Genomic DNA, 72,089 nt, shown 5'->3' with positions numbered 1-72,089 from the left:
TCAAAAGACTTACAAACGATTGTGTTGCTTGTGTATTTCTGCCTATTTCGAATGATTTTTTGTGCGTAAGTAGTGTCTAAACTCCGTATGTATTTCGTATGAAATTTTTTGGTTACAATGGGGTGTTTGATTACATCGTTTTATAGCCTCAAATTTGGCTATTTTTAGAGTCTGATTTGGACTCAACTGCTCCTATTTTTAGTGTTTTATTCACACTAGAATACTTCTTGATGACTTGTTTGTTATCGAGAAATCCGATGTTGACTGCGTGAAATGAGGGCTCATTGAAGGGGAGAGGACATGCGGTGCTGAGGATGTTGAGGAGAGATTAGGGTTGGGAACCCTAATTTTACTGGTTCAGGTTATAACATAAGTGAACCAGTTTGGGTGCTCCAGTAGGTCCTGAATCTGGGTCGAGGTTGGGCTGCTCCAAGTGGGTCATGTGCAATTGGGTTGTTGGGCGTATAATGTTGGTTTTGGGCCGCCTATTTAGGCCTGAAAATGTAATAACATAAATAAGGTAAATATATGTATATTATATAATATAATTTGAAATAATGTAACTATATTATATAATATAATAATTTTAATCGAATGGAAAGGGACGAAATTCGGTGTCTTCAGCTGCCCCTCTTTGCTCATTATCGTGTAACGAAAATAGAGCAAAGATTAAAAGACACAAATTCCGTCCATATCGAACGTCCTCTGTCGTAGAGTTGAGATCCGATATTAAGATTAATCTGTTAATTTGAATTGAATCACAAAATTACTCTCTCGTCGTGAGGTTAAGTTGAACTGGAAAATTATGAGCACGATATCCTTCTTCGTGAAGTTGAAATCGAACTCAGAGTATTAGAAAGTAGCTCCTGGATCGTCTTCTAGCCCAAGATACTTTGTATTGAAGTTGAAACCTTGATTTAAAGACTTTGGTGTTGCTGTGTTACAGATGACTCATTCGTCGTGAAGTTGGGTCAATCTTTAGGGTACAATATCATTCGTTGTGAAGTTGAAATCATAGGGTGACTCATTCACTGTGAAGTTGAGCCTTGAATTGGATATCCTTCGCCGTGAAGTTAAAATCCAATCTTGTGTAAGTTGCGTTGTTTCGAGTCCAATATCCTTCGCCGTGAAGTTGAAATCAGCTCTGAATGAAACTGGAAAGCTCATTCGTTGTGAAGTTGAGCTTTGAATTAGATATCCTTCTTCGTGAAGTTGAAATCCAATCTTGAGTAAGTTGGTTGTGGGCACGATATCCTTCATCGTGAAGTTGAAATTGTGGATGACCCCTTCGTTGTGAAGTTGAGCCTTCAATTGGATATTCTTCTTCGTGAAGTTGAAATCCAATCTAAGGATAGGTATTGTTGGTGGACACGATATCCTTCGTCGTTAAGTTGAAATCCAATCTAAGGATGGGTGTTGTTGGTGGACACAATATCCTTCGTCGTGAAGTTAAAATCTTGGATGGCCTCTTCGTTGTGAAGTTGAGCCTTGAATTGGATATCATTCTTCGTGAAATTGAAATCCAATCTGAATGTTGCTGGTGTGCACGATATCCTTCGTCGTGAAGTTGAAATCGTGGATGGCCCCTTTATTGTGAAGTTGAGCCTTGATTTGGATATCATTCGTCATGAAGTTGAAATCCAATATTGTGTAAATTGTGTCGCTTCGAGTCCAATATCCTTCGCTGTAAAGTTGAAATTGACTCTAGCGAGAACCTGCAGAGTTATGCATATATGCGATGCTATAGATGCAATGTTCTTAGGTATGCCTAAAATACATGTGCGAAATATATTGTTTTGGGGCTCTGGAGAGAAATCTCGATCTCCGGTTGCTTGTCTTGTTGATTCTTGATTCCGAAATCTGGAAGTTATGATTCATGATCTTGAATTTTTCAAATGTTTAAGTCTGATGTGCATATTTCATTTTTTATCCTTGATTTGGGAAATGATTCTCTACTATCTCAAGTATGTGCGTGAGCCTTGATCGGCTTCCGGATACCTGTACTTTTCAACGAATCTTTGTACAATAATATGCAATTATCTTTTGCAGAAGTAAATAGATCATTAGGTTTAAGTTCAATCCAAGATGCTCAAAAAGAACTAATTTAGAGAAAAGATTGTCTTTATTCATAAGGGAAAAAGACCAAATAATACATGACAAACATTCTGGAAAATGAATACATGATGAAGTGTGAATTAATGTCTTGGATCTCGATAATATTAGAACTATTGAGCTGATAAGTCGTTAAGTGATTTTGAACGCAACCTTTATCAAAGGATCTTCGAAGATGCGACAACGTTCAGGAGAGTGCAACCTTTCTCCGACTCGTTAAGTCTATAGAAGATTTAGATGCCAGGATATTTCCACTGTCCGGATTTCTTGAATCAATATCCAAATCGCCCTTTTGGGTTTTCAACTTGGACCCATCATTGGTTGCAAGACGGCCTTTACGGGTTTTCATATTGAACCCACCTTATTTTTCTTTTTCTTTTCTCTTTTTCTTTTTTCAATTTAGGGCGCCCTTTTGGGTTTTCACCCTAAACATTTTTTCTTTTTTTTGTTATTTTCTTTTCTTTTTTATTTTTCTTCTTCGACTTAGGACGCCCTCTCGAGTTTTCATCATAAGCAAAGTATTTATTGAATGCATCCGAATTGACGGGATTTGGCAGTTCAGGTCCGTCCATTTCAGTCAGGACAAGTGCTCCTCTGGAGAATGCCTTTTTCACGACATAAGGTCTTTCCTAATTTGGCATCCATTTCCCTCTGAAATCTTTCTGAATGGGTGAAATTTTGTTTAACACCAGATCTCCTTCACGAAATATTCTTGGGCGCACCTTCTTGTTATGTGCCCGAATCATTCGTTTCTGATAGATTTGACCATGATGAATGGGCTTTCAGTCTCTTTTCATCTATTAGGTTCAGCTGATCATATCGGGATTACACCCATTCTGCATCATCTAGTTTAACTTCTATTAAGACCCGGAGTGACAAAATCTCTACTTCAATGGGCAGCACTGCCTCCATTCCATAAGCTAGTGAAAATAGAGTTTCCCCAATCGAGGTTTATATCGAGGTTCGGTAAGCGAACAAAGCAAAAGATAATTTCTCATGCCAGTCTTTGTAAGTCTCAGTTGTTTTTTCCACTATCTTCTTGATGTTTTTATTTGCTACTTCTACTGCTCCGTTCATCTTCGGTCTATAAGCAGTAGAGTTGTGATGCTTTATATTGAATTGCTCACAAGCAACATCCATCATTTTGTTGTTCAAGTTTATAGCATTATCGGTAATGATCCTTTCGGGTAAACCATACCGACATATGATTTCTTTCTTCAAAAACTTGCAAATAGTGGACTGAGTGACACTGACATATGACACAACCTTTATCCATTTCGTGAAATAATCAATAGCCACGAGAATGAAACAGTGACCATTTGAAGCCTTCGGATGAATTTGCCCAATAACATCCATTCCCCACATAGAAAAAAGCCATGGTGATGTCATCACGTGAAGTGGATGAGGTGGAACATTTATTTTATCTCCACAAATTTGACATTTATGACATCTTCTAGCGTAGTTGATGCAGTCACTTTCTAGTGTGGACCAAAAATATCTGCATCTCATTATTTGTCTTGACATCATATATCTATTTGCATGTGTTCCACATACTCTGTCATGTACTTCTTCCACTATCATCCTTGCCTCTTCTACATCGACACACCTTAACAGGACTTGATCATGGATTTTCTTGTATAAGACCTCCCCGTCAAGGACATATCCAGCTGTCATCCTTATAATGGTTCTTTTATCAGTTTCGGTGGTTTCCTCTAGATAACTTCGATGCTTGATATATAGCAGAATGTCGTGGTACCAAGGCTTAGTGTCTTTTACTTCCTCGATTTGGTAACAATGAATCGGGTACTCATACGAATGCATGTCAATTAGAATCATTTTAGACTACCCGACAGCCTTGAATGTGGTTGCCAAGGTAGCTAAAGCATCTGCTGTTTCATTTTCTTCTCTTGGCACATAGTGGAAAGTGACTTCATCGAATTCTTCGAGCAGATCCAGTATTAGTTTCCGGTACTCTACCAGATTTACATCCTTGGTTTCCCATTCTCCACGGAGATGATAGATTACTAAGGCTGAATCTTCATATACCTGCAAGGTCTTTATATTTTGCCCCATTACAGCTCGAATTCCCAAAACACAAGCCTCATATTCCGCCATGTTGTTGGTGCAATCGAAATTCAATCTACTAGTGAATGGGCAATGATTCCCTTATGGGAAGATCAGTATAGCCCCGACGCCATGTCCTAATGTATTTGATGCACCATCGAAATGCATTCCCCAGGAACCGTCAGTAAAAGTACTTGCTTCTTCTACGGAGATAGCCATTAGGTCTTCGTCTGGGAAGTCTAAGTCCAATGCCTCATAATTTTCATCGGTTCTGCTTGCCAAGAAATCCGATATGACACTTCCTTTTATGGCTTTCTAGCTCACATACTCGATATCGAACTCATACAACAACATATGCTATCGGGCTAACCTTCTAGAGAGAACAGACACACCCATCATGTACTTTAGCGGGTCTAACTTGGAGATCAGCCAAGTGGTGTGATATAACTGTATTATCTGAGTCTCTTTGTATCCCATACTAGAACACAACTTACATTTTTCGATGGGAGGATATCTGATCTCGCAATCGGTGAAGTTCTTGCTTAAGTAGTATATGACTCTTTCTTTCCTTCTGGACTCATCATGTTGACCCGGGACACACCCCATTGAATTAATGAATATGGATAGATACAATAACAGAGGCTTACCTAGGATAGGGGACATCAAGATAGGAGTGTGAGACAAATACTCCTTTACTTTTTCAAATGCAATTTGACAGTTCTCGTCCCATGCTCCAAAGTTGTTCTTTCGGAGAAGCTGAAAGATTGGATCACACTTGTTGGTTTACTAAGATATGAACCATGCTATGTAGTTCAATCTACCCAGAAAACCTCAGACCTCTTTTTGTGTTCGCAGGGGAGGCAGATTCTAGATAGCCTTAACTTTATCAGGATCAACCTCGATGTCTTTCATGCTAACCACGAAGCCTAACAACTTCCTAGATGTTACCCTGAAGGTGCACTTGCTAGGGTTCAGTTGCAACTAAAACTTTCTCAATCTCCAAAAAAGCTTTCTCAGATTCTCGACATGTTTATCCTCGGTTTGTGCCTTGACAATCATGTCGTCGATATAAACCTCGATTTCTTTATGCATTATGTCATGAAACAGGGTCACCATAGCTCTTTGATATGTTGCTCCAACATTCTTCAGACCGAATGGCATCACTTTGTAGCAGAAATTTCCCCATATCGTGGAGAACGTGGTATTTTCCATGTCTTCAGAATGCATCTTGATCTGATTATATCCCGAGAATCCATCCATGAATGAGAGGAAAGCGTTCTCGGCTGTATTATCCACCAATGTGTTAATGTGTGGTAGAGGAAAGTTGTCCTTGGGACTTGCCTTGTTAAGGTCCCGATAATTAACACACATGTGCACTTTCTCATCTTTCTTCGGTACTGACACTATGTTGGCCACCCTCTCCGGATACTTAGCCACTTGAAGAAAACCAGCATCGAATTGCTTCTTGACCTCTTCTTTGATCTTAAGGAGCATTTCGGGTCGCATTCGCCTTAGCTTTTGCTGTACGGGCTTGCATTCTAGTTTGATTGGCAGTTTATGGAGTACTATATATATATGTGTCTAGTCTGGCATGTCTTGATACGACCAAGCGAACACATCTATGTATTCCTGAAGTAAGACTATCAAGTTTTGTCTCACTTCAGCTGAAAGGGTTGTGCCGATTTTAACCTCCTTTCTATCTTTTTCAGTGACCAAATTTAAGATTTCGATCTTCTCCTCATGTGGCAGTATTTGTTTTTCTTCTCTTTCTACCATTCTCAACAACTCGGTAGGTAAGTTGCACTCCTTTTCATTGTTGCATTCATCAAATTCCCCTAGACAAATGGTTGATTCAAAATCCACCTCCGGATCAGGATCATCAGTGCATGTATTATCGTTATCTGGGAACGTGAAGGAAAAGAAAATGTGTATGTGTGAGAGGAAATATCCCACATGGAACAGTCAAAGAATTAAATTCGAAAGAGAATGAGATGGAGTACTGAAATGAATGAAATATAAAAGAAAAGAAAAAAAAATGAATTCAAAATAAACGAAATAAGAAAACTTGTTTGCCATGGAAAGGGAAAAAAGGCATTCTTTATTGAATTTAAACAACATGTTTATTCACCCTTACAAAAGATCACCTTTTGCCCTGGGTATAGGTAAATAGGGATAATTCGAATATTACTCTGAAAGACTCTTGTAAACCACAAAGTAGTTCTTCCACCGACCAATTGCTAGGCACAAACCTAGGTGGCAGTTGGCGGATTCCTGATCTATCCACATCTTCAACATTTCCCGCGGTTACGACATTGATACTCAGATCCTCCAAATCCGCTTCTAAATCTGATGAGGTGGTCTCAAACACATAACCACCTGACTTGAATGTGTTGTAAAGAGACGCGAATGTCATGGGCTCCCATTGAAACTCGCTTCCAGTTAACCTAGCTCTTCTTCTGTCCCAGTTCTTTTGGATATCCTTCCTCTTTTCATGATGACTGTGCTGAAAACCGAGCCCAAATTGATCAAGTTTTGAAATAGGAATGAATAGATTAATCCTTCCTTGTAGATGCTTCATTCCGGTCTTGGCACCTCTTTCCAAAGTCGGTCAAATCTCTATTCTGGTACACTTGGAAAGTTAGGTTTTAGGAATACTTCTTTCTTCTGCCACGAATGTGTCATTCACAAATTCCAAGGAGCAAAATTAGCATTCTACTGCTTCCTCATCTATCTCGATGTATGGAGCATCTGTGGTCACACTTGCCACTATATCTTCTTCAGTATTTATGATTACCAAGGCTTCATCAGTAACAAATTTAAATTTTTGATGCAACATGGATGGTACTGCACATACTTGATGAATCCACGGCCTTCCCAAAAGATAATTGTAAGAAGGCATGATATCCATCACTAAGAACTCAACGTTGTAGGTGGCTGGTCTAATGGTTAATGACACCTCGATCTTGCCAAGTACCTCTCTCTTGGTCCTATCAAATGCTCGGACCATATTCTGGCAAGTTCTCATATGAGAGGTATCTATTGGCAGCCTTTTTAATGTGACTAAAGGCATCACGTTTAGGGCTGAGTCATTGTCGATCAACATACTTGGTAAGGCATGCACCTTACAATACGTGGTGATGTGTAATGTCTTAGTTCGACCTCTTCCTCCGGATGAAATCTCATCATCTGAAAATGAGATGAGATTATTGGCTTGAATATTGTTTACCAATCGATCCATCTTGCTGACTGGTATGTTTTGCGGAATGAACATCTGATTCAGGACTTTCAACAGTGCCTCTCAGTGTGCCTTCGAGTTCAATAACAATGCCAGTATTGAGGTGCATGTCGGCAGGTTATGTAGTTGTTCCACAACGCTGTATTCATTATGCTTCAAGAATTTGAGGAACTCTTTAGCTTCTTCCTCCTTTATAGGTTCATTGATAGCCAACACATCTTCTTTAAAGGGTTCAAGTGGTCTTTGTCCCACTTTGCCAACATTTTCTTTTGAAACACTTGTCGATTATCCTTGTATTGAAAAGGTCGAGTGTCGTGATCACCACCTTGTCTTGTGTTGTTATTGATGTTTTTTATTTTGGGGTAATTATCAAAGGACTACCCCTGCCGTATTTCTTGTCCGGATAACTCTCCAGTAGCGTAAATATTTGCTTCCAGAGAATCTTGAATCTCTTCATAAAATTCTAGCTCCTTCCTGTCCATCATGAGATGGACTAACGTTCTTAATTCTGGGCAATTTTGCATCACATGCCCCTCCTTATTGTTGTAACAATAGTGGTTACCATATTCATTCCTTGTTGCATTTGACTGGGGTGCGAGAAGCCCTACCTTCACCATTTGGCTCCATATCCAAGCCAAATGAGACTTTACTTCCGAAACACTAGTTTTGATTCTCCTGCCCTTCTCGGTAGAGACTTCATTGATCCTAGTCTCCTGATGATTAGGTAAGGGATTATGGGCAACGTTTGGTATTCTGGAGTTGAAATGGATCAAATTCTTGTTTCGCATTCGTTGAACAAGCCTCTTCAATGTGAGACAACTTTCGATCGAGTGCCCTTACACACTACCGTGGTACTCACAATAAGCGTTCTCATCATACCATTTGGGATAAGGGGGCTTAATTGGCTCCATAGGGTAAGGCGACACCATGTGAGTGTCGAAAAGCTGTTAGTATAACTCCTTGTATGTCATGGGAATGGGATCAAATTATTCACTTTCCCTTTCCTTCCTCGATTCTCTTTGATTTTGTTTAGAAGTATTTGGATGGTACAGCTGCAGTTGTTTTTGAACTTGAGATCGTAACACCTTTGTTGGCATTATAGGTGTTGACATTGTTGATCTCTCTTTCTTTGTTCTTCGTGGGAGGCTTCTTACTAGATTCCCCTCCCTCGATTTTTTCTTGTTGTATGGTCAACTCGATCATCTCACTGGCCATAACTAGATCTGAGAAACTTCTCGATGTGATTGCCACCAGGTGCCCGAAGTAAGGTGCCTTTAGGGTCTGAACAAAGAGCTTCCTAGTCTTTTTTTCATCCAAATATGGATGAACCTGCACAGCCAAATCCCTCAATCTCTGTGTGTATGGTCGAAAACTCTCATTGTGCTTCTTCTCTAGGCTTTGTAACATGACCCGGTCTAGTCTCATATCGTTAATATGCTTGTATTGCTTTAAGAAAGACTTGGCTAAGTCTTTCCATGTCTTGATATGAGTTCAGCTCAACTGATTGTACCATCGGATAGCTGAACCAGACAGGCTCTCCTGGAAACAGTGGACCAGGAGTTGGTTATTTCCCACATATTCTATCATCTTCCGACAGAACATAGTGATATGGGCTGAAGGGCAGCTATTCCCATCAAATTTCTCGAACTCAAGGACTTTGAACTTTTGTGGAAGCACCAAATCAGAGACCAGACTTAGCTCCATTGCATCCACTCCGTAGTAGTCATGATCCCCTTTGACCACCTTCATATGGTCTTCTAGCAGCTTAATATTTTCTTTCATCTTTTTCGCCTTATCCTTCTTATCAAAATCCGGGATATGGTAATCATCCGGATGTTTTCAATATTGGTTATGGAAGTTTGCATCTTTGCAGCAGATGAGGCTTTTCTTTTTGTCACAGATGAGTCCCCTTGCTGTTCGGGTAAGATCCCGAGTGAGATAACTACTTGTGGGGTTGGTGGTATAGTCACCCCTTCAGATGAACCCCCCTTTGGTGCGCTTGCATGTTGTAAACCATACAACTTGGCCACGATTTGATCGACCAAGGACTTCTGACTTTTGTGATGGAATCAAGGGTACTCTGACTATTTTGGGTTATCTTATCTTCCAGGTCTTTCTGCAATTTCGCCATATTCTCCTCAATTTTTCAATTATGGCCTTCATTTGTCTCTTCTTTATTCGAGTGTTGTACGGGTGATGTGTGTCTTGAGCTCGTTGAGGTAAACTTGGTGTTTCTTTTTCTGAGACATGTTCTGTTAGTTAATATGAATGTAAAAAAATGGTAAATATAAAAAAATAAACATGAAATATAAAATGCAAAGTATGTAATGCATGATGTATGCAATTTAGAGGCATTGATCCAAAAAAGTGTCTGTTATTATAAATAATCCTTATTTAAACAAAAGTGTTTTATCTTTTAATAGATATAAAAACAATCTAAAGGTACATCTGGACTAAATCCTCAAGACCCCGAACAGCTTCTAGTAGGTTAACAACTCTTCTTCCTTTATCTATCACTGGTTGGATGCCTTATCGAACCACCCCGACTTCCCTTGCTAAGCCATGTAAATGACGGTCTGCCTTCTGTACTTTCTCCAGGAAATCGTGGATGACTGTATCTTTAGCCTTCACCCTCTGCTAAGTCTGCTCCCAACGGAAACGCCACTGTAAACCTCCGTTAATGGGCACTATTTGAAGCTCACTTGCTTGCTTCTTGAATCCATCCACAATAGCTTCTAACTCAGCTATGGTTTTTTCATCTCGCTCTTGTTGTTTCTGAAGAGATTTCTCCATATCAGCTACTTATATTCTCAAGCGCTTATTCTGATGCTGACTGTCTATCAAGCGCCTCTGAGAAGTCCTCAACTATTCTCTCAGAGTTTCTCTTTTATCCGGTCCTTCAAACTTTTTTTTCAGGCTGTGAGTTTCATCTTTCCAGAACTCGGAAGTCCTTTTTCAGATTGGAATTACTCTGGAATTGCTCTTGGTACCCTTTTTTCAAATCATTGAGCTCAAAACAGATCTTCTTTTGTTCCTTGTTTAGCTTGTCTGTCCGATCTTTCTGAGTATCGGTATTTAATTTCCACTGGTAGCGTTTAGCCTTGAGTTCTCTTACCCTCTGCTTCAGCTCATTCTTCATAGCTTCAAACTCTTCCCTTGCTATCTCAAGTTCAGACGGGACATGCTTGAGATGTTCCTCCATGGTCCGTGTGTCCTCACAATCTGACACTGGTATGTTGTCATTTTTCCTTAACCTTCGCCACTCCACATTGTCCGAAGTGAACATGTCTTTGGCAGACACGACATCCGTTCGAAACACTTCATTCCATGACTCAGCCACTTACTTGATCATTTTCTTATAGTTTTCACCATGGTATGCAAAGTCTGATCCAGAAAGTCCGTATGTTGTCGGGACGAACTAAAGTGCCCCATACTGTCGAAGTACCAGAAGAGAAGAATACCCAACTCCTCCCCATAGTCGAAGCAGTGTCATAATGTTTGAATCCCCACATCGGAAGATAATGTCGATGTGGGTCAACCAAGGAGCTCTCCAAGCAATGTCCCGATCTTGAAGATGTGTGAAGACTTTCATCCACTTTTCTTTTGAGGTGCCTTCGTGCCATTTCAGAGTGATGAACTCCCCCAAAGGTGAATAAGTGGTGCTGAAATGGCGGTAGACAATCCCGTTAGTCTTCCAGAAATGGTTGTGAATCCAGACCTGGAGAAGCTGAGCACACCCTATGAACCTTCCTCCGCCAGTCTTTCTACAATGGTTGAGAGAGCGGAAGGTCTCGGCTAAAATCATCGGTGCTGGATTTACTCGTCGTGAGAGTTATTCAAACAATTCCACCACAGCTGCATCAATGTATCCCAAAGTCTTTGGGAATATAATCAAGCCATACAGATCCAGGGCGAAGAGATCTTGTATTCTACTTATCGGGATGATTCTTCATCAGTTGCTTGATATGAAGCCAAGCAATTCCTTCCTCGCTACCTTTACATCGAGCCCGATCAGTTACCCATTTTTCGTCAACTCCTGCAACCTTGGCCAGTCCATTCTTGGAAGGCTGACATTTGATGTGTTTGATGTAGGCCCTCTCCAGACTGATATTTTTGCAGTGTAGCAGTGTAGTATACTCTTCGATGGTGGGAACCATGTCCTCCTAATTAAAAGTGATGCAACTTTATCCTGGGTTCCAGAATTAAATAAAGGCTCTGATTAAGGGCTCACCAGTCTTGACATAAAGCAAGAGTGTAATATCACCGTATCGCTGGCTGAACTTCTATATCTGGTCGCTCTTCCAACTGTCCCAGATGTCCCAAAGCTCTTGTACGCCATTCTGCTTTAGGCTGACAGAGGCGCAGCTAACCAGTTCTGACACATAGCTTCCATGAAGACTGTATTCCTTTTCTTTTTGAGTCTTCTCGGACCATAGTCATACCTCGCCGTTTTTTATCTCTTGCATTACAACCCCTTTGTCTATTAATTCAAATTATTTATGTATAACAAGTATCTTTTTAGGGATCAATAGCCTCTTTTTATGATGCAAATGCTAAAAAAACAAACACGAAAGCAATAAATTAATAAGATAAAAAATATAAATTATGAAAGAAAGAAAGAAAAAAAGTAAAAAGACAAACAAACAACATGGTTAGGGTAAAAATATCCTAGGTTTTGAAATGGGGTCTTAGGGTTAGCTCTAATTCCCTGTCGTCTCCCAGTTTAGGTTCTAAAAAAAATGTACCCGAGTTCTCCTTGATGTGCCCCCTTGGACTTGCTAGACCCTTAGTCCTAAGCCCATTACAAGCTTGTGTGGACTAAGTTAAACTCGAGAGGATACATTCCCTTATATCTATGCGGTGAATAAATTCACACGAAGACATAAAGTATATGAATCTCGAAGGCTACTTGCTAGGCCTGTGCGGAGAATAAATTCTCACGAAGGCGTCGCTTTCACCCCCACTTAAAAAATGGGTTCGGAGCTCGGGTTTAGAGCCTTAAGTGAAAAACAAGTTTGTCAAGCTGAAATTATTGAGATAAACCATTAGTACAACTTTTTATTTGAAAAGATAATCAAAAGTAAGTAATAAGGATCGAAATGTTACCTTAAAATTTAAACTTACCCTTTTCATTAAAAAGACAACTAGAAATTATCTTAGCCTGACTCACTTACCTTTCCCTAGTGGAGTCGCCAAGCTGTCGGAATCGTCTTTCGGGTGGGCCCAAAATTGGGCTTCGACTTAAATAAGAACGTTAGAGTCGCCACAGATAATTTATTTTAAAACAAATGGGTTGATCGGATACCTTATTTCTTACCTGATTTGTATCTTACCAAAGACGTGTCAGATTCAGGAGTCAGTTACAATCAAGGAAGTGTTAGCACCCTTGAACTGCCCTTTCGATACTACGTGATTTCCAGTTGTTTTAAATTAAGACAATCGAAAGTTTAAATTAAAAGGTAAAATAACGATCCAAATTACTTACCTCAGATAGATTTAAAAGTATATCCCTTAAGAAATCAAGAAACATGTTAAATAAAAAAAGTAGTAAAAGTAAAGAAAATAAAGAAAGTAAAATAAAAATTAATGCAATACAGAAGAGAAACTAAAAAGATGAAAATATAAGCAGGATAAATAAAATATGATAAAGAGGGAGAAAAAAAATACATACATAAAATGTTAAGGAAAAAATAACAGAAAAGAAATCGAAGATGCAAAAAAATAAAATATATATATATATATAAATAATAATAATAAAGACAAAATAATAATGAAAAAATAATAGAGTAAATATATATATATATATAATAGTAAAAAACTAATATACAGAAATAATTAAATATATATACATATATAAAATATATAACAAATAATGATAAAAAATGTAATAGAATAAAATAATAAAAAAAGTAATAATAATCATAAAAAACAGAAAGGAAAATAAATAAATAAATAAATAACAAAAGATGTACTTAAATATATATAGTAATAAGGGACTAAATCGAAAGGGAAATAAATTAGGTGGCCAAATTAGGAGGATTTCGAAGCAAAAATCGGATTTTGGGGCAAAATAAGTACTAGAAAACTCAGAGAGACCGAAAACACAATTTACCCTGTTTATTTCAGAAACACGCGAGTCGTGCATGTTGCGGGTCGGGTCAGTTGGGCTCCACTGGTTGGGTATTTAAGCTAACAAATTTTATAAAGCTTTCATTTTTTTTTCATTCCAAAACACCAAAACCCTCCCCCTTAATCTTTTTCTCTCGCATGTTCATCAACAAGGAAGAACAACCACTTCTGATTTTAGATTCTGACGACCCCGCCGCCTCGTCGATCACCTTTGATCGACGCCGGCCGTCGGTCATCGGTGGCAAAATCAAAATTTTCTTTCACTATTCGAAAGCCCTCTTTACCCCGTCACGAAAATCACCATAGTTTTCTAAAATACGCCTCGTGTGGGTGTGGATCTAAAAAAAAAATTTCGAACAACCCCCTTTCCGGTCATCGGCGCTTTGAGTTTTTTCTAAATCGAAAGCAATGTAAAGAACATGCAAACTAAGAACGAGTCGAAAAAGGTAAGAAAAATGTTACATTTGTCTTTATTTCTCTTTCGAAAGCCTTACAAACGATTGGGTTGCTTGTGTATTCTGCCTATTTTGAATTGATTTTTTTATACGTAAGTAGTGTCTAAAATCCGTATGTATTTCATATGAAATTTTTTGGTTCCAATGGGGTGTTGATTACATCGTTTTATAGCCTCAAATTGGCTATTTTTAGAGTCCGATTTGGACTCAAATGCTCCTATTTTTAGTGTTTTATTCACACTAGAATACTTCTTGATGACTTGTTTGTTGTTTGTTGCCGAGAAATCTGGTGTTGACTGCATGAAAGGAGGGCTCGTCGAAGGGGAGGGGACATGTGGCGCTGAGGATGTTGAGGATATATTAGGGTTAGGAACCCTATTTCTACTGGTTCAAGTTGTAGCACAAGTGGATCGGTTCGGGTGCTCTAGCGGGTCTTGAATTTGGGTCGAGGTTGGGTTGCTTCAAGTGGGTCACGTGCAATTGGGTTGTTGGGCGTGTAATGTTGGTTCTGGCCGCCTGTTTAGGCCTGAAAATGTAATAACATAAATAATGTAAATATATGTATATTATATGATATAATTTGAAAAAACGTAACTATATTATATAATATAATAATTTTAATCGAATGGAAAGGGATGAAATTTGGTGTCTTCATACCCATTAACCACCCACGACATTTCAAATTAAACCATGCAAGACAAAACACAGTAACAAAAATGATAACATCAAAAGTAAATACAAATAATCTAACAATCATAAGCAATTCGAGGATAACCAACTTTCTTCATGAGAGGATTTGGTAACACACATGCCAGGAGAAGATGGACAACTTCCTTCATCTAGAGTCTTGGTAACAGATATGAAATTACTGTTCATAACTGTCTGCGTTTAGTGCCACATGACAGGATTTCATTTTCTTTTGCTTCAGCAGTAATATTTTGTGGTTGTAGATCAGGGAAATGCATAACTCCAAAATTTCAATGAGTTAAATGGTTGGTTGTAGGGAATACTATATCACCATTTCGACCATGTAAAAGCTTTACAAAATGAAGAAAATCAGTATTTCGTAATGGATGTGATTTCCATGTTCTCCTACGATGCCGAAGCCGCCATTTCCCACCTCACTACTTTGTTGTATGTTCTTATTTCCAATATATAATATATATATGGCTTCTTATGTTTGATTTATGTATATGAACAGAAACTCAACTATTGTGGACTTCGCCATGGCCATGGACATAACCTTGGTTCACCAGCTCAAAGGAAGTAGCTCCAGGTAATATATACTACAATTTAATTAGTTTGCAAATATAACAGATTTTAGTGTGATTAATTATCGTTTGTATAAATAGCATTGGTGGTAGAGGATGGCTATTGCTTGTCAAGAAACAAAGAACAAATGATTGGTTTCATGGAAAGAGAAAGCTACCTAGTTTGAAAGACTCCCTGGAAAGTGAGGTGTTTTTCAAGTCAAAATCCAAAGAAAAAAATATAGATAAACTAAACACCAGATTTTGGTCGACTGGAATGACGGTGGCTTGCTTTTCAATAGAGCTAGTAATTTTGAAGATGAAGAGGAAGAAGAAGAGTGAAACAGTCGGTCAAACATACTGAGTCAGCTGGTTTAATGTGTCACATCAGTAGTTCATTACTCCAGTAACGATTGTTAACGATTGTTAACATTGAGTGATCATTTTGTAATAAACGATAACGTTACTGACCAATTTGTGACTTTTCAAACATCAGTGGTGAAAACGAATACTAACCCAAAAATTAGTGACCATTAGCATAGTTTACTCTTTTATATATTGGTCACCAATTCCGTGCGTTTTATTATTTTTTGCAAAGTTGAGGTTCTAATGTTGTTATTTTGCACTTTTGTTTCCATCAGTGAGCTAGGTTTTAAGAAGAGAAAAATCACTCATTGGTCCTTGACGTTTAGGCTTGTTTTTACAAGATTGTCATTGTTTTTTTTTCTTTTTTATTATTTTAGAATTTGACACTGCCTTTTCACTTTATTTTATTTTAATCATTTGCTGGATGCTTTATGTACTTGCTTTTTTATTCGATTCGATCTTGTGGTGACTAGATCTAGACTACGACCTATATTATTATGATCAAGACCTTTTTACTATTCTAACTATTGAATTTTATAACTTCTAACAATTAATCACTAACTTTTATTTTTTGTATTCCAATCAATCACCTTCACGGTGACCAATCCCGAGGTACGATTTGTGTTATTACGTTCTGAATTAAAATTATAACGCTACTTACCGCTAACTTTTATTCTTCATAATCGAATCATTGTACGATCTTATGGTGACTGCCTTAGGGTATGACCCATATTATTATAATACGATACGGGTTAAAAATTAAAATATTAATCCCCTAACTTTATTTTTCTGTTTCTTTTACATTTCAGCATTTTATTTTTCCTATTATTTACATTTATTCCTGATAACTCCGTAAAAGGTCACATTTTTGTACCTTTTTACTTAAGTTATTGAATGTCTAAAGTCCCATTTAGAACCATATAGATGCATTTAGAAGCATTTAGTTGCATGTGGTGGATTTCGGTGTGCCGTGGTATTTTATTTTTACAAGCGGTGCTGCTTTATGGGAAAGGTACTTGTCTGATGATGTGCAGGTATTGAAAGCTGAAAGCAGGGAAAAGAGGAAAGAAAATACCGTGGCATAAGGAGATCGCTGAGCTAAATGAAAATGCCGAGTTTGACTGACATTTCGAGAACGCAAAAGGTGAAAGAAGATATTTTCTAGCCAGTTGTCCCCAACTCTCCGTGCCCTCTGCCCGAGAAATCCACCTCGAATATACACCTGGAGGGATCGGCGCTGCAACCGCTAGTCCTACTGATGACACCGTCTGACCCTGCAGATCTTATCTGTCCTTGGGAGCCTGCAACGAGATTATGCCGGGTCTCAGCCAGCAACCCAGGCTGGATCATTGATATGCTTTGCCCGACTCCCTAGTAAATTAACCATGGTTTTGGGGTTTCCTAGGATGGTTAACACCAAGTCCTAGGGTTAATTTTCCCCTATAAATAGAGGAGGAATCCACAATGAAGAAGAATTTAGTTCCTCACTATTTTGAGCTAAAAAGTTAGAGAGAGAAGGTCTCATCTTTCTTCATCAATCCCAGTTGACGTGGCATTTCTCCTTGACAAACCGAAGGGAGTGGCGTTCTGAGCATTCGAGAGGAGCCAGTTCGCTAGGAGTAGATCTTGGTGGCCGAGGGAAGCATTAGGCATTGCACGTCGAAGGCTTTCTATCCTCCCCTTAGTCATTTGCTTTTATATTTTTTTTTGTTGGGTTGTAAGGAACGAATGAATCATGCTTTGTGCTTGTGGATGTTTAAGTTTTTATTTTAATGAATGGTTGTTGTTTTGTGCTTTATTCTGTTTTCTTTGTGAGACTTAATTCTTTAAGGTTGTAGGAGCTACGAGAGTAGCCTTTCCTTAGAAGGTGCTTAGGGTTCGAGAGAATGCCTTGGTAAAATATCTTTAGTCTTTGAGAGAAGCTAGGGAGGAACTACATAAACAAGGGGTTCTAGATAGTAACTAGGTCTAATCCAACTTAGAGATAAGGATAGGATTTCATTCGACTAAAAGGAGTTGTGTATAAAAGATAGGTTAGATGTTAATGCTGCCACAAAAAGGTATTGCCGAGATATATCCTATTAACTGAACCAATAGGGTCACTGCAAAGGCTTACGCCAATCGGTTTTACCAGGGCATCTTTAATCTATCGAGTCCCTTACTAGAGATAGCATAGGGCATTTCAGTAGACTCTGTCGAGCAGGGTAAGCTTAGAAGAAACACCATTCAGAGACATAGACTTAGATTTTCCTTGTGACTCCTTCCACTCATTCCCATTGCTGCTTGTCATTTGAGAAACCTAAAGTCCTATAATTATTAAATCGTATATTTACATTTTATTTTGCCTTGACATTTCTATTTGCTTGCACGTATTATAATTTAATTTACCACAACATTTTCAATGACCATCACTCTACCATCATTCCATTTCCACATCAGCTATTCCATTTTGCCACAACATTCTCATTTATACATACCATCACTAACTTTACTTAGGTGACAAAGTAAAGTGCCTTGACAAACCTATTTGATTTCCCCAATTCCCTGTGGAGACGATACTCGACTTATCACTTTATTACTTGTTCAATTGTGTATACTTGCACACATATCCACACCCATTTATAGTACTCACAAATAGCGGACATGTTTTTGGCGCCATTACCGGGGACTTGGAAACTGGAAGTTAAATTGATTTGTCATAGCATTCTTATTTTACTTGTTCATATTTTCTTTTTAATTAGCTTTACTTTTTACTTTCCTTGATTTTATTTAATTATTTTTCTAGTTACATGACCAGAAGCAACCCTGAAGAGTCATTAGAACCGATTGATCCAGAAATTGAGAGGCTTTTGAGGCAAAGAAGACGCCCTCAACGTGTAAGCATGTACCAAATCGGAAATCAAGGCATTGGTCATGAGGATGATCAAAATGTCGAGGCAAATCCAAATGCTGGGAATGCAGCCAGACCTCGTGCTATTCGTGATCACTTAAACTCGATCTTAGATGATTTAAATCCTGGAATAGTGGCCCCAGAAATTCAGGCAGCCCACTTCGAGCTCAAACCTGTCATGTTCAATATGCTGAATTCTATAGGGCAGTTTGGGGGCATGCCAAATAAAGATGCCAGGCAGCACATTCGTAACTTCTTGGAGGTATGCGATTCTTTTCGCTAGCAAGGGGTACACGAAGATGTTCTGAAATTGAAGCTTTTTTCGTATTCTCTGCGTGACCGAGCGAGGGCTTGGTTGAGTGGCATTTCAGCTAGTTCTATGGAGTTGTGGATAGATCTGTACAAATTTTTTTTACTGCGGTATAATCCTCCAAACATGAACACCCAATTAAGGAACGACATTGCTTTCTTTCGTCAAGCTGATGATGAGTCGATGTATGAATGTTGGGATCGGTACAAGGCATTGTTTTGCAAGTGCTCAAACCATGGTTTTCAAGATTAGACACAAGTGGTGATGTTCTATAATGGAGTAAATGCACCCACGAGGATGATGCTAGATGCCTCGGCAAATGGGACATTACTTGACAAATCACCAGCAGAGGCATTTGACATCTTGGATAGAATTGCAACCAATGATTATCAGTTTCCCTCTACTAGGCTTGGATTCGGACGCAAAACACATGGGACTTTTGAGCTAGATTCTAAAGACAATGTGTCCGCTCAGCTTGCGGCCATTACCAACATGCTAAAGAATTTACAAAGGCCAAGTGAGGTGAGAGAAGTGAAGTCAGCCAATTCAGCTTGTTTATTATGCCACGTCAATCACAATGAGAGTGACTGCCCAACCAATCAAGAATCCATCAACTTTGTGGGCAACTTTAACCGAGGTAACAACAACCCCTATTCTAACACCTATAATCCTGGATGGCGTCAACATCCAAATTTTTCATGGGGAAATCAAGGAACCAGTAGTTCCCATCAGCCAGCTCAGCAGTAGAATTTCAATTACTCCCAGGGCTATCAATCTAATATGCCATGGCATAATTCTAATAAGGGAGTGCCATCTTCATCTAATACTAGTTCGTTGGAAGCCACAATGCAAGAGTTCATTGCAACAATGAAGACAATGCTGCAAGACCATTCTACCTCCATTAAAAATCAAGGAGCCATAGTTCATCACTAAGGGCGCTGGAGAGTCAGGTAGGTCAAATTGCCGTGGATTACAAGAACGCAGACCAGGACATTTGCCGAGTGACACTGAAGTCACGAAACCTCATGGCAAAGAGCAATATAGTATGCTAACTCTCCGAAGTGGTACACAGATTAATCTTGAAGACAAGTTTGGGGGAACACCGAAGGACGATTCACCCCCTAAGACCAGTCACGCTGATCAAGAGGTGCTAGAAGAAGCACGAGAGGAGGAGGATAAATCTGAAAGTTCATCAAGTAAAGAAACTGAAGGGGCAAACAAAAATGTCGTGGTAACTTCTGTTCGCACCCCATCTGTACAGGAAGCCAAACCCCCGCCTCCTTTTCCGCAAAGACTGAAGAAGCACAACGAAGACATCCAGTTTAAAAAGTTTGTTGACATACTAAGTCAACTGCAAATCAATGTCCCTTTTCTAGAAGCAATGGAGAAAATGCCAACATATGCTAAATTTCTTAATGAAATTGTCACCAAGAAGAGAAAAGTTGAGCAGTACGAAACAATTGCCACGGTAAAAGAATTTTGCTCTTCCTTAAGCAAGCTACCACCAAAGAGACATGAGCCGGGTAGCTTTATCATACCGTGTTCGATAGGAGACAAGTTCGTTGGGAAGACATTATGTGACCTGGGTTCAAGTGTAAATTTGATGCCTAAGTCAATATTCGTAAAGCTTGGGATAGGAAATGCGAGACCCACCTCCGTCATCTTACAATTAGCCGATCGTTCACACGTGCGTCCAGAGGGGCAAATTGAAGATGTCATCGTGAAGGTTGACAAGTTCATTTTTCCTGTTGATTTTTTGATTCTGGACTGTGAGGTCGACGCCACTGCACCCATCATATTGGGGATACCTTTCCTAGCCACCGGTCGAATTCTCATCGACTGTGAGCGGGGCGAACTAACCATGCGCATGGCCGATCAATATGTCACCGTTAATGTCTTTCGATCTCTCAAATACATGGATGATTCTGAAGAATGCCAAATCATTTTTGAAGTAAACATAGTAGTTGAAAAAGAAGCAGATCAGTTTTTCCGCGACAATTTCATTCAGCTGGATATTGATGAGAAGTTTCTTGAAGAGACTTATGACTTTTCATCTGAGGAACATCAGGCTAGCTTCCTTAAAGCTAGCCCAGGTACGCACTTTGAACCTTTGAATTTTGAAGAGTTTGTTCCTCCCAAGCCCTCATTACAGCATGCACCTACCCTTGAACTTAAGAACTTGCCACAACATCTTAAATATGCTTATCTGGGTAGTAATGAAACTTTGCCTGTGATTATTTCCTCTACCCTTACTCCTAACTAAGAATCTAGTTTGCTAAGTGTTTTGTCACAGCATAAGAAAGCGTTAGGATGGACTATGGAAGACCTCGAGGGAATAAGTCCAACAATCTGCATGCACAAAATCCTGCTGGAAGAATGCCACGGTAAATCCATAGAGCCACAGCGAAGATTAAATCCAATCATGAAACAAGTTGTTATGAAAGAGATTCTCAAATGGCTTGACACTAGAGTAATATACCCTATTTCAGATAGTTCGTGGGTAAGTCCCGTTCAATGCGTGCCAAAGAAGGGAGGCATGACCATGGTAACGAGTGAAGACAATGAGTCGATACCGACTCGCACGGTCACCGGGTGGCGAATCTGCATGGACTACCGCAAGCTCAACAAGGCCACCAAGAAGGATCACTTCCCTTTGCCATTCATCGATCAAATACTGGATCGGCTTGCTGGTAATGCATATTATTATTTCTTGGACGGTTACTCGGGGTATAACCAGATTGCCATCGCATTAGAGGACCAAGAGAAGACCACATTCACATGCCCGTATGGCCTTTATGCTTTTCGAAGAATGCCTTTTGGACTCTGTAATGCCCCGAAAACTTTTCAGCACAGCATGAAAGCCATCTTTTCTGACATGGTTGAGGACTTTCTGGAAATTTTCATGGACGATTTTTCTGTTTCTGGTGACGACTTTCAAAAATGCCTTGGCAATTTGGCAAAGGTATTGAAATGGTACGAAGAGGCCGACCTTGTGCTAAACTAGGAAAATGTCATTTCATGGTGACAGAAGGCATTGTTCTGGGCCATAAAATATCTGAGAAGGGCATTGAGGTTGATAAAGCCAAGTTCAAAGTGATCGAAAAGCTTCCCCTACCAAATTCTGTCAAGGGCATTCGGAGTTTCCTTGGACATGCTGGATTTTATAGGCGATTCATCAAGGATTTCTCCACACTATCCAAACCCTTGTGTACCCTGCTGCACAGAACCAACTGTTCGTGTTCGAACAGAAATGCCATGGCGCATTCAAAGAGATGAAGCAAAGACTTATCTCTGCACCGATCGTAGTTCCCCCAGATTGGACGGCCCCATTCAAATTAATGTACGATGCAAGTGATTTTGCCGTGGGAGCTGTGCTTGGGCAACATAGAGGTAAAATCTTTCGTGTCATATATTATGCTAGCCGTACCTTAAATGATGCACAATTAAATTACACAACCACTGAGAAAGAATTACTTGTCGTGGTATTTGTATTTGACAAGTTTAGGCCATACTTGATAGGTACCAAAGTTATAGTTCACACTGATCATTCAGCTATAAAATACCTAGTGAACAAGAAAGATACCAAGCCTAGACTGATTTGTGGATATTACTCTTGCAAGAATTATACTTAGAGGTAATTGATAGGAAAGGTACTGAGAATCAGGTTGCAGACCATTTGTCTAGGCTAGAGAACACTTCAGAATGCCATGACATATTTGATATTAAAGAAGAATTCCCTGACGAGAAAATTTTATATGCCACGGTAATTCTGTGGTACGCTGACCTGGTTAACTTTCTTGTTAGTGGTGTTTTTTCTTATAAACTAAATAGCCAGGGTAAAAAGAGGTTTCTTCATGATGCCAAGTTCTATTTCTGGGACGAGCCGTACTTATTTAAGCAATGTGCTGATCAAATGATTCGACGATGTGTCCCCGAAGAAGAGCAAAGCGATATCTTACACCATTTCCATACATCAACTTGTGGAGGGCATTTTAGAGGTTCAAGGACTACTGCAAAGGTCCTCCAGTCAGGCTTCTATTGGCCATCATTATTTAAAGATGCCCACGCATTTTGCAAAGTGTGTGACAGATGCCAACACATTGGAAATATTTCTAGACGTCATGAAATGTTGCTGCAAAATATTCTGGAGATTGAGCTTTTCGATGTTTGGGGCATTGATTTCATGGGACCATTCCCATCTTCCTTTGGAGACTTATACATTTTGCTTACGGTGGACTACGTTTCAAAGTGGGTTGAAGCAATTGCTACGCCAAGAAATAACTCCAAGATGGTGCTCAAATTCCTTCATAAGAACATATTCACTCGCTTTGGAGTCCCTAGAGCCATCATCACTGATGAGGGCACTCACTTTGACAACAAGCTAATTGCCAAGGCATTACAGAAATATGGAGTGCGACATAAAATTGCCACGGTATATCACCCACAGACGAATGGATAGGCTGAAGTTTCCAATAGAGAAGTCAAGCAAATCCTTGAGAAGGTGGTGAACCCTCGGAGGAAAGACTGGTCCCCTAAGCTCGATAAAGCATTATGGGCGTATCGGACAGCATTTAAAACACCTTTGGGATTGTCGCCCTTTAAGATGGTATATGGAAAAGCCTGCCACCTATCGGTTGTTCAACTAGAACACAAGGCATACTGGGCAATAAAAAAATTAAACTTCGACGAGCAACTTGCTGGGGAGAAACGATTGCTCGATCTGAATGAAATAGAGCAGTTTCGAGCGCAAGCATATGAAAATGCCAAGCTCTACAAGTAAAAAACCAAAAAGTGGCACGACAGAATGCTTTTGCCACAGCATTTTCATGTGGGTCAGAAAGTTCTGTTGTTCAACTCCGGGCTTAAACTCTTCCCAGGCAAATTAAAGTCACGTTGGTCAGGACCATTTGAAGTTCACCATGTTTACCCTTATGGCGCTGTTGACATCAAGAACATGGACGATGGATCCATCTTTAAAGTCAATGGTCAGCGCCTGAAGGCTTACCAGGGAGTCCCACCTGCGCGTGACAAGTCGGCGTTGCTTTTGCACGATGTTGACATTGGTCCGGCATCTTAAGGATGCCGTGGCATTTTTAACTCACTTTTGTACATAAAATATTTTTATCTTATCTTTATTTTTAATACTTCTCATTTTAATTAATCATTTTCATTTTATTTTTTGCAAGGGAGATCCCACGCTCGAGGCACGTGAAGCGTGTTAAGGAAGATGAGTAAATTTTGGGTGGCAAAACGAAAAGAAAAGGAGGGAAATTTTATTTTGACTTTTGAATTAGGAATTGATTTTTTTTTTTATCTCTTTCTCGCCCCTGCCCCACATTCCTTAACATTTCCCCCCCCTCAAAACCATTTCCTTTTATCTCCCCTACCCCACATTTTCACCTTTCACTTTCTATCTTTTTACTTTTACTTTCTATCATTTTCTTCTCCTTTCCATTTGACGAAAACCGCCATTGTCGCTGTAGCTCAAAGCTTGCATCCTTTTTTTCTTTTTACTTTTTCACAATAGTTCGTTCACGACCCCCTTCACCGCCCTCGCCACCACGCTTTATGGATGAAGCCGCTGAGGAAGGGTACCAAACAATCAAGAACCGGAGAGTATTTTTTGAGTTGGGTTTTGTCTTCTTCGAGGAGGAGGATGCCGACTTGGGCAGCGAGGTGCTCGATGTGGTCACTAGGCATAAGTGGAAGATATTTGCCAAGCACACTGCCGCTGTCAACGCGACATTAGTGAAGGAGTTTTATTCTAACATTACTGAGCCAAATCAGCATGTCGTGATGGTTCGCGGCATTTCTATTCGTTTTACTCCTACCGCTATTAACCGATATTTTAAACTGCAGGTTGTTGATGACCACCATGCAAACTTCTCCCAAGACGCTAACAACGAAACTTACCAAGGCATCCTGGAAGACCTGTGTCTTCCCGATACTCAGTGGAACGGCCAGCAACTGAGACGACAAACCGTGGATAGGGATAGACTGCTCCCCCATATAAAGTTGTGGAACTATTTCATGAAGCACAAGCTTCTACCAACCTCCCACAATACAACCGTGTCGTGCCAGCGGATGCTTTTGCTACACTCGATCATTTCCGGATGAACCATCGATGTAGGGAAGATTATCGTGGAACAAGCTCATCTATGCCTGAAGTGACCGACCAGTTCCTTAGTATTCTTAAATCTCATCACTGCTTTATGCCGGAAAAAGAAGGTTCGAGAAGAAATATTTGATGAGATTTTGCCGGGCATTGCTGGACTCAATAAAGCAAAAATCCCTCTGTTGTTGGGCTACAAGGAAGCCAAAAGAAAGGAACGCGAGGCAACCATATCTCGGTTGCACCATCTCCATATGTCAAGGCAACTTCAAACTCCTTGGAGCAGGCAGTCCAGCGCACTCAAGAGCATGTCGGGTAGCTGTCCGACAAATTGATGGTCTATTTTGCCTATGCCAAACGACGAGATGCATTTCTCACCAGCACCTTGATGGCGTTCCTCCCGCACACTAACTTTACCATTCCTACCTTTCCTGCCGTGCTTGTGCCACCGAACGAAGATACCAAGGCATCTGTAGAAGTACCTCACCCTGCTCCAGCGGCTGCTCAACACTCATCTAGTAAAGATAGTCCCCAGCCAGCTGCGGCAGAAGAGCCCGTCGATCCTGATCCAATCCATGAAGTGTCACCCGACGTAGACAGAGAAGCTAACCTCCAACTCGCTAATCTCCCAAAACCTGCACAAATTATTGAACCTTTGGCGGCTGAACATCCTGATATGCCGCAACCGACCGCACCAATGGAAGCCGAGAATCCTACCGTACCACAACCCACCGAGTCAACCGAGGAGTCACAATCCGAGATTCCACAGTAAGCTCCCTTGCGTAGGAGCAGACGTCTCCTTAGGAAGGCATCTCAGCGTGAGGAACCCCCACTCCCAGTTGTTCTAGAAGGACCTAGCACTCCTCCAGCCGCACCCGTGTCTGACTCCGAACATTCCAGCCCTGCCAAACTCCGCAAGCGCACTCGTCGCGCAACCGCTGTACCACCACCATAAAGCCAAGGTACCTTGCATTGAATTGTATTTATAACATGTAGTTTTCATTTTCCTTCGATTTAGTAAGTATTGGGGATAATGCTTCTCTCAGGTTTGGGGGAAGTAGGGTTCTTGCATCACTGTATGATAGTAGTAGTAAAATAAATATGCCATGACATTAGTAATTGCTGAATAGTTTTATGGAATTAGTTAAGGATGCCCGATGATGATGAATTCTGGATGACCAGATAGAATGTTCATGACTGGTTGATGATGATAACTCTAGGACTTGCTTCTTTAAAACCCTTGAATACACGATTGTATGCTTTCCATGCTTGAGAAACTTAGAAAAATTTTATAAGAAAATTCTTAAAATTTCGTGGCATAAAAATTTGACTGCTGAAACCCCACAGTTATATGTCTAAAAAAAATTGAAAAATGAATGAAGTATGAATAAATGCCTCGACATATCTATTGAGGGACACTCCGCTATGCCATGGCATATGAGTGAATGAAAGATGTCACGGATGACTCTACCTGACTAGCTCAGGGGTAGAAGGTATGCTCCCTTTCACCTAGAGTGTGGGATGGTAGATTGATGGGCTGACTCCCCTCGTTGCATATTTAATAAAAGAAAAGAAAGGCAAGGTGAGAGTAGATTTTAAAAATGTCATGGCAATTTGAGAAAGCTTGCTTAGAAAATTTGTAGGTTTGTTAAGCATGGATTGGATACAAGCACGCACACACCCACACAAAGAGTTTTTTTCTATGGGGAAGTGCTTGAATTCTCAAACCTAGTCTAACTTGTTGAAGCCAAATGTTGAGGGCTGAAATTTTATTCCGTAAAACTATTTTGCTTCTGAACTTGTCATGGTATTTTTGTTTTGCTATTATTATCCATTGCTTAATGACAAGCAATAGCTTAAGTTTGGGGGTGTGATAACTCCGTAAAAGGTCACATTTTTGTACCTTTTTACTTAAGTTATTGAATGTCTAAAGGCCCATTTAGAACCATATAGATGCATTTAGAAGCATTTAGTTGCTTGTGGTGGATTCCGGTTTTCCGTGGCATTTTATTTTTACAAGCGGTGCTGCTTTATGGGAAAGGTACTTGTCTGATGATGTGCAGCTATTGAAAGCTTAAAGCAGGGAAAAAGGAAATAAAATACAGTGGCATAAGGAGATTGCTGAGCTAAATGAAAATGTCGAGTTTGACTGTCATTTCAAGAATGCAAAAGGTGAAAGAAGATATTTTCTAGCCAGCTGTCCCCAACTCTCCGTGCCCTCTGCCTGAGAAATCCACCTCGAAGATACGCCTGGAGGGATCAGCGCTGCAACCGCCGGTCCTACTGATGGCGCCGTCTGACCCTGCACATCTTATCTGTCCTTGGGTGCCTGCAACAGGATTATGCCAGGTCTCAGCCAGCAACCCAGGCTGGATCACTGTTATGCTTTGCCCGACTCTCTAGTAAATCAACTATGGTTTTGGGGTTTCCTAGGATGGTTAACACCAAGTCTTAGGGTTAATTTTCCCCTATAAATAGAGGAGGAAGCCACAATGAAGAAGACTTTAGTTCCCCACTGTTTTGAGCTTTAAAAGTTAGAAAGAGAAGGTCTTATATTTCTCCGTCAATCCCACTTGCTGTGGCATTTCTCCTTGACAAGCCGAAGGGAGTGGCGTTCAAGCATCCGAGAGGAGCAGTTCACTAGGAGAAGATCTTGGTGGCCGAGGAAAGCATTGGGCAGTGCACGTCGAAGGCTTTCTCTCCTCCCCTTAGTCATTTGCTTTTATATTTTGTTGTTGGTTGTAAGGAACGAATGAATCATGCTTTGTGCTTGTTGATTTCAAACCCTACCATGAACTAATCCTATTTGGTGGGAGTTCACTTGGATGTTTAAGTTTTTATTTTAATAAATGGTTGATGTTTTGTGCTTTATTCTGTTTTGTTTATGAGACTTAATGCTTTAAGGTTGTACGAGCTACGAGAGTAGCCTTTCCTTAGAAGGTGCTTAGGGTTTGAGAGAATGCCTTGGCAAAATATCTTTATTCTTTGAGAGAAGCTAGGAGGAACTACACAAACAAGGGGTTCTAGATAGTAACTAGGTCTAATCCTCCTTAGAGATAAGGATAGGATTTCATTCGACTAAAAGGAGATGTGTATAAACGATAGGTTAGTTGTTAATGCTACCGTAAAAAGGTATTGCCGAGACATATCCTATTAACTGAACCAATAGGGTCATTGCAAGGGCTTACACCAATCCGTTTTGCCAGGGCATCTTTAATCTGTCGAGTCCCTTACTAGAGATAGCATAGGGCATTTCAGTAGACTCTGTCGGGCAGGGTAAGCTTAGAAGAAACACCATTCAGAGACATAGACTTAGATTTTCTTGTGACTCCTTCCACTCATTCCTATTGTTGCTTGTCATTTGAGAAAGCTAAAGTCCTATAATTATTAAATCGTATATTTACATTTTATTTTGCCTTGACATTTTCATTTGCTTGCACGTATTACAATTTAATTTGCCACAGCATTTTCAATGACCATCACTCTGCCATCATTCCATTTCCACATCAGCTATTCCATTTTGCCACAACATTCTCATTTATACATACCCATCACTAACTTTACTTAGGTGAGAAAGTAAAGTGCCTTGACAAACCTATTTGATTTCCCCAATTCCCTGTGGAGACGATACTCGACTTATCACTTTATTAATTGTTCGATTGTGTATACTTGCACACATATCCGCACCCATTTATAGTACCCACAAATAGCGGACACTTCCCTTTAAGTTTCTATCAATTCAATTTCAGTTCTTTAATTTCCAGCATTTACATTTCATTCCTTTAAATTTCAACATTTACTTTTTTGGTTGCTTTTAAATTTGAGCTTTATATTCTGTTTTATTTCATTTTAGCCTTACATGATATTTGTGAGCTTTATTTCATTTTCAGTGCATACAATTTACATCATTTTCATTTTTGACCCTAAACGCTATATATAGTTATACTCTTTTTATACAATATATATTTATATTAAAGTGATATGAAATATTTTTTTTGTAAGAGGAATGTAACATCCCAATCATCGGGTCAGTGGTCAAATTTTAAGAATTCTAAACTCAATGCTTGAATTAGAATAATCTGTAAACTCAAGGATTTATATTGGAATTTATGTGTAGAGCTTAATGGAAATTTTGGTTTAATAAAGAGAAATTTGGAAGCTATTTTCTTATATCTTCTTCTTCTTTGTGAGCTTCAACCACAAGGTAAGAATATGAAATTTTTGTGGCTTCCTTTAATTCTTGGTTTGGTAGTGGAATTAGAGGTGTTATATAAGCTTAAGGCAAGCTTATATGGGATTAAAACAACAAGACAAGTGAAATTGAAAGGATTTTTTAAAAAGGGGTTTGAAATAAAAATTTTGTTATGGATTAGTTTTTGAAGTTTGAATGAGATTTTTGACTTGTCAGTGTTTTAAATTAAGAGTTAGGAGTGTTAGAATTGGTTAATAACATATATGAAATCTTGGTATGATTTTAAGATTTAAGTGTTCAAATGAGAATTTGGATGATTAAGAGTGGTAAATGAATACAAGTTGGTTTGGAAATGTAAAGGTGAGTTTAAAGGTTTAAGGTATGTGTGTATAGGAGTTTTGGGTGATTTTCGAGGTGAAAATAGTCATTTTGGGCTTCAAGTATCGGTACCCTTATGAACAGTATCGATACTTCCTGGGTTAAATAGGAGTTTTTTTTTCTAAGGGTAGTATCGATACCTGTTGATGAGTATCGATACCTGTTGATGAGGTATCCATACTGTAAGGGGTAGTATCGATACCTGAAGGATGGTATCGATACCTTGAAACATCGAATGCCAGATTGGTATCAGTACCTTGAGGAGGTATCGATACCCTTGAAACATCGAATGTTATTTTGGTATCGATAGCATGAGGAGGTATTGATACCCTTGTAGGGTAGTATTGATACCCTTGTAGGGTAGTATCGGTACCATTAGGGTAGTACTGATACTTCTAAACATAATAAGGAAATGTAAGGTTTCTTGCATTCTAAGTTATTATGATTCAATATTATTAAGTTAAAGAATGATATTGATTTTAGATTGTTTTGTTTAGTGATTTAACGTAATCAACTTCCAGTCAACTTGGCTTTATGAGTGTCGATTTGAAATGATTTGGATTAGACTTTAGTGAGGCTTGCGATAAGCCAACCTCCGTGTTTTCGATAAAAAACTTTATATTTATTTTATGTTATATTTCAATGTTTTATTCAATTTACATTATACAAACTATGTTTTACGATTATTTGTTATGGAAATGTGATCTTTGAATAAGTGAATGTGAACTTTGAACCAGTGAATGTGAACAAACTCTATTTGAATAAGAAACACTTTGAATAAGGATTGAACAATATTATGTGATTAATAGCCCAAAGTATATGTATGAGGATTAGAGGTATAGTTGGTATGCCAAGAGTCGAGGGTCTTATGTGGTCCTTCAGGACAAATATGTGGTCCTCCGAGACAAATATGTGGCACTTCGGTGCAAACTTATATGGTCATTCGGGACAATTATGTGGCACTTCGGTGCAAATTACAAGCTGTCGTGACATCATTAGTGCACAACCTCATAGTACTCAGATACCTAGAGTTCTCAGTAGTATACCTTGGGCACTTGAACAAAGACCTACAAAGTGTAATTATTTATAAGTATACATTTGATAGGAAAATAAAGAAAGTTCTTTGAAAAATATTTTGAATAAAACAAATAAGATTTTTGTTAATAAGTTAGCACTATTTTTATTGCCTCATTAAGTTATCGACTTAACGTGTCATTTTTCTCACGCATAGGTTTGAAGAAAGCAGAGGACTGAGTTGTGAAGGATAGTATATCACCAGAAGATCAGATCAGAACAAATTAAATGTAGGTTTTGGGTAAATTTTGTAAACCATTGGCATGTATTATATTTTTAATTGAAATGCTCTGATCAATTTTGTAAACTCTTACTTTTGGATATCTATGTAAATTATTATATTTTATGTGAAATGATTTTTATTTAGAATGATTATATTTTCTTTATCTTGATTGGGACAACAAATTTTAAATTTATTCTTATTTATGAATTTTGTATGTTTTGAAAAGTCAAATTTGATACCTCAGATTCGTATCTGGGTAGGGTACGAATCAGAGGTGTTACATTTAATGGTATGAGAGTTGTGGTTTAAGTGGTTTTAGGTTCGAATTAAAGTCATTTTTGGTTTTAAAAAAAGAGTACATGCGTATTCTTAATAAAATCTTTCTGATCTGATAAGGGATCAATATGTTATCCTTGCTAATATCCTTAGAAATTTGATCTTAATAGATGTCGAACTTTGAAGGCCCCCGAAGTGATGGGGGAGATAGAATGGATGAAAGTAGTAACTCACCTACCCCTAACAGGCAGGGTGAGGAGCAGGCACAGCCTGGAGTGCCTGTTCAAGATCAGGGGACATTCTTTTAGACGTTGGATGCGATCCTGATGCGTTTTCAATCGTCTTCCCCCTCTGCCCCTAAGATGAATGTCCCTAAAGAGCTGAGAAGTTTAGGAACGCTTGAATTTAGGGGAAAAGCTAAAGAAGGTTCGGTTAACATTGATATATGGCTTAATGATTTGAAAATGATGCTAGAGAATCTTCATTGTTCTGAAATGGAGAAATTGGATGGTGTCGTTTCATTATTAAGAGGTTAAGCTAGAATTTGGTGGTCAAATGTGACGATGAGAGCTTCAAGGGATCAGGTGACATGGCCCTTATTTCTGGAGGAGTTTAAGAAAAAATACGTAGGGATCAGTTCATCTGGTAGATGAAGTAGGAATTCATGAATTTAAACCAAGGGAATCGCACAGTGTATGAGTTTGAGTGAGAATTCAATAAGTTGAGTAGATTGTTGTCGAGTTAGTTCCTATAGAGAATGACTCCTGTGATTGGTTTGTGGAGGGTTTATGACCCTGATTGAAAGAGTTATTATTGGCACTTAACTATCTTCCTTCCAAGAGGTTGTGAACTGAGCTAAAGCTCTAGAGCGAGCTCAAAATGAAGATTGTGGAGCAAAGGATGCAATGGAATAAAAGATCTGTTGCATCATACGGTTCTTCGCAATCAAAGAAGAGTAGAGGTTCAAGTTCTCGACCTTAGACCAGAGCTGAATCCGCAGCATCCTCCGGTAGAGGATCAAATCTAGGAAGAGCAAGACAAACTTATTCAGTGGAATCTGAAGTGGATAAGCCGAAACAATGTTAGAACTATGGGAAAAACCATAGTGGAGTGTGCATACGGGTCTCCGGAGCTTGCTTTAAATGTAGAGGCAAGGCATTTTATTCGAGACTGTCCAATGATGACTGGAGAGCCTACCCAAACAGAGAGATCTACGGCTGCACCAATGAGAGGAGGAGGTCGAGGAAGAATAAGGAATCAATCCGAGTCTACTGTTCAACATGAAGTGCGTTCTACCGCTCGAGTTTACAATCTGAAGACCAGTGAAGATTGTGATGATCTGGAAATCATTGCAGGTACTTTTCAGATAGCTGGTAAATTTTTTTTGGATTTGATTGATTCGGGATCGAATTATTCCTATGTTAGTAGTAAATTAGTTAGAGTGTTAAACCTTCCTTTAGAGCCTATTCGTAGTGAGATGATTGTGACGAATCCATTAGGAAATAGTGCTCGGGTGAGAAAATCTGTAGAGGGTGTCCCATATGGATTCAGGGAATTGAATTCCCTACTAATCTAATGGAAATACACATTGATGAATTTGAGGTTATTCTGGGGATGGATTGGCTTTATCATTATTATGCCAACTTGGATTGCCGACTTAAGCGAGTGTAATTAACAAGTCTTGAGGGATTGGAAGTTCGTGTGGTCAGCGAAAGAATCCATCCTTTACCTAATGTGATATCGGTGATGTCGGCTCAGAAGTTGATGCTACAAAGATTTCAATCGTATATTGCTAATGTAATCGATACAAGAGTTAAAGAAATGAAGCTTGAAGATATTCCAACAGTCAGAGAGTTTCCAGACGTATTTCCGGATGATTTGACTGGGTTACATCCAGATAGGGAGGTTACGTTTCAGATTGAAGTGATGTCTGGATCATCACCAATTTCGATGGCCCCTTATAGGATGGCCCTAAAGGAATTGAAAGAGTTAAAAGATCAGTTGCAAGAAATTTAGATAAAGGATTCATTAGACCTAACGTGTCTCCTTGGGGTGCTCCAATGTTATTCGTAAATAATAAGGATGGTTCGATGCTCCTTTGTATAGATTATCACCAGCTTAACAAAGTGACCATTAAGAACAAGTATCCTCTTCTAATGATAGACGATTTATTTGATTAACTCAAGGGAGAGGTCGTGTTTTCAAAGATCTATTTATGCTCCGGGTATCATCAACTGAAAATTCAAGAAAAAAATGTTCCTAAAACGGTATTTAGGACTCAGTATGGTTATTATGAGTTTGTTGTAATGTCATTAGGGTTAACTAATGCATCTGCAGCGTTTATGGACCTGATTAATAGAGTTTTTCAACTGTACCTTGATCAGGTCATGGTTGTCTTTATTGATGACATCTTAGTGTATTCTAAGTCGAAAGAGGGATATGATGTCCACCTTCGTGTAGTTCTTCAAGCGTTGTGAGATAAGAAGTTTTTCGCAAAGTTCTCCAAATGTGAGTTTTGGTTATCGGAAGTGGCGTTTTTGGGACATGTGGTTTCTATTGAGGGAATTCGAGTAAACCCACAAAATGTTAGAGTTGTGTTAGTATGGGAGATTCCGAAAAATATGTCGAAAGTTCAAAGTTTATTGGGCCTCGTAGGTTATTATCGGAGGTTTGTCAAAACCTTTTCGATGATATCTCTACCTTTAACCAAATTGTTAAGAAAGGATGTACATTTTTAATGAACTCCTGATTACCAGAAGACCTTTGAAATATTGAAGAAAGTTCTGACAGAAGCTCTGGTGTTAGTGCAGCCTAAATCAAACAAGGATTTCACAATTTTCAGCGACGCTTCCCATAATGGTTTGGGATGTGTCCTAATGCAAGATGGGAAATTATTTACTTATGCTTCGAGATAGCTGAAGCCTCATGAAAAGAATTATCCGATGCATGATCTGGAGTTAGCAACGATGGTCTTTGCATTGAAAATTTGGAGGCACTATTTGTATGATGAACGTTGCTACATCTTTATTGATCACAAGAGTTTGAAGTATTTATTGACGCAAAAGGAATTAAATTTGAGGCAAAAAAGATGGATGGAGTTTTTTTAAAGATTATGACGCTATCATTAATTACTATCCCGGGGAAGCCAATGTTGTAGGGGATGCTCTTAGTCGAAAGACTTTTACCGCTTTGCGTAGTTTGAATGCTAGAATTGTGCTAAAGAAAGATGGTGCATTGATGGATGAGTTAGTGTTGAAGCCATTATGTTATAATGAATTAAGGGGTTGCAAGGGAAAGATGATAATTGTTTAAATTGGTTCGATCAAGTAGAGAAATGTAGACTCAAGGACTTTGAAGTTAAGTCAAATGGATATTTATACTTTAAAAATCGAGTGTGTGTTCCTAATGATTTCGAGCTAAAATGAGATATTTTGTATGAAACACATTATAGTCCCTTAACGATGCACCCAGGGGAAACAATATGTATCAAGATTTGAAAGAGCGTTTTTGGTGGCCAGGCATGAAGAAAGATATTACGGAATTTGTAGCAAAGTGCTTAAATTGTCAACAAGTAAAAGATGAGCATTAGGTGCCTTCGGGTTTGTTGCAACCCATCTCAATTCCTTAGTGGAAATGGGAAACATTACGATGGATTTCGTAACGGGTTTGCCTTTATCTCCAGTGAAAAAGGATTCAATTTGGGTAATTGTAGATTGCCTTACAAAGACAACGCGTTTCATCCCGGTGCGAACGGATTTCTTTATAGAGAAACATGTGGAATTGTATATCAAGGAGATAGTGCGACTGTATGGTGTTCCAATCTTGATAGTTTCTGATAGAGATCTCAGATTCACTTTGAGATTCTGGAAGTCTTTGCAAGGAGCTTTGGGTACGCGATTGAATTTTAGTACTGCGTTCCATCCTCAGACTAATGGTCAATCAGAGCGAATAATTCGGATTTTGGAAGATATGTTGAGAGTATGTGTGATCGATTTTGCTGGATCGTGGGAAAGATATTTATCGCTTGTTGAATTTGCTTATAATAATAGTTACTGATCCAGCATCAAGATGGCGCCGTATAAAGTATTGTATAGAAGGAAGTGTAGAACCCCACTCAATTGGTATGAATTAAGGGATCGAGAAGTTCATGGTCCGATTTGATTAAAGAAGTGGAAGAAAAGGTTCAGGTGATTCAGCACAATTTGAAAGTTGCCTCGGACATACAAAAGTCATACGCTGATTTGAAAAGAAAAGAGATTGAATTTCAAGTATGTGATAAGGTGTTTTTGTAGGTATCACCTTGGAATAAAGTGTTTTGCTTTGGGCGTAAAGGAAAATTGATTCCTAGGTTCATTGGACCTTATGAAATTTAAAAAAGAGTTGGACCTGTAGCCTATCAGTAAGTGTTGCCACCAGAGATGGAAAAGATTCACATTGTCTTCCATGTGTCTATGCTTCGGAGGTATCGATATGATCCTGCACACGTCATAACTACAGATGAAATAAAATTTTAATATGATTTGACATATGAGGAAGAAACGGTTCAGATTCTAGTTTTTGAGAATAAGTAGTTGCGGAATAAGACGATTCCACTAGTTAAGGTTCTTTGGAGGAACCATAAAGAAGAAGAAGCTACGTGGGAGCGTGAAGAAGATATGAGAAAGCAATATCCTCACCTTTTTGTGCATTGAAAATTCGAGGATGAATTTTCTTAAGGGGGAGATTTGTAACATCCTAATCATTGGGCCAGTGGTCAAATTTTAAGAATTCTAAACTCAGTGCTTGAATTAGAATAATCTGTAAACTCAAGGATTTATATTGGAATTTATGTGTAGAGCTTAATGGAAATTTTGGTTTAATAAAGAGAAATTTGGAAGCTATTTTCTTATCTCTTCTTCTTCTTCTTCTTCGTGGGCTTTAACCACAAGGTAAGAATATGAAATTTTTGTGGTTTCCTTTAATTCTTGGTTTGGTAATGGAATTAGAGGTGTTATATAAGCTTAAGGGAAGCTTATATGGGAATAAAACAACAAGACAAGTGAAATTGAAAAGGATTTTTTAAAATGGGTTTTGAAATAAATTTTGTTATGGATTAGTTTTTGAAGTTTGAATGAGATTTTTGACTTGTCATTGTTTTAAATTAAGAGTTAGGAGTGTTAGAATTGGTTAATATCATGTTTGAAATCTTGGTATGATTTTAAGACTAGTAAATGAATACAAGTTGGTTTAGAAGTGTAAAGGTAAGTTTAAAGGTTTAAAGTATGTGTATATAGGAGTTTTAGGAGGATTGTTGGGTGATTTTTGGGGTAAAAATTGCTATTATGGGCTTCGAGTATCGGTACCCTTATGAACAGTACCGACACTTCCTGGGTTAAATAGGAGTATTTTGTAAGGGTAGTATCGATACCTGTTGATGAGGTATCGATACTGTAAGGGGTAGTATCGGTACCTGAATGATGGTATCGATACCTTAAAACATCGAATTCCAGATTGGTATCGGTACCTTGACGAGGTATCGATACCCTTGAAACATCGAATGTATTTTTGGTATTGATACCATGAGGAGGTATCAATACCATTGTAGGGTAGTATCGGTACTATTAGGGTAGTACCAATACTTCTAAACATAATAAGGAAATGTAGGGTTTCTTGCATTCCAAGTTATTCTGATTTGATATAATTAAGTTAAAGAACGATAATGATTTTAGATTGTTTTGTGTAGTGATTGAACGTAATCGACTTCCATTCAACTTGGCTTTTTGAGAATCAATTTGAAAGGATTTGGATTAGACTTTAGTGAGGCAAAGGTAAGTGCAACTTCTCTTTCTTGTAATAAAATTGAGGAAGGCTTGCGATAAGCCAACCTCCGTGTTTTCGATCAAAAACATTATATTTATTTTATGTTATATTTCAATGTTTTATTCAATTTACATTATACAAACTATGTTTTATGATTATATGTTAGGGAAATGTGATCTTTGAATAAGTGAATGTGAACTTTGAACCAGTGAATGTGAACAAACTCTATGTGAATAAGAAACACTTTGAATAAGGATTGAACAATATTATGTGATAAATAGCCCAAAGTATATGTATGAGGATTAGAGGTATAGTTGGCATGCCAAGAGTCGAGGGTCTTATGTGGTCTTTCAGGACAAATATGTGGTCCTCCGGGACAAATATGTGGCACTTCGGTGCAAACCTATGTGGTCCGGGACAATTATGTGGCACTTCGGTGCAAATTACATGCTGTTGTGACATCATTAGTGCATAACCTCATAGTACTCAGATACCTAGAGTTCTCAGTAGTATACCTTGGGCACTTGAACAAAGACCTACAAAGTGTAATTATTTATAAGTATACCTTTGATAGGAAAATAAAGAAAGTTCTTTGAAAAATATTTTGAATAAAACAAATAAGATTTATGTTAATAAGTTAGCATTGTTTTTATTACCTCACTAAGTCATCGACTTAGCGTCTGATTTTTCTCACGCGTAGGTTTGAAGAAAGCAGAGGACTGAGTTGTGAAGGATATTATATCACCAGAAGATCAGATCAGAACAAATTAAATGTAGGTTTTGGGTAAATTTTGTAAACCATTGGCATGTATTATACTTTTAATTTGAAATGCTCTGATCGATTTTGTAAACTCTTACTTTTGGATATCTATGTAAATTATTAAGATTTTATGTGAAATTATTTTTATTTGGAATGGTTATATTTTCTTTATCTTGATTGGGACACAAATTTTAAATTTATTCCTATTTGTGAATTTCGTATGTTTTGAAAAGTCAAATGTGACACCTCGGATTCGTATCTGGGTCAGATACGGGTCAGGGGTGTTACAAGGAAACTATGGAAACACGGTTTAACTAAGAAGGATTTTGTTCCCAAGGATTGCTCAAACAAAATAGTGTTTTTTCTTATATTCGACTAATTTTTTTATATACATTTATGTATTTCTCTAAAAATTAAGACAATCTTTTATACAAGAAATTTATGGAAAAGTCTCCCGATTTCAAGAGAAGTGCGTTGTCGAGGATTGTTCATATAAAAGAATGCCCTTTAATCTTTTTTTTCCTTAAAGGAACATAATTTAAATATACATTTGAACTTGCAAGTTTCGATTTTAGGATGACGTATTGTCACTTAGGTACCAGTTTTGGGCGTTATGGGTTACTCATACTTCTTCACGCATAACCTTCTCTCGGACCTTTAAAAATCAATTTATGGTTAAACGCATGTTATTTTTATCTTTTAATTTATTTTTTCTTAAAAATTATTTTTTCTTAAAAATTATTTTTAAATGGTATTCTTAGGTACTCGACCTACCTAACCCAAAGGTCATTGGAGACTCCAAATTTATTTCTTTTTCAAACCCATCATTTTCAAAAGATGATTGCTATTTTTATTTTGTAAAAAATGGTGTTGACAAGCTTAAATATAAAATGTGTCTAAACTATAGTGTTTTTCACGAATATGTGCTTAAACTATTTTTTTGGATGATTCTAGTGTCTAACATTACAAACGTTACCACTTTAGGTGCCCAGACCGTCAACAACGTAATTTTCTTTGTTAAGTGACATGTGTCATAATATGGTAATTTTGAAAATTTTATTTAAAAGTAAAAAAATTAAAATTATATTTTTTTTAAAAATAGAAATTTTGAAATAACCCAAAACTTTGAAAACCTTCATTTCAACCCCTAAACCCACATCGATCGCCGCCCTTTGTCGTCAATGAAGCTCCACCCAACCTCATCTCCCCTGACAACCAAAACCCCTATGAAACCATGACAAATTGAGGATAGATTAAGGGTGACTCAACATCTTATACGCTACAAACCCTAGGATGAAAATCGCGATCCCACGTGATTCCGAAGGCCAATCGACGACAACTACGACGATGTATGACTAGAAGGATGATAGGACTACGTTGGTGGCTGCGGTCATGGCTGGAAAGGGAGACAATGGCAGATTAGGTTTAGGATTTGGAGATTTTAGGTATTTTGGGGCTTTTTGTAATTTAAGAGAAAATAGGCTTTTTATAAATATAATAATTTTTTTTAAATAAATTTTAAAATTACCAGATTGTGACACTTGTCACTTAACAAAAAAAATTAACGTAGTTGACGACCCGAACACCTAAAGTGATAACATTTGTAATGTTAGGCACCGAGATCATTCAAAAAATAGTTTAGACACCTATTCGTGAAATACACTATAGTTTGGGCACTTATTTTACGCTTAAGCCATTACTAAATGTAAATTTTTAATTAAATATATAAGATTTAAATATTTAATACCAAATCCTGAAATATGTTAATATTTTTATATTAATTTTCTAATTAATATAGTTGGACTTAACAACCCAAAATTTAATGAAAGCCATGGAATGAAATTCACTGAAGGCCTATCAGTTGAGCTTTGGGCCAACATCCGACGTTTTATTTTCTACTAATTGAAAAGGTGATAATAAGTTAGCATATGTTCTTTGAGGTGGTTACAAACAATAATAATCAATATGTTTGATATAATCGATGATAATAGATCAATTATAATTCGAAGTAATAATTATAGTATAGATTGAAATTTATTCTTGAATTAAAATGTCATTTTAGTTTAAACTATTTAAAGACAGTACATATTAAATCACACTTTATATCAATTTAAATTATAATTTAAACTTTCGAATCGTATTGAAACAATATTTTTATTACAAGTAAAAACATTTTTGATTATACCAAAAATAAAAATTTTAACAGATAAAGATTGAAGTATATTTTATATTAATTTTGACTCCTATTATAAGTTAAATTGATTAAAATTTAAAATTTATCTATAAAAACATTTTAATTACGCTTATAACATACGTGGAAAGGGCGAAAGAATCATTGATCCACGTTTCATTAAAATCGTCAAACTCGGAAGTTCATTAAAATCCGAAGTCACGAACCACCTCGATTCTTTTATATTGTTTCCAATTCTTGTCTCCTCTTTGGTTTCTCGTACATATATTTTTGCCCTTAAAACTAGCCTCAGCCCTGCACGCCTCCGGCCTTGGATATCTGCAATGGGGATATTATGTGGGATGGTGGCGAGGAGGCAGGTGGTTTTGGCGGAGTATAGCGCAACCCACACAAAGCTAGACATATTTTAGAAAATATAAGCCAAGGAAATACTGATACCAAATCTTCGTTTTCTCACGATCGTTATATTTTCCATGTCAACAGAACCGATGGTCTCACCGTTTTTTGCATGGCGGATAATGCCTCCGGGGGTAAGTTATTTCTCATAGGGCATTTTGAATTACAATACGTGGTTGATTAATGTTGTTGATATACAGGGAGGATTCCGTTTGCTTTCCTTGAAGATATCCATCAGAGATTTGTAAAGACATATGGTGGTGCCATTCAGTCAGCTTTGCCTTACGCCATGAATGAGGAATTCTCCAGGGTCATGAGTCAGCAAATGGATCGTTTCTCATCTGATCCCAGTGCGGATAGATGAAACCGTTTGAAAGGGGAGATGAGCCAGGTATTGCAGATATCATTGTCATCCCATCTCTTAATATGATTCTGAAAATTTGCAATCGATTGGAGTTGCTGGTGGAGAAGACGATTTCAATGCAGGGGAACTCAATTCGGTTCAAAAGCCAATCTCGTCGTTACAAGAATACTATGTGGTGGAGTCATTGCAAGATAACGTAAGTATATACGCTAATCTGAATCATGCATTGAGATTCATACCATTTGAGTTTTCAGTAACTTAAAGAACGACTTGTTTGTTGTGTTGCAGGGCGACATTGATACTCTTGCTTTCCTTGATCATCGCTTATGTTTTGTTCGAATTTTTCTTTTAATGGATTCTTTTCTTGTCGTCCTCGTTTATGTAACTGTTGCGGAAGACGGTTATCGAATAGAGTAAAATCACAACTAATAATTTGAGAAAATAAAAATGAAGATAAAAGAGACACAAAATTTACGTGGAAAACCCCTAAATAATATAGGGTAAAAACCATGGGCAACGGTAGAAGAATTTCACTATGAGAAAATAGGAATTACAACTTCTCTTGATCTACCAAGGAGAAAACAATGATAATTCTCTCTTGATAAAAAGGAGAAAACAACTCTCAAGACACTCTCTAAATTCTCTAGTATTGGAAGAAAGCTAGAATGCTTTGGGATGGTTTTGAAGCTAAATGAGCTAGGATATTTATAATTGAAGCTTAAGGACTAATTTATAAATACCCTAAAGTTTATTGACTAAAGTGTGTAAATATACCATCCATTTTTCAACAAAAAAACAAATCACCTTTCGGTGTATTAATTGTATGCACCTTTTGGTGGTTTAGTCAACAATCTCCCACTTGAAGATTTGATTGGAACAATCATATCTTCACACCATTCTTTCTACCTTGTACCTTCATGTTGCTTATTTCTCTGACAGGTCACAGGAGGATCGACACCAAGTAAATTTATCGGTATTGATCGCCTTCGTCATGAAATCTGCTATGTTGTTTTTTTGTATGGATATTCTGCATATCTATCGTCCTTTCTTCCACCTTTTCACGAATGAAATGGTATTGAACTCATATGTGCTTTGTCCTTGAATGAAATGTTGGATTCCTTGCTAGATGCAAGGCGCTTTGACTGTCACAAAACATAGAAACATACTCTTGATTGTGCCCAAGCTCTTCCAATAGCATATTCAACCAAATTGCTTCTTTACTGGCTTGTGTAGCTGCTACATATTCTTCTTCTGTTGTTGACGTAGCCACAACTGACCGCAATTTTGAAACCCAGCTTACAGCTCCACCAGCAATTTTGAACACATATCATGTAGTAGATTTGCTTTTATCCAAATCCCCTGCATAGTCAGAATATATATACCCATTGATTAGTAAGTTTGATCCTCCATAACATAATGCAACATTTGAGGTCCCTTTGATATATCTCAGGATCCTCTTTATTGTATTCTAATTCTCTCTGCCTGGATTCTCCATATACCGACTAACCACTCCCACTGCTTGTGTAATGTCTGGTCTTGTGCATATCATAGAGAACATTAAACTTCCCACTGCTGATGCATACGGCACTCGAGTCATCTCCATCCTCTCATCTTCACTGCTAGGACTCATACTGGAGGATAATTTGAAGTTAATAGGAAGATGGGTAGAAATTGGCTTACAATCTTGCATGCTGAATCGTGACAAGATCTTCTTCAAGTAATTCTTTTTTGAAAGCCAAATCTTCATATTACTTTTGTCTCGGTGTATTTGCATCCCTAGAATCTTGTTTGTTGATCCCAAGTCCTTCATTTCAAATTCCCTAGCCAGTTGTGCCTTCAATTCTTCAATATGATCTTTGTTGGGTCTTGTAACCAACATGTCATCCACATACAACATCAATATAACAAAATCATTATCACCAGACCTCTTGAAATAAGCACAAGGGTCTACATTAAGTCTGTTGTATCCAAGGTACATAATGAAGGAATCAAATCTCTTATACCAACACCACGGCGCCTTCTTTAGACCATACATAGATTTGTTTAACCTGTAAACCAAATTATTCTTTTCTTTTTCTTCAAAACCTTCAGGCTGGAGCATATAAATCTCTTCTTTAAGATTTTCATGAAGAAAAGTTGTTTTAACATCTAGCTGCTCTAGATGTAAGTTCAATGTAGTACACATTGCCAAAAGTACTCGAACAGTTGTTAGTCGAACCACAGGAGAAAAGATTTCATTAAAATCAATACCTTCTTTTTGAGCATATCCCTTGACCATCAGTCTTGCACGATACCTCTCAACTTGATCGTCACAATTTCGCTTGATTTTGAAGATCCATTTGTTACCAATTGGCTTCCTTCCTTGTTGAAGTGGCACAAGGTCTCATGTATTATTTTTATGAAAGGCTTCAATTTCCTCTTGCATCACCATCATCTATAGTGAAGCATATGAGCTATTTATTGTCTTCTGGTATGTTGATGGCTCACCGTCCTCTGTTAAAAGGAAGTATGCAATATTACCTTCTATAACATAATCTGAGTACCAATTGGGACGTCTTCTCACACAATCAGATTAACAAGTTATTGGAGCTTCAGAACTCTCTGGTTCTTGTTCATCATGTGTTGGTTCTGTTTTAGAAGAATCTCCTTGTTCAAACTCCTTTTCCACATGTATCAGTGTAGTCTTTGACTTTTCAGCGCTGCCATCTTCTTTTTTTATTTGTAGCTTATCTTCTACAAAGATAACATCCCTGCTGATGATCACTTTGCGGGCAGTGGGATCCCACAAGCGATACCCCTTTACACCATCAGCATACCCCAAGAATTTGTATTTCCTGGATTTTAGATCCAGCTTTGAAATTTCTTGGGAGTTGTACATCACGTATACAATACTTCCAAATACATGGAGGTTTGAATAATCAGCTGGTTTACCAGTCCACATCTCCATTGGTGTCTTCAACTCTATTGCAGTTGATGGAGCTCGATTCATCAAATAGCAGGCGGTATTGACTGCTTCTGTCCAAAATGATTTTTCTAGGCATACATCCCTCAACATTGCTCTTGTTCTTTCTAACAAGGTTATGTTCATCCGCTCTGCCACTCCATTTTATTGAGGAGTGTTTGCCATTATGAATTGTCTTTTGATGCCTTCTTTCCTGCAAAAGTCACCAAATTCTTCGCTTGTGTATTCTCCTCCAATATCTGTTCTGAAACACTTGATATTATTCCCAGAATCATGTTCCACTCGCGCTTTGAAGATTTTAAAAGTGAAAAACACATCTGACTTCTTCTTAATAGGGTACACCCAACATCTCCTGGAGTAGTCATCAATAAATGAGACAAAATATTTTGCTCCACCTAGGGATATAACTGGTGCTTTCCATACGTTAGAATGAACCATTTCTGGAACACTTTTGCCTCTAGAATTTGACGTGTTGAATTTCAACCGGTACTGCTTACTTGTTATGCAATGCTCACACAAAGGAAAAGTTACCTTTGTTAAGCCTGGAAGTAGCTTTTGCTCCACAAGGACTTTCATTCCTTGTTCTGACATGTGTCCAAGTTTCTGATGCCATAGTATTGGAGAATCTGAACTACATGAGGCAACAAAGGCTTCTGCTTCTAGCAAAGTATCTCCCTTCAGCATGTACAAGTTTGCAGCTATCTTCTTTCCTTTCAACACCACAAGCGCTCCACGGAACACATTCATGATTCCTTTTCGTGTTTCAATCTTGCTTGCATTATTATCCAACAATCCATAGGATAATAAATTTTTCTTCAGGCCTTTCACATGCCGCACATCTCGAACAACTTTAATTGTTCCATCATACATCTTCAATTTGATGGTTCCCACGCCAATGATCTCTAAGACATGATCATTGCAACTATACACAGATCCTCCTGAGACAAATTCATAATGATGGAACCATTCTCTTCTTGAGATCATGTGATATGTTGCTCCTGAATTAATGAGCCATATATCTGCAAATCTTTTTCTACCTTCCACGGTGGTTGACGCTTCACAGCATAGAGCATCTCCATCATCTGAAGTGTTTACGGTATTGTCTTGTGGATTGGAGTTTTTATTTAGACTCCAACAATCCTTCTTCAGGTGACCTTTCTTTCCACAGTTGTAGCACTTTAAATTCGTCTTGCTCCTCGACTTCAATCTACCATGTTTGTGACTGTTGCTTTGGCCATGTTCTATTGATCTCCCTCTCGTTGTTGTCAACGCTTCTGCTTGTTGCCGATTTATTTGTCTGTCTTCCTTGTTCTTGCGCCGATTTTCTTCTTGTAGAACAACAGCTGCAACGTCATCGAAGATTAGACTGGTGATATTATTGTTTGTCAAGTTAATGATTAGTTGATCATATGAATCCGGTAGACTTTGAAGTAGAAGTTCAACACGTTCTTGTTCTCCTATTTTACAGCTTAAGGATGTAAGCTGAGAAAATAAAGTATTCAGTATATTTAAGTGCTCCGTCACTGAAGTAGATTCTAGCATACGGAGAGTGTACAATTTTCTCTTAAGGAAAATTTTATTGTACAGCGATGTGGCCTCGTATAGTTTGGTGAGATGATCACATATCTCCGTAGCTGTCTTATTCTCCTCGATGCTTGACAATACTTCATCTGCTAATGTTAGATGAAAGTTTGCCATAACATTCTCGTCCATTTCGATCCATTTGTTGTCATCTATGAAATCTACCGGCCTTTCACTAATAGCTGCTAGACAACCGTCTTTCCTCAAGATATCATTCATCTTCAATTTCCACAATGAGAAATTTTTCCCATTGAATTTTTCAATATCAAATTTCGTTGCCATAGCGTCTATTACAGATAGCTCCCACTATTTTACTATCGTGAATAGTTCTCTGGAACCTTCAAAGAATGGGTAATAACTTCTTACTTTCTTATGTTGGAGGATCCACCTTTTGGTGGCAACCATAAAGATAATAAGTAGATATTACACACTCTAATCTGGATCTGATACCAATTGTTGCAGACGACGGCTATCGAATAAAGCAAAATCACAACTGATAATTTGAGAAAATAAAAATGAAGATAAAAGAGAAACAAAATTTACGTGGAAAACCCCTAAATAATATAGGGTAAAAACCACGGGTAACGGTAGAAGAATTTCACTATGAGAAAATAGGAATTACAATTTCTCTCGATCTACCAAGGAGAAAACAATGATAATTCTCTCTTGATAAAAAGGAGAAAACAACTCTCAAGAAACTCTCTAAATTCTCTAGTATTGGAAGAAAGCTATAATGTTTTGGAATGGTTTTGAAGCTAAATGAGCTAGGATATTTATAGTTGAAGCTTAAGGATGATATTCGTGGCTTTTATGGCCATCAAAATTCTCATCCTTAGCAGAGCTGAGAGCTGTGATTCTGCAAATGCCTGAAATGACAACTTGACGTATAACTCAAACGTCTTTGTAAACAATTAAAAACATGGTGAAATTTTTTTATATAAGCTAAACATATCAAGCATTTTCCATGGATCAAAATTCGAACGTTCTTCGTCCGACGAGTCTATATAAGGCCTATATATGGTTGAAAAGGCATACTGGAGTTGTAATGGCGGATGCGGGAACCATAAGGATATCCGAAAGCATTAGAAGGCGGCTGTTGTGGACCCATCATCATCATCATCTGCTGCTGCAGCATAAAAGCCTGATGCTGATTAGCCACTGCAGACATCTGGACCGAAGGTGAAGCAGCAAACATGTTGGAGGCGTAAAAGGGGTCATGCACTGGTTTTTTCATCATAGCAGCTGACGTTGGAGGTGGCTCCGATGGATTATAGCTGACTTTCTTGTAGCTACTTTGGATTGCATCGTCGTACAGACTGTCCAACATAAACTTTTCGACTCCTCCGCCCTATCAATTGATACCAAATTAAAATAGTATCGGTAAGACATACATGAACATGTCATGCTACCTGTGGATGTCCAAACGGACATCGCCAGTTTGTAATCCTGGACAAAGCCATTACAATCTAATATGCCGACAGCCTTGTTATACTTACCATTTTGTAAGCGCCAGCAGCACTATCGTTTGAGCTTGGAGCAGTGACAAGTTCCAATTCCCAGCCAGTAGTACCAGTTGCTTGAACAGAAGCAGCGGCATGAGTTGTTTGCTCAGCTGGAACACCACCATGGAAACATAAACACAAATTGACAGCAAGAAATAAACCATTGAAGTGGAGTTGATCTAATTTGGAACAATACAAGGGGAATTGTTTAGGAGCGTATAAATTCAAAGATTCATGGTGTAAATCATTGAATTACTGGAGACGATTCAAACTCACCAATGGGAACAATAGCCAATTCCAAGGCATTCTTCTCATCTAGTTTTGATGGAAGTGGGGCAGGATCATTTAATCCCTAGTAACAAAAAGGAAAAGCTCCTAATGGAACTGCAAAAGTTGCCAGATGAAACCATAAAAGAGACTACGAAATTACCAACAAATCAGGCGGTTCAACCATAGGCTTTTCCACTTTCTCCGCTTCTTCTGGTATGGAAAGAAGAGATGGTGGTGAACATTGACTGTGCCATCACTTAAAGCTCGATAAACATTGACGTTTTCTGAGCATCCTGTTCGAAATTATCATTTCCAAATCAAACTCGTTGGGGCATATATGTGTACTATGTTTGAAAGTTAACCTACCAAAGAAAGTGCCAACTGGATCACGTGATTATGCGCGGCTGCACCTATTGGCTGCACGAAAATTCTATTAATGTTCCTACACCGTTTCCATTGCGTTGTCCATGTAAGGCAGGAATTACAATAATTACATACTCACCTGACAACCAACAACATTGAAAAGTTGTTGCAGAGCTGGCAAATGTTCAAGCACCTCTTCAGTGTCCAAATCTTTGGTTCTCTGCAGGAAAATTGAAATCCCTAAATGGTTCGATTTCAATAAAATTAAAGAGACAAGGGTCATCTCGATGTCATACTTCAAGACACGGAAACATTCCAGCCTCTCCTCCAAGAACGAGGCGTAACTGCGGACCCTAGCAGAATAATCCCATGCTGTGCAGCAAATGGTTAATATAAAACTTAAACAAAATTCCATGAACAAGGAACTTAACCTTTCTGAAAATGAATATTGGCATGGATTCGCAAAGGATAAAGATATTAAGGTACTATGTAGGCTGGAATCATCCTTGAAATGAGACAGGTTAAGCATATGGCGTCCACTTCTGCCATAGTTAATGACTTATTCATGAAAAGTAGGATCCACCTCCCTCAAAGCACGATGAATCACTATTAAAGTTTCGAGTGCTACCTATATGTCAAATGTAGACACTCGTTTTTTTCCTGGTCTACAAAAAAATATTACTTTATTATTATTATTATTATTATTATTATTATTATTATTATTATTATTATTATTATTATTATTATTATTATTATTATTTACTCTATTTACATTATTTTTGTGCAGGCCTAAATACCAGCCCAATTACAAGCCCACCAGGAGGCCAACCCAACACTCAACAGCCAATCCGTCAGACATAACCCAGCAACCCAATGTGAAACTGGGACCCAACCAGAAGGCAACCTGAATCGACCAGCTTGACAACAAACTTGGGGTTTTTGAACCCTAATCCCGCCACCTCACTCTGGCCCTTAGATCTGGACCCATCCAACGATCCAGATCAGTGTCCATTAGGGTTGTTACCCTAGCTCCAAAGTTAACAGCCGCCGCTCAAGCCGATTCTCATCCTCGCCAACAGCCTTTGAAGCTGGCGTTGACAAATCTGCACTCAACAGTGACAATCAACAGTGAGATGACAGAGAAATAAAAAAAATATGTTAAAAGTGACAATGTTATCACGAGGCAACCGGGGTTGAGAATCAGATAGAAATAAGGTATTCATACCCTATTTCCTCGGTAACGGCAGAGGACAGAGGGAAGGCATGATAAAAACGAAGAAAGAAGAAGATAAAGGGAGAATATAGGGAGGAGACAGAGAGAGAGAGGGCAAGATATTCGGGGAAGAACAGAAGAGAAAAAAAGAAGAGAAAAAAGAAAACAATAAGGAGGGGGAAAAGTTTCTTTACCTCCACGATGTCGGTCGTCTAGAGAGCCGCCGAAATCCCAAAAGCCGAAGAGATCTCTTTAGATCTGTGGCTTTTGAGGCATTTTTAAAGAAAAATAAACTCGGATTCTTACTGAGGAGGTGGAGATGCTTCGATTGGTGGTCTCCTCGCTACCTTTTGTCGTCGACGAGAGACAGCGGACGATGGTTTACGGCGACTGGTGCGGCGGTTCTTCACCGTTTCAGAGAGCTCTCTCTCGCTCTCTCTCTCTTCCAAAATAGAAATGAAACAAAATAGGGAAGGGGGCCAATTTTGGCCATGGGATTTCATATATATATATATAGCTCGGAACGACATCGTTTTAAGGAGGACCCAGAGGGCATTTTCGCGCATGGTTTATTTGTAAAGCAGGCCCTCCGTAGTTGTAATTTTATTATTTTGGTCATCAATGAAATTTTTACATTCTTGTAATTTGATCTCCCTAGTTATTATGCATTAAAATTTCTTCCTCATGTGCACATGTGTATTATTGGGCTTATATTCGAATCTCAACAATCATACTTTAATTCGTTTATATTTATGTGATGAATGTTTTGTTTTTTTCTCTTTGGTCCTTTTTTACATTGTTTGGTTTTTTGTTATGTTTATGGCAGGAGAATGTTATTATTTAAAGTTTCATTTTAGTCATGCATATAATTATGGATTTATTGCAATTGTTGTGTTTCAAAAGTCACAATGTTTCTGATTTGACCCTTCTTTTACCCACATTTCAATTGGATCCTAGAAGAATGATGATTCATGTTTTTATAACATTTTGAATTTACCCCTTTGTTTTATTAATTTTTATTTTGGTCCTGAGTTCTCGATTTATTATCATTTCTTGTCTTATTTTTTGTTTAAAGTTTTCTGTGGTTCACTTATGGTTGTTAGTTTCACTGTTTGGTCCTCTAAATGTTGATTAAATTATTGGTCCCTGAAATCATCATGTATGCTTATTTTTATTATTTTTATTTTTGGTTTGTAATGTTTGTTTGTTTTCATTTTAGTCTTTCGTGTATGAATAGGTTTTTTACATATTGTAGCTATTTGTATTTGTAAATAGATATTATTAGCTTCATTTATTGTAAATATTTCATTTCACCTATGTTCATTCACATTTGTTTTTATTGTACGCTTTTATTTATAAATATTACTCAAATATATTTTAAAAACACGTATGCGTAGAATGAGCGTGGAAAGTACCACTTAGTCAAAGTTGTGCGATCCGATACGACATTTTAATGACATAGGAACTTGAATTAAATCGAGTATATTTTACTACTTAATTTGTTCAAATGATGCAATGTGTGTTATTTTAAGTAGCAATTTACTTTATTTTATGTGAATGTAAACTTCAAATTGCTTTAATTTGTATTCGATTCACATTTTTAGTTAATCAATTTATTTTGTTGCATGTCAACATCGTTTTTTATTTATATTTTTTTCGCATATTTATCCACGAGGGAATATTTTTTACGAATAAGAAATAGACGAGATAGCTTTCTCGATAGAGGATTGCCAATCTTGAGATTTCTTTTCAAGTTAAAGAATTTTCTCTAATTGATCAATTCGGAGCAAATTAATTAAATTTTAAAAAAGGGATCATAATTTGAGTTTATATTCAATTCATACTTTCTACAATTTACTATGTGTAAGCGTTGTAAGTACCAATTTTGGGCGTTGTGAAGGTGCTTATCCTTCCCCACACGTAACCGACTCCTGAACCTTTTTTAATTGAATCTTTGTAAACGCATACAATTTTTGTCTTAAAAATAATTTTTCTTAAAATCGTTTTTAAAAGACATTTTTAGGTATTTGACCTACCTAACCTAAAGGTCAATGGAGACTCTCTATCCTATTTAATTCCAATTAATCCAAATTACCAAAATTTTCAAAATTAAAGTCATAATCGTTTTAAAATAATAATTAATTGTTTTTCTAAAAAATGGTTATGATAATTTGGCGACTGCAGGGACTTTTTTAGAGAGCCAGGCTGTAGGTCGCTTACACATTGTCATCTTGGTGGAAATTATGAATTCGAGTCTTTAGTTAACTTATGATTCGTTTATTGAAGTTTTTAATTGTTTCATTTTTAATTGTCATACTAACATTTTAATTTTTGCTTTCAGCTCTGTCCAAGTTTTTGTCGAGTTTTTTCTTTTCCATTTTTGAGTCAAATGTAGGTACATTCCTCCTCACACACATCACATGTATTTGCATAACTTGAGCTCTAGACACGAGTTTCGATCCAAATAAGTCGAGTGAATGCTTTACTCTCGTAAGAATTTATTCTTCGTATGAGTTTTAGCAAATAACCCATGGGATACACACCTTATACCTTCATATGGATTTATTCCTCGTATGGGTATAAGGCAGTGAATCCCCTCAAATTGAACTTGTTCCGTTTGAAACTTGTAATGGGTGAGGATCGAGGGTTTGGCAGCCCAAGGGGGCACTGACATCAAGGACAATTCGGGTACCCTTTTCCTGTTAGAGCCGAAACCATGCATATAGTGAACTTTAGAATGGTCACCCTAGGTATAATCATACCAAACTTATGTCCGTCAATAGTACCCAAAATAAGTGTACACAAAGGAAGAGCGTTTCTGAACCTTTATTTTTGCCTTAAATTTTGTTGAATAAAAGCATACGAAATAGATACCATGATGTTAGGATTAATTTCTTGAAAATCATTTTGGGTAGATAGCATGTCTGAGTAGGAATGTTATTTAATTAAAGCATGTTCGAGAAGATATCATGAGGGGGTAGGTGTTATTTTCATCTTTGAATAGCATTGTTATCTGTATCGATTGTCTTACTTGTACTAATTAATTTCTTTTGTTTTGTTTGTGTACACTAATTTATTTTGTTTCTTTTGTTTATGTCATTTTTCATCCTTCTTTTCATTTCATTGCATCGTCGTAACAGAATGCGAAAATATTGATCAGCAAAGGGATATTCGAGAGAAAATTTTCACAAAAAGAGGTGAAAGTTTTCAATCAAGCAGTCGCGTATACAAACATGTACTGAGGGTTAAAAGAAGCTCAGAATACAAGAATAAGACTTGCTCGAAGATCGTGAAGCATCCGAGACTAAAATGATGATCCACTAATCCGATGAGTAATCCAGCAGCAGAGTTTTTTTATGATCATTTTATCTCTAGTCATCAGGGAGCGACACATTGACTTCAGCACCACCAAGGTATTAACGAAGTCAGATTACAGAGCAATTGAGGGGCATCATTGCAAGGACGAAGATCCGAGATGAAGCATTGATCCACTTCAGACTTAACATCTAAGCGAAGGCATGTCTGTAAAGCGGACTGTCTTGTAATGTGAAGGTTTTTATCTCTGGTGAAAATTGTTCTACGATATTCATCGTTGGGATCAATATTTTTGCATCTGTATTTACATCTTTGCATTTTACATCTGCATTTCATTTTTAAGCTTTTTTACATAAACATGAAATTAATTCATGGAGGATTTGAGAAAGTGGTCCTAATCTCGTGACACCACATTGAGAATAGAAGTAAGATTCAAATTGCAATCATGGCGGTGGGAGCTTTTTCAGTTGGTTGAAGAACTGAGCCTTATAGGATGATCTGAGAAAATAGTCTCCATGACCTGAGGTTTATGATGTTGAAGCCGTGTTCAGTTACCACCTAGGAAGCACCAGACATTCCGTTGAGAACTGTAAGGCACTGAAGCGCAAAATCCAGAACTGGATGGATTCAAGGGCATGGACAATCGAAGATGGATGGGGGCATTGCATTTATCACATTGCATTGAGAACATTGTTTTGTTTGAACTCGTTTTTGTTTTGTCTTTATTTGCTTAATCTTTTAATGATTGAATTTATGCTACCTTCTAAGGTTGAATAATTGAATGAATTTTAATCTTTAGTTCTTTGAATATCAAATGAATTATGAATTCTCTTAATTCTTCAAGAATTATAGGTTTTTGACATATGGCAAGATTAGACCTTTCTTATCATGTCTAAAATCCAAAAATAAAAATCTCTTGATTCTTTACCCGAAATAATTCATGGTCACTACTAAAAGACCAAATTTTGACATTACCTTTCTTTGAGACTTAAACATTGTTTTTATCTTTTTCGAAACAAAAAAGTCATACCCTTACTTTTCATTGACCCAATAAATTCATACCATCGCCTTCTTAGACGTAAAACATACATTTTTCTACCAATAAAACCTAAAGGCATTGAGTACAAGATGTTCACTGGAACATTAGCCTTTCTACAAGAAGACACAACGTGGGGCATCTTGCATCAATTTTCTAAAGTTGAGCTTTTACGATTGAGACATGTTATGAGCAAGAAGCAAGAAAATAGAATTAATTCAAAATAATTCTATCGTGCATTAATTACATTGTTTTCATGTGAATAAAATTAATTAATCCTGAAAATCTATCCCCCTGGGGATACCTCTTCTGTAAGGATTTCTGTGTTTGAAATGATGAACGACTTTCTTTCATTATCAATTCTCAACAGGAGAAAATATATCCCTTATGTTCCCATTTGAGCCTGAATGATATTTTCTTCTGATTCAACCCTAACCAAGGATCACCCTCCACATTGGAGGGAAAGGTGGAGGAAATATGCTCGTATGAGTGAAGACATCGATTCAGAAGAGATACCTAAAGGTGAACCAGATGCAAAGTGCAGAGATCCAATAAAAAAAAGAGTAAAAAGCAAAGAAAAAAACAAAGAGAAGAGAAAAAAAAAGAGAAAATAGAAAAGAAACAAAGAAAAAATCAAAGAAAAAAGAACAAAAGAAAGAAATAAAAAAGAAAAGAGGCACATACAATCAAACCATGAGATTGATCAAGAACAATCATTCCGATATCACTTCACTCGAAGATCATAGAACATCAAGAGAAAGACACATACGAGCAGATACAAATTGAGCAAGACAAGATTGAAGGCACCAAAATGACCCTTAAACACTTGTTTGGGCTTGTTTATCCCTTTCTTTCATAACCATGAAACATGGCCTACGTTACGTGCCTAAAAAGTCTCTTCTAATCATACATGGATTTCTAAGCAGAAGAGACTATCTTCAGATTTCCTCTCGCCCATCAGGATTAATCTTTTATTTGCAAAATGTTTTCTAAAATCTTTAATGCATGATAGAGAAAAATAACAAAGGGGGTTCAAGATGTAAATTTTGAATAACATCTTGAAGCTAAAGGACGATTCGAGTTAAAAACCTGAAAAGAATGATCGAATATGAAGATCATACAACTATTGCATAGGAGGCGATCACATAAATCCCTTAATAAGACATCACACAACTTGAATGAGAACATGAGAGCTGGGAGTCGGAGAACACTTCCAATAAATGAGTACAGAAGCCACTTTATCAGATCAGTGAACATCAAAGAAATAAGAAGGACAAACCATTGACCAAAAATAAAAACTTGAGACCTTTTTATCATTTCCTTACTTAACCATACCTCAAATATAGCAATAATCTTGACACTTGTCAAATAACTATAATTTATTGAAGGATTAAAAGTGTAATTAATTCTTTGATATCTAATGAACTCTTGTTTATGATTTGTGTCAATTGTGAAACCTAGAAAGAGGCAATATTTTCTCAAAATCTTTGATTAAACATTTTTCAAAACACTTTTAATTGATATTTTCATACTTTTGAAAATAAAAAAAGAAGAAAAACATTTTTCAAACAAGACAATATCTCTGGAGTGGATCTTGGTAGCTGACATGTGGCTATCAAACACAAAGCTCATGCTCAGAATCAGTGCTAAAGCAATAAATGAGGAACGATGGGGGCATCTTTGAAGATTCAACATCGAATGTTGTGGCATCTTTGGAGAATCAAAATCCTGATATGAACGATTAGATCTTCTGAAGGCCTTTCCTCCATCAGCAGGAACAAACAAACTATCAATATCCTTTGATGTTGTTTTTCTTGAAACAACTTTTGTCTCTCTTGAAACAATTTCTTTCAAAACAAATTTCATCTCGCTTGAGACATTTTTCCTTTGAGATACAAATTTCAAGTTTGTTTCACTTGAAACAAAGTTGATCTCGCTTGAGATTATTTTGCTCAAAACAAACTTTGTCTCACTTGAGACATTCTTCCTTAAGATAAACTTTGAAATTGTTTATCTTAAAAAAAATTTGTCTCTCTTGAGACATTTTCTTTTGAAAAAACATCTTTGAGTCGTTTTCCTTGAAACAAATTTTATCTCCCTTGAGACAGTTTCTCTTGAAACCAATCTTTGAGATCGTTTCCATTGAAACAAATTTTGTCTCCCTCGAGGTAGTTTCTCTGGAAACACAAAATCTTTGAGTATGTTTCGTTTGAAACAAAACCATCTTTGAGTCATTTCCCTGGAAACGAATTTTGTCTCTCTTGAGACAGCTTCTCTTGAAGCATCATCTTTGAGTCGGTTTCTCTTGAAACCATTCTCTCTAAAGATGGCCTACTGTCCTCATCGCGTAGTAACCATGTCATCCCCATACCATACCTCCTCATCACGTAGGAGCAGCGTCACCAATAGATAATCATTCGTCCTCATCACGTAGGAATCGTGTTATCATCCCTAAAGATGGCCTACCATCCTCATCACGTAGGAACGGTGTCATCCACCGACTAGACCTTCTCATAGGAGCCGTGTCACCCTTAGATAACCAGCTGTCCTAATTACATAGGAACTGTGTTATCACCATTCCTAAAGATGTCTAGAACTCTTCATCACGTATGAGTCGTGTCATCCACCGACCAGATCTCCTCATCACGTAGGAGCCATGTAACCTTTAGACGACCATACCTCTTCATCACGTATGAGTCGTGTCATCCCCCAATACCAAATACATCAAATTTAAACAAAAAAAGAGAACCGGACAAAAACTGGTTTGTCTTTTTTGTCTTTTCCCTATTCTTGTTAACACAAAAATGTGCAAAGAGGTGCAGCTGTAGACACCCATTTTTGTCCGGGTCTACAAAAATATTATTTTATTATTATTATTATTATTATTTATTCTAATTACATTATTTTGTGCAGGCCTAAATACCAGCCCAATTACAAGCCCACCAGGAGGCCAACCCAACACTCAACAGCCAACCCATCAGACATAACCCAACAACCCAATATGAAACTGGGACCCGACCTGAAGACTACCCAAATCGGCCTGCTTGATGATAAACTTAGGGTTTCTAAACCCTAATCTCACTGCCTCACTCTGGCCCTTGGATCTGGACCCATCCAACGGTCTAGATCAGTGGCCATTAGGGTTGTTACCCCAGCTCCAAAGTTAGCAGTCATCGTTGTCGATTTGTTTCAGCTTTCCAGCCTCTGCTCAAGCTGATTCTCATCCTCGCTGACAGCTCTGATGCCACCGTTGACAAATATGCACCCAACAGTGATAATCAACAATGATATGACAGAGAAATCAGAAAAAATATGTTAAAAGTGGAAATATTATCTTGAGGAAATTGAGGTTGTCAATCAGGCAGAAATAGGGTATTCATACCCTATTTCCTTGGTAGCTGTAGAGGATAGAGGGAAGGCATGATAAAAACAAAGAAAAAAGAAGATAAATGGAGAAGATAGAGAGGATACAGAGAGAGTGGAAGATATTCGGGGAATAACAGAAGAAAAAAAAAGAAAACGATAAGGAGAGGGAAAAGTTTCTTTACCTCCACGTCGTCGGTCGTCAGGAGAGCCACTGAAATCCCAAAAGCCAAAGATATCTCTTTAGATATGTGACTTTTGAGGCATTTTTAAAGAAAAATAAACTCAGATTCTTGCTGAGGAGGTGGAGACGCTTCGATTGGTGGTCTCCTCACTCATTTTTATCACCGGCGAGCGGTGACGGACTATGGCTTACGACGATCGGTGTGACAGTTCCTCGCTGGTTTCTGAGAGCTCTCTAGAGCCCCCCCCCTCTCTCTCTTTCAAAACAGAAATGAAACAAAATGGGGAAGGAGGCCTATTTTGGCCGTGGGATTTCATATATATATATAGCTCGGAACAACGTCGTTTTAAGGAGGACCCATAGGACAATTTTGTGCATGGTTTATTTGCAAAGCAGGTCCTCCGTAGTTGTAATTTTATTATTTTGGTCATCAATGAAATTTTTACATTCTTGTACTTTGATCTCCGTAGTTATTATGCATTAAAATTTCGTCCTCATGTGCGCATGTGTATTATTGGGCTTATATTCGAATCTCAACCATCATACTTTAATTCGTTTATATTTATGTGATGAATGTTTTGTTTTTTTCTCTTTGGTCCTTTTTTACATTGTTTGGTTTTTTGTTATGTTTATGGTAGGGGAATGATATTATTTAAAGTTTCATTTTAGTCATGCATATAGTTATGGATTTATTGCAATTTCTGTGTTTCAAAAGTCACAATGTTTCTGATTTGACCCTTATTTTCCCCACATTTCAATTGGGTCCTAGAAGAATGATGATTCATGGTTTTATAACATTTGAATTTACCCCTTTGTTTTATTAATTTTTATTTTGGTCCTGAGTTCTCGATTTATTATCATTTCTTGTCTTATTTTTTGTTTAAAGTTTTCTATGGTCCCCTTATGGTTGTTAGTTTCACTGTTTGGTCCTCTACGTGTTGATTAAATTATTAGTCCCTGAAATCATCATGTATGCTTATTTTTATTATTTTTATTTTTGGTTTGTAATGTTTGTTTGTTTTCATTTTAGTCTTTCGTGTATGAATAGGTTTTTACATATTGTAGCTATTTGTATTTGTAAATAGATATTATTAGCTTCATTTATTGTAAATATTTCATTTCACCTATGTCCATTCACATTTGTTTTTATTGTACGCTTTTATTTATAAATATTACTCAAATATATTTCAAAAACACGTATGCGTAGAATGAGCGTGGAAAGTACCACTTAGTCAAAGTGGTGCGATCCGGTACGTCATTTTAAAGACATAGGAACTTGAAATAAATCGAGTATATTTTACTACTTAATTTGTTCAAATGATGCAATGTGTGTTATTTTAAGTAGCAATTTACTTTATTTTATGTGAATGTAAACTTCAAATTTCTTTAATTTGTATTCGATTCACGTGTTTTAGTTAATCAATTTTTTTTGTTGTATGTAAACATTGTTTTTTATTTATATTCGATTATCATATTTATCGATGAGAGAATATTTTTTACAGATAAAAAATAGACGAGATAGTTTTCTTGATTGAGGATTGCTAATCTCGAGATTTCTTTTCAAGTTAAAGTATTTTCTCTAATTGATCATTTTGGAGCAAATTAATTAAATTTTAATAAAGAGATCATAATTTAACTTTATATTTTATTCATACTTTCTACCATTTACGACAACGTGTGAGCGATGTAAGTATCAATTTTGGGCATTGTGGGGGTGCTTATCCTTCCCAACGCATAACCGACTCCCGAACCTTTTTTAATTGAATCTTTGTAAACGCAAACCATTTTTGTCTTAAAAACGATTTTTCTTAAAATTGTTTTTAAAAGACGATTTCAGGTATTCGACCTACCTAACCTAAAGGTCGATGGCGACTCCCTATCCTATTTAATTTCAATTAATAAAAAATCAACAAATTTTTCAAAATTAAAGTGATAATCGTTTTAAAATAATAATTAATTGTTTTTCTAAAAAATGGTTATTACACCAAACAAAGATTCAGTACTCTATCAAATTGTCAAAGAATGTTATTTCAGTATGTATGTAATCCTGGCATACCGCCCAATTTTGTGTCCTTGGTAATCGTCTTGCAAGAGCATGGATGCAATAGACAACATCAGCCCGAGGCCTAGTAGCTGAAATGGCATTGAAAATTGCTGCAAACAAAAACAGTCTAAATGTTATATCCACCTTTAATGTATTTTTCCTTTGCAGGGCGTTCGGAATGATTTGTGGCCTTCACTATAGCAATATCCAGTTCCTGCAGAACAGGAAAAATGCATGCATGACCAATAAGGATTATATCGTAACCATCTCAATCGTTGTTGTTATTAGATATGCAGCTAAATCCACCTTATAATCACTATGGATTTTAGCCAATGAAACAGTGGTGGTGTCTTTGATGGCTCCGAGTGCTTTCCTGAAGCTACTCTGCTTGCCCCCGCCGGACATCCTCCCAATCACAAAACCTGCCCATTTTCAGTAATTCCCATCATAAACAATGAAGAAGAAAGTGGCACCCTAAATCAAACAAAAAGTAGTAACGTTTGAATTACCACCCAATAAGGAAGAAAGCAAAGATCTAACCAAACAATTATGTTAATCTTGAGTCAGATTTGTTCTTGTTGTATGGTTGGCATTACAGTTTATTTGTTTATTTATTACAAATTTGTTTTAATTAATTTTTCCTCTTCTAGATTTTGATCTTGTATCTGTCCATCTATCAGAATATGCAGGTGTAAACTGTACGTTGGAATTAGTCAGTAACTTAATGCGGGATTTTCCAATCATTTGACTTGAGCAAAATAGGCCAGAGTTGAATGGGAACACTTCATTATGCTTTTAGTATATCCAATCCAATAAGATTTTCCATGAGCTGAACCCGCACTGCAATGCCAAGATGAGCTGCTTCTGGCCCACATTGGGTGGACCATGTTTTCCAATGGATACGTAAATGTCAGAGGTATTACTTTTTTATAGGGTAAACTACATGAATGATCACTGGAGTCTGAGTTATTTTTGTTTCCCATTGAACTTTCAAAAATTACAAATTATTCACTAACGCTATCAATTTATAATAAAATGATCACTCGACGTTATTCATCGTTAACCTTAGTGACGGAATGTTGAGCTGGACTGTTAAATCGCTTACCTGGCTAACATCTCCAACCTTTTAGCTCATTAAAGTCGAGAATCAAAATCTTAAGTGTTCGGATGTTGCTTAGCTCTTGAGGGATTCCTCCGTGGAGTTAATTCAACCAAAGCTTCAATAGAAGACCCAAGCTCGAAGGAATCGTGCCGGTGAGATAAAGTGATCCAAATAAACATATCGTACTGCAAATACAAAATCTGTAAACTTATTTTTGGGATTCTCACATAAAGATACAGGAAATGACCCTAAAAAGTTATTTGAACCGAGATATAAAATCTCCAGATTTAAAAGAGTCGTTAAAGATTTAGGCAGTGTACCATAAAAATAATTAAAAGCTAAACCAAGCTCATTCAATGAACTCATATTCTAGAATATTTCAATGGAGAGTTTGCCAGTGAAGTTGTTGCTAGATATATTGAATGATTTCAAAGAACTGCAAGAGTCAAAGCTTTTAGGAATCAACCCATGGAGATTATTAAAAGAAATATCGAGCTCAACAAGATTTGAAAAAGCTTGTGTAATACACAAATTCCGAGTTAGTAGTTTCGGGTTTACCTGAAAGATAAGTGGGCCTTGTGAAATTAATAATTTAAGTTGTTGGGTTTAAATGGAGTTGGAATGGAGGCCAATTAACCATAAAAAAAGAGATTTTGAATTTCAGAAAGATGAGGAAGTACCTATAGTGAATTTTTTTCCATTTTAGAAAGATGGAGACTTTTTATCTCTTTCATCTCCATCTTCTCTTCATTTCCTTCCTTCTCATTTTTCCTTCCTTCTCATTTTTCCTTCTCTCATTTTCCTCTTCAAGACCCATAGCACAAAAGTAAGATCTTGAGCTCTCTTTTTTTATGCTTCAAATTCATCCATGATCCCTCCATTAAACTCATATTAATGTTTCAAAGCCTTGGGTTCTCTCTAGCTAAATAAAAGTGGGTTTTTTTATCCAAATCAATGTTTTTAAAACCGGACCGGACCTTAAACCGATGAAGATACGGGTTCACTGGTTCAACTGTGGTTTAACCAGGTTGAACCGGTTTATATAAAATAATATTTTTAAAAATTTTACATAATATTCAAAGCAATATTAATATATATATATAACACTTTTTTTAAGTTTACAATATTAAAAGGTATAAAAATATCACAAGTAGGGATGGACATGGGTCGGGTTTTTGGACCACCAGACCCGAGAAGAAAGGGTACTCCACTCGTAACCCGACCCGACGAAATTATAATTTCACCTGACCTGACCCGACCCGATCTGATAGACAATTAAAAAAACCCAACCCGACCTAATCCGATTTATTTTTTTATTTATTAAAACCCACAAATTTGTTATTTTAAAATATAAAAAATACCTAAAATAATTGTTGGAACTCACACCCTAATATGTAATATCACGCTTGTCCCGCATTTTGCATAGTTTGGTTTCTTCACCGGCCCTCGAAGCTCGAACCATGTCAGATCTTTTAGACGCAAGCACCAGTGCACCACTGACCAACAAGGTCCTAAAGAGACCAGTTGGTCCCACATTTTGATTAAAATAAAAAAAGAGGAAAAAGGCGTGAAAAAATCATTAAAAGGAGTTAAAAATAGTTAAAATAATAGTTAAAACAGAACCGACAGTTAAAGTTGGTTTTGCCGATTCCCAGCCGATTTTGTCGGTTCCCATCCAGTTCACACCGGTTCTACCAATTCCCAACCGGTTCATTACGGAACTGGTTTTGAAAGTTGACTGGATCGGACAGGCAATTGGTTTTCGGTTTAACCGGTCGAACCGCCCGGTCTGGTCCGGTTTTGATAACCATGATCCAAATCACCAAGAAATAGAGTGTGGCTAAGTAAGGAGCGTGGCTAAGTAAGGAGCTTCATTTCGATATTCTTTAACCATTGTAGTGTGTTTCTAATTATTTGTGGTGTTAAGGTTTTCTTAAACATGATGATTTGTTAGGATTTGAGTATTTGAGCTTTTAGGTTTTCAAACTTGATTTAAGACATAGATGATGAATTTGGTGTAAATCATGTGTTTTTATGACATTTATGACACTAAATAACTCCCTAAAGTTTCAATACAAAATTAAAACCAAACTATAACCTTTAGAGTGATTTTAGGTGATTTTTTGAGCCTAAATAAACTATTTATGGGTTTGAGTATCGACATTGGGATGAACAATATCGATACTGGATGAATTAGGGTAAAAAATAGGGATTTCAAAGGAAGTATCGATATTGTTAGGGAGAACATCAATATTGAGGGTGTCTGGTATCGATATTGAGCCATTTTTAGGACATCGAAGCTATTTTTGGTACCGATACTCATAGGGTATCGATACTTGACCCTAGGGTATCGACACTACAAGTATGGTATCGATACTACTCACTTTGGATGGTTAGAATTGACCTATTTAAGGCCCGTAAGAGATAATGATGATTCATAAGGGTATAACGTAGTCCGTGAGGCACGTAAATGGCCAAAGGGGCCCGAGAACACTCGTAGGAGTGGGCTACTACCAGAGTAACCATAACAAGCATAATACACCCAAGTTCTTTCGGCCGAGCAATTAACGAGTATCTAAGATCAGAGGATCATTACAGAAGAGGTACTAACGAGCGGTATGACGAGATAATCAGATTACGAAATAGTGGAGTTGCGTACTACAAGGATATCTGTAACATCCTAAATATCAGGCTAGTGACCAAATTGTAAAACTTCATAATTTAGTGGTTAATGTAGATAAATTAAAAATTTTAGGGACTTATATAGAAATTTTGTGTATGACTGAATATCAAAGAAGGATGATTGGAAGGGAAAAATGGTCATTTAACCAGAAAATGAATTAAAAATGTGTATGAGTTCAGATATATACACGTGGAGATTTGAAAAAATGGGAGAGAAAATATCGAGAGTTTTCTTCTTCCCTCTTCCTTCTTCCAGCCGTGCAACCACCAAATTGGTTAAGGTAAGTTTCTTGCTAGCTGATTATTCATTGAATTTAAGTTTGGTTTATGTTTCTTAGATGATACTTAAGCTTAAGGAAAGCTTAAGTCTTAAAACCAAAAAAATGAAGGAGTTAGGAATGATTAAAGATAAGATGTTAATAAGTGAAAAATTGGAAGAGAGTTAGTAAGTAAAATTTGAGACTTAATTTGACTTGTCATCAGTTAGATTAAGGAATATGAAGTGTTAGAATTTAGATTAGAGCATGCTGGAAAAGTTGTAGAATTCTTGATTTCAAGATAAAGGATGAGATTTTGAAGATAAGGATATGTTATATGAATATACATTGATTAGAGTATATGTATTTGAGTTTAAGTGTATGAAAATGATGAAGGAATAAAAGGTTTAGGTTGATATTGGTAAATTTCGGGTATAAAAAGTGATTTCTAAGTTTTGAGTATCAGTACTGATACTTCAAAGGGTAAAAGAGTCATATTTAGTGTAGAGGTATCGATACTGGTATAACAGTGTCGATATCATAAGCCAAAAATTATATAAGCTATTCAAGCTCTATCGATACCTAAAGGGTAGTATCGATACATAGGGTACCGATACCATAATGCAAGTATCGATACCATTTTGAAATAAGGATTCCAGAATCAAAAATAGGTATGAATTATATACATATGCCAAGGATCAAGTATGTGTCTCACTAGACTTCACACATGTTCCAAAGAATACATATATGTCCCGAAGGACCACATAGACCCTCGACTCTTGGCATGCCAACTATACCCCTAGCTCTCATGACACATTATATGGGCATTAATATTTATGTTAACATACATTCACATATACACATAGTCATGTAGCCCTTTCACATAGCTCATCGTCATATAAATCACATATCCCATATACATATAAACACATGGTTCACTTACGCGTAGAACATTTTCATATAATCGCATAGTCATATAATATTTCATATAACATATATTTTCTCTTTCATATATCTCATATCATGTATCATATCTTGTGATCATATAATCATGTTACTTATAATCACATAACTTCTACTCATAGGGTTCAACATCATTAAACTTAGTTCACTTTTTCATATTATCATACATTTATATACTCTTATATGTCCTATCAATAACCTATAAACTTACTCATATTCTCATATATACTATTTTAATATAATTTGTATAGTAATATTCTATAATTGTATCATATAATGATTTTACCCAAGCACTCCTTTATAAAGTTTATATTACAGGTTCAATTAGTATCATTCTATCCTATATATAATTTCCACTTATTTTATATCATTTTCCCTTTTTTCACTCACATAAACCATCTATTTATTTAGTTCAATTTCTCATGACTTCCGCAATACTCTTTAATAATAAAACTTTGTAGCTCTTCACTTTAATACATAAACCATAGTTTCCTTTAATTTATCAATCTTCTCTATATAACTTATGTATCCTTATTTATGCCCTCGAATTCATACTATTCTCTTAGAGTCTCCTAATATTTCTCGTATAATCACTTATACCATATCATATGACTTATACTTGATTATCTTATTCTCTCATGTTCATTTCATTTCTTATGACTCTATCATATAACTTATTCCATGTTCTTCCATTATTACATAATAAAGTCTTACATAAATCATATAGCATATACAAAGCATATCATTATCTTTAGTCATGCATACATACAATCAATGTAATACATATAATCACATATAGTTATAACCAACACATAATCATGTCTATGACTTCATGCATATTACTCTAGGAAATAGACTCATCGCAAGTCTTATTTCCATTAAACACTACATGTCACTAGTATGCACTCACCTTGGCCCCACTAGTCAATTCCAATCTCTTATCTTTCCCTTGATCGATCTTACTTGCCAAATGTTTCGGAATTGCTTTACGATCAGAATCTACATAAATGTACATTTTGAGGCAATCATTAGATACCTACACCTTGTAATTGGATATTAGCAACTTAAACGAACTTATTAAACCCATATTCACAATTTTCCTTTAGGGGGAATCGGTTCCCTCCTGTGGGGGAATCGGTTCCCCTATGAGATTCTGGAATTTCTGGTTAGTTTGAGGGGGTATCGATTCCCCTTGAATGGGTACCGATTCCCCTAGCCCAGAAATCATATTTTCAACATGAAATTTACTTCATTTCATCTTAAACACTTTATATTTCAACCTCTTTCATATACTAAACTCAAACACATATACTTAAGCCCATTTGTACTCATTTAACCCATCTTAATTCTCAAAATCCTCTCCTCTTAATGAAATTCAATAATTATACTCAAATTTCAACATGTTCTAAATTCCTTTCTATCACTCCAAATCTCTTAATTCAACTATTGACAAGTCAAATTCAACTTAAAATTCAACTTATCAACTTTATTTCAAGATTTCATTCAAAAACTCAAATTCTTTAATCTCTCCTAATTCCACCATCCTTTGTTTTTAAGATGATTTAAGCTTTCCTTAAGCTTAATTATCATCCAATAATCATAACCAAATCCTAAATTCAGCAAAATATCAACTAACAAGAGATATTACCTTTGCTTATGGCTTCACGGTGGAAAAGAAGAGAATGAAGAAGAGAAGTCTGGAACTCTCTCATATTTCCCACGTTTATATAATACTCAAAAAGGGAAGATAAAAATCTTTCCCATGAAAAGACCATTTTGCCCCTTTAGTTCATCTATCTTTGCTATTTAATCCAATATTAAAATTCTTTACTTAAATCCCGAGACTTTTAATTTCATTTCTAAATTGAACATAAAACTTTCAAAGTTTGCAATTTAGTCACTGACCCTAATTTGGGATGTTACAAATCTTCCCTCCTTTAAAGAAAATTCGTCCTCGAATTTTCACTGCATGCCTTTATAATATCACATCTTCTAATATTTTCATATTGCTTCCCTTAATATTTCCTGCCACCGCTACAACCTACCATTTTCCCATACTCAATTCTTCATATACATCCACATCTTTATAAGTCCATATAATATTATTCATTATATAGATAGCAACCCCAAATCCTTAATCCTCACTATTATGGATCAATTGATCTTTTTCATCATTCTCTATATGCTTTGCACATAAATCAAGCTTTTGCTCATTTCTTAATCCTTGTAAGTATTATTATGCACCCAATCTTTTCATATAACCCTTACGTATTTGTTCAAAGAATAATCACCCATTCTCGTTCTTCTAATAATTGAAAATTATATTATTTCAATATCAACTTATAACTTATATCTCAATATACCTCTTGTCTTACTTGATCGTTTAACCTTCATCTTTGTCTTTTCCTATCCCTTTATTCTTTCATTCCTTCCAAAATCAAAATTTCCTTGTAACATAGATCACATCTTTTCTTCAGGCTCTCATACTCTTTTCATATCATTTATACTTATCCCTGATTACTGATCTTCATCGCATCTTCATAACTTTGATAATCCGCTTTACTTATACAGAACCTCATTCTTTACCATCTCTTGTACTTGTATTTTCTTCCTCAAAACTCCTTTTTAAACATACCAATACTTATTTCCTTGCCCACATCATATTTATATAATCAAAACCATATCCAAATCCACATCATACTTGATTAACTTAACTTTATATTTTCTTCAAATCTTAGAACTTTATTATCCATACTATTACAATTAATCAGTCACAACTTTTCCAATTTAGGGCATAAGCCCTAATCAGACTAATCATATTCATCTTCTCAGTTGAAATCCAATCAGTGCAATTTACTCACTTATCCAGCCCACACTCTTATCCGTATACAATATTATTCTCTTGTTTCCTCTATTACCTTACATTTCCGTGATCAAAATACATAATCGTGTCTCAATTCACACCCTACTTAATTAATTTACCCTGACATCATCTTCTAATCATTTACCTTTGATACACTTACTATCACATAATTCTGTTAGTCACCACCAATTATTCCAATCTAAAGCATAAACCTTCATCGAACCATTCATATACATTCATTCCAGTCTGAATTATCTCAGCAATAGTTTACTTAACTTATCAAATCCACATTTATTATGATCCAAATATACAACTGTATCCAGATCCACCTCATCTTTGGTTTTTCTGTTCTGACAATATCTCAAAATCTTATAATTCACATACATTTTCCATCACATAATCTGGTTAGTCAACGCTAACTCTTTTCATCTAGAATGCAAACCCTTATTATAGCCACACTCTTGCTTATACACAATATTATCCCTTTGTCTTAAATTCATAAACTCTATCTCCATATCTCATATACACTTGTCACTGATGTATCTATTCTTGAATTCTTATACAAATATTCACCACATCCTTTGATCTTTTTAACAATCTTATAGTGACACTTGTTCACCATATTCTATCTTATCCACATAATAACAAAACTACTCAATATCGTGTTTCCGATTCAAAACAATGAAAACTTTCTATCATTATTCAGATATGATTTCAGCTTTCTGAAATCAACTTTTGATCTTACTAGGCATTTCTTGAGGTGTCCGCTCTTCATCCTGCCTGGCCAGGGGCAGGGGAATAGCTATCACAATCAGGAATATCACCTTTCACTTACTTCGAAATTATCACGATCGGATTTCTACTGTATTATACTATTCTTATTCTATTAGAAAGACAACATACTCCTTACACTATCAGATCAGAAATTTTTCACTCTATGTTGGCATGTACACATTTTATGACACTTTGGACTTCGGTTTATGCCGAGAATCGGCTAAACCTTAGCTCTGATACCATTAAATGTAACACCCTCAACCTGTACTCGACCCGGATACGAGTCTGAGGTGTCACATTGACTTTTCAAACTTTGACTCTTGACAAAATTCAAAGAAAAATTAAAACTTTCATTAAAGTAAAAGCAGTTTAGTTACATAATTTGACCACAATAACCAAAATCGATCAGAGCATATTTAACTCAATCAATTAGTACATGCCAACTATATTCAAAATAACAAAAATCATTTAACTCATCTATTTTCTGATCTGAAATCTTGTAAGGGAGATGCTGACCTGTATTGCTCCTCACAGCTTCTATATTCACTTTCGGTAACCTGCGGGTGAAACACTCACACGCTAAGTCGATGACTTAGTGAGGCATAAAGAAAACACATCTAATGGAATTCATACCCACTAATCATGCATGACTGTTTTATGCTATCAAATTATACAACTCATTTACATATACATCAACATATATTCATGTATATTATGTAACAGATACCAAAACCCCTATCAACACATCATATACATATATCATATACATTGTTCTCATATCACCAACCTGTTTATCCTTACTAATTCCCTTGTCATTACTTCAATTCCGTCATATGAGCATATGATGAATATAAACATATTATATATATTTTAATATACCACAATACATTACTAATTTCTATAATCATATAATACATAAACGCATAGCATCTCATATCACCATGACATATATGCACTTCTACCATGTCACGAGAAATACACATATCATTATATCAAATTATGTTCTCTTTTCAAAGCCCATGTACACATGTGAGAACTATAGATATGTGAGTCTATAGAGGTTGTGCACTATGCTGTCACCACAGCTCGTATAATTGCACCGAAGTACCACGTAGAATTGCACCGGGAGTGCCGCGTAAAATTGCACCGTAGTGCCATATAATAATGTCCATAAGGACCACATATCATTCCTTAAGAATCATATACATATACTAGGGATCAAGTATGTGTCTCACCAGACTTCACACATGTTCCAAAGAATACATATATGTCCCGAAAGACCACATATCATTCCTTAAGAATCATATATATATGCCAAGGATCAAGTATGTGTCTCACTAGACTTCACACATGTTCCAAAGAATACATATATGTCCCGAATGACCACATAGACCCCCGACTTTTGGCATGCCAACTATACCCCTAGCTCTCATGACACATAACATGGGCATTAATATTTATGTTAACATACATTCACATATACACATAGTCATGTAGTTCTTTCACATAGCTCATCATCATATAAATCACATATCCCATATACATAAAACATGGTTCACTTACGCTAGAACATTTCATATAATAGTCTATAATATTTCATATAACATATATTTTCTTCATATATCTCATATCATGTATCATATCTTGTGATCATATAATCATGTTACTTATAATCACATAACTTCTACTCATAGGGTTCAACATCATTAAACTTAGTTCACTTTTTCATATTATCATACATTTATATACTCTTATATGTCCTATCAATAACCTATAAACTTACTCATATTCTCATATATACTATTTTAATATAATTTGTATAGTAATATTCTATAATTGTATCATATAATGATTTTACCCAAGCACTCCTTTATAAAGTTTATATTACAGGTTCAATTAGTATCATTCTATCCTATATATAATTTCCACTTATTTTATATCATTTTCCATTTTCACTCACATAAATCATCTATTTATTTAGTTCAATTTCTCATGACTTCCACAATACTCTTTAATAAAACTTTGTAGCTCTTCACTTTAATACATAAACCATAGTTTCCTTTAATTTATCAATCTTCTCTATATAACTTATGTATCCTTATTTATGCCCTCGAATTCATACTATTCTCTTAGAGTCTCCTAACATTTCTCGTATAATCACTTATACCATATCATATGACTTATACTTGATTATCTTATTCTCTCATGTTCATTTCATTTCTTATGACTCTATCATATAACTTATTCCATGTTCTTCCATTATTACATAATAAAGTCTTACATAAATCATATAGCATATACAAAGCATATCATTATTTTTAGTCATGCATACATGAAATCAATGTTATACATATAATCACATATAGTTATAACCAACACATAATCATGTCTATGACTTCATGCATATTACTCTAGGAAATAGACTCATCGCAAGTCTTATTTCCATTAAACACTACATGTCACTAGTATGCACTCACCTTAGCCTCACTAGTCAATTCCAATCTCTTATCTTTCCCTTGATCGATCTTACTTGCCAAATGTTCCAGAATTACTTACATAAATGTACATTTTGAGGCAATCATTAGATACATACACCTTGTAATTGGATATTAGCAACTTAAACGAACTTATTAAACCCATATTCACAATTTTCCTTTAGGGGGAATCGGTTCCCTCCTGTGGGGAATCGGTTCCCCTATGAGATTCTGGAATTTCTGGTTCATTTGAGGGGGTATCGATTCCCCTTGAATGGGTATCGATTCCCCTAGCCCAGAAATCATATTTTCAACACGAAATTTACTTCATTTCATCTTAAACACTTTATATTTCAACCTCTTTCATATACTAAACTCAAACACACATACTTAAGCCCATTTGTACTCATTTAACCCATCTTAATTCTCAAAATCCTCTCCTCTTAATGAAATTCAATAATTATACTCAAATTTCAACATGTTCTAAATTCCTTTCTATCACTCCAAATCTCTTAATTAAACTATTGACAAGTCAAATTCAACTTAAAATTCAACTTATCAACTTTATTTCAAGATTTCATTCAAAAACTCAAAATCTTTAATCTCTCCTAATTCCACCATCCTTTGTTTTTAAGATGATTTAAGCTTTCCTTAAGCTTAATTATCATCCAATAATCATAACCAAATCCTAAATTCAGCAAAATATCAACTAACAAGAGATCTTACCTTTGCTTATGGCTTCACGGTGGAAAAGAAGAGAATGAAGAAGAGAAGTCTGGAACTCTCTCATATTTCCCACGTTTTATAATACTCAAAAAGGGAAGATAAAAATCTTTCCCATGAAAAGACCATTTTGCCCCTTTAGTTCATCTATCTTTGCTATTTAATCCAATATTAAAATTCTTTACTTAAATCCGAGACTTTTAATTTCATTTCTAAATTGAACACAAAACTTTCAAAGTTTGCAATTTAGTCACTGACCCTGATTTGGGATGTTACATGGACAGTCTGAGCATATGTTAAGAGTCTGTGTGATCGAGTTTAAAGGATCTTGGGAAAAATACTTCCCAGTTGCTGAATTCACTTACAACAATAGCTACCACCCAAGTATTAAGATGGCTCCCTATGAAGCTTTATATGGGAGAAAGTTTCCTATGCCCCTGAATTGGTACGAGCTGAAAGATCGAGAAGTTCTTGTTCCTGAATTAATTCAGGAGGTCGAAGAGAAAGTTCAAGTGGTTCAGAACAATCTTAAAGCAGCAGTAGATAGACAAAAATCATATGTTGATCTTAACAGAGAAGAGATTGAATTTCAAGTTGGAGATAAAGTGTTTCTAAAGGTATCTCCTTGGAAGAAGGTGCTAAGATTTAGACGAAAAGGAAAGCTTAGTCCTGGTTTATTGGACCCTATGTGATCGTTAAGAGAGTAGGACCAGTGGCATACTAATTGGCTTTGCCACCTGAAATGGAGAAGATTCATGATGATTTCCACGTTTCAATGCTTCAGAGATATAGATCAGATCATTCTCATATTATTTCACCAGGAGAGATAGAAGTTCAACATGATCTGACTTATGAGGAAGAACCGGTACAAATTTTGGCTCATGCGGTGAAACAGTTATGAAACAAGACGAGTCCATTGGTCAAGGTATTATAGAGGAATCACAAGGTATGGGAAATAATATGGGAACATGAAGAGGACATGAGGAACCAATACCCCTATCTCTTTGTGCAATGAAAATTCGAGGATGCATTTTCTTAAGGGGAGATTTGTAACATCCTAAACATCGGGCTAGTGACTAAATTATAAAACTTCATAATTTAGTGGCTAATATAGATAAATTAAAAAGTTTAGGGACTTATATGGAAATTTTGTGTAGGACTGAATAGCAAAGAATGATGATTGGAAGGGTAAAATGGTCATTTGACCAGAAAATGAATTAAAAATGTGTACGAGTTAAGATATATACAAGTGGAGATAGAAAAAAGGGGAAAATATCCAGAGTTCTCTTCATCCTTATTCCTTCTTCAAGCCGTCCACCCCAAATTGGTTAAGGTTAGTTTCTTGCTAGCTGATTATTCATTGAATTTAAGTTTGGTTTATATTTCTTAGATGATACTTAAGCTTAAAGAAAGCTTAAGTTGTCTTAAAACCAAAAGATAAAGGAGTTAGGAAGGATTAAAGATAATATGTTAATAAGTAAAATATTGGAGGAGAGTTAGTAAGTAAAGTTTGAGACTTAATTTGACTTGTCATCAGTTAGATTAAGGAATATAAAGTGTTTGAATTGAGATTAGAGCATGCTGGAAAAGTTGTAGAATTCTTGATTTCAAGATAAATGGTGAGATTTTGAAGATAAGGATATGTTATATGAATATAAATTGATTTGAGTATATGTATTTGAGTTTAAGTGTATGAAAGGGGTGAATGAATGAAAGGTTTAGGTTGATATTGGTAAATTTCGGGTATAAAAAGTGATTTCTGGGTTTTGGGTATCGGTGCTGATTCATTCAGTACTGATACTTCAAAGGGTAAAAGAGTGATATTTAGTGTAGAGGTATCGA

At 36.7% G+C, this 72,089-nt stretch overlaps 2 pseudogenes; one reads left to right on the top strand and one right to left on the bottom strand.

Annotated features, from left to right (window-relative positions):
• Positions 1–40,136: 40,136 nt before the first annotated feature.
• On the top strand, positions 40,137–40,928 carry LOC120149238 (annotated as a pseudogene).
• Positions 40,929–46,087: 5,159 nt separating this feature from the next.
• LOC120149237 lies at positions 46,088–58,823 on the bottom strand (annotated as a pseudogene).
• Positions 58,824–72,089: the final 13,266 nt, after the last annotated feature.

The sequence above is a fragment of the Hibiscus syriacus genome, unplaced genomic scaffold (genome assembly GCF_006381635.1).
Source record: "Hibiscus syriacus cultivar Baekdansim isolate YM2019G1 unplaced genomic scaffold, ASM638163v2 tig00110998_pilon, whole genome shotgun sequence".
NCBI lineage: Eukaryota > Viridiplantae > Streptophyta > Magnoliopsida > Malvales > Malvaceae > Hibiscus > Hibiscus syriacus.
The sequence above is the reverse complement of the archived record's forward strand: the minus strand, read 5'-3'. Positions and strand labels throughout refer to the sequence as shown.